Raw genomic sequence first — 72,089 nt, forward strand, 5'->3', positions numbered from 1 at the left:
CCAAGAAGAGGGAAGTATGTGCCTGTGGATAAGGATGGAATATGGGAGATGTTATAAAGAGATACAATCAGCAAGACTTGGAAACTGATTGGACGTGGGAGGGTGCAAGACCAATGCACAGGTTGAACATGATGATCAGGTTGGGTGACTGGGTGAATGGCAGTGCTGTCAACAGTAATAGGGAAGTGAGGAAGAGGGGGATGTCTAGGGAAGAAAAATGACAAGTTCAGTTTTGAATAGCTTGAGTTTGAGATGTCCAGTAGGTAAGTAAAGACTGGAAGTTAAAGAGAACTTGGGGCTGGACAAATAGATCTGAGAATTGTCTGTTCAGCGATGACCATTGAATTCATGGGAGCTGATATCCCCAAATGAAATCCTCTAGGATTAGGAAAAGGTGTTGCCCTTCATTGGTTGATATAATTTTCTCAATCAATAGTTCCCTATAGCAATGGACCAGTGATGAGCAATAGTGCAAGTTCTTACCTTTAGAATACATATATATATATAAATTTGGCTCTTTGCCTATATCTTGTGTATATATATATATATATATATATATATATATAGAGAGAGAGAGAGAGAGGAGAGAGAGAGAGAGAGAGAGAGAGAGAGAGAGAGAAAGAGAAAAGATATAGGTAAAGAGCCAAACTTAACCCCATTTCAACATCTGATGCCTGTGATATAAATTGGCTGTGTGACCTCTCAGTGCCTCCAAGTAGCTCTGAAGGACTATAATGTAAGAGAACACTTATGATCTGCATTGTCAGAAGCATTTATCCCATTGGGAATTCCCTATCCCAATGAAATTCCAACCTTAAAAAAAAAATAACAACGACAATGGTGGCAACAGACTTTTCTATAGCTCTTCAGTATTCGCAGATTGCTTTACAGACATGAGCTCAGTTGATCAGATCTGTGTCCTGCATAGCTGAGAATGGAAAAGTAAGAAGTTCTGCTCTCATCTTTCATTATGATTTCTCAAACCACTATGAAATCCTAATAAGAAAAAAAAAAATCGAGCCTGTAAAATAACAAAGAGATGGGAAGCCAAGTTGAAATTCTGCCTTGAGATGACATCATGGCGTTGTCATTGCAACTGGAGGCAAGTCTTGGGAGAATGTCTCATATTTTAATCTTTCCAAATAATCAAAACCACACTGTTAGTCCAAACCTTCTGGGAACAATTCAATTCAATTTATTAAACTTCTATGTACAGGCACTATGGATACCAGGACAAGGAAAAATGGCAAATAAAAAGAGTTCCAGCCTTCAGGGAGTTTACATTCCACTAAACAAGTACTTTATTTCATGACTAAACATGAAGAAGAAGAAAAAACAAACTTCTCTCTCTCTCTTTTTTTTTTTTTTGGCCAAGGAGAAGAATAAGGGTTGTGGAATACTGTATATACTTTTGTACACACCTAAAATACCATTTTGTTTTGCTGAATAGCGTGTTTTTCTTTTCCTTTTTTTTTTCTTGGTGAGGGCAAGAAAGGGAAATTAAACTAATTAAAGTAATGTAAAAACAAAAGATAGAAACTTTTTTTTTGAAGAAAAAATACTGGATTTGGAGTTGATTTGGGTTGCCTCTTTTATTGTGTGAATTTAGGCAGATTACTTAACCTCTCTCAGCCTCCAGTTCTTCATTTGCAAAATGAGGGAATTGAATTAGATGACTTTCTTACCCAAATGACTTTTTATTTATTTTTGAATTCATTAGATATATTCTTTTTTTGTTGGTATTGTTAAGTCATTTTTTCAGTCATGTTCAACTTTCTCTGACTCTATTTGGGATTTTCAGAAAGATACAGGAGTACCCCTGAAATCAGGAGGAACTGAGTTCTAATCTGGCCTCAGACACTTAACACTTCCAGGCTGTGTGACCCTGGGCAAGTCACTTAACCCCAATTGCCTCAGCAAAAAAAAAAAAAAAAAACTGGAGTAATTTACCATTTCCTTCTCCAGCTCATTTTACAGATGAAGAAACAGAGGCAAATAGCATTAACTGACTTGCCTAGAGTCACATAGCTAGGGTGTGTATGAGCTTGGATTTTGAACTCGGGTCTTCCTTCCTCCAAGCCTGAGCTCTCTGCACTATGGTACCACAGAGCTGCCCTATGTTCTTTTTTTCAGCAACATATTATTTCTCCTCTTAGCAATAGAATATTCCTCCTTGAGGAGAGAGACCAAGTCTGTCTTTGATTCCATCTCCCTCCCTAACGCAATGCCTGGTGCAGTCGATGCTTTAAAAATGCTCATTTTCTAAGATCTCTTTCAACTCTAAAGTTATGGTCTTGTGATCTTCAAAATGAAGAGTCTGGACAAAATGATATCCAAGATCCGTCCTAGTTCTAACCTCTAGAATGCTATGAATTGGTAGAAAGCGGAGTTTAATCTGGGTACCTAGGAGGAGCAGTGGTGAGAAGAGGCTTGGGCCTGGAGTTGAAAAGGCCCTCAAATTCAACCTCAGACACTTGTCGTTCTGGACAAGTTACTTAACAATCTGGAGATCTTAACAGCACCTATCACACAGAGTGGTTGAGAGAATCAACTAAGATGATAATTATAAAGCCATAAATTATGGGTATATAGTAAATAGTAATTATTAATGAGTCTTTATGTCAACAAGACATTGAAAACAAAGTCTGCCCCACGAGTCAATTCCCCCTTTCAGGTTGCTCTACCTTTGGCCACTGTCAAAATGACTTCAATTTTAAAAAGAGACTGAATTAGAAGGGAAAAGTCAAATTTACAGTTGGGGGAGGGAGCCAAAGCTCTGCTCAAAATCCTGCCCAGCTTCCTCCCTCTCAACTCCTCCCTCATCACTCTCACTCAGGACACCATCCTGATCCCTTGTTATCTGCCTCTGGCTTGCTTGGTGCAGACCGTTGGCCAATCCTTGGAACTCAATCATGACATGTGCCCCATGAAGGGACAGATCCTGTAAACAGGGCACTTTGGATCACATGGACCTCATGCAATGGGACTATGAAATGTGTCTATCTCGGGGATGTTGGTCACACCAAAATGAACACCGTGCTGATACACCATGGGCCTTCCCCAAAACATTACACTGGAAAGTCTCTCTCCAAGGCTCAGGCTATTCTTGGGCCTATATCAGAGGCAGTGGCTGATTTCCTCTTGGCTAAAGGAGCTCACTGTGTTCTCCGAGAGAGCAGGGGATGCGATGCCGGGAAGAACTATTTTATTTCCAAAGATAAAACCCAAACTTGCTGACTTCGGGTTAAAGAGGAGGGTATCTATAGACTGGCGTTTTAAAGGTGTTCATGAAAAGTAAAATAGATGACAAAATGCAGGAGAGATGAGTTATACTAATGTTTACAGCATCTGTGGACATGAATCGGCCTGTTTCCCAAGACCATACCTCCTGATCTTCTGAAAATCTTCGGTTCAATATAGAAATATACTCTGTGCTTAGATGATGATGGTGGATCATTAATGTGACCCAAAAGAAGGAGCCCTGGACTTCCAATTAGCAAAAACCAAGTTTCAAATCTCAGGTCAGGCGCTCAGAGCTTTGTGAGCAGGGGCAAATCTCTGCCCTTCATTTAGCATCAGTTTCCACATCTTTTCAAAAAGATATAAAAATCGCTAATTCTAGGGCCTGCTGGGTTGTTGAGATCTCCCAGTTGGGATTGGCAAGTGTTGCTGTGGAGCAAAGCAGACTGGACTTCCTTTTTACTCATCTTTAAAAAGGAAAAGGGGGAAGAGGCTTATTGGGAGCTTCGTCGAGGTGACCTCCCTTTTGGTCCCTGACACAATCCATACTTTTCTGTAACAGAATGAATGGCTAAAACCAATTTGCCGTGAGTATGCTTACCCTTTTTTCACTTTATTTTCTTGCTTTTTTTTCTAATATAGCTAATATGGAAATATGTTTTGCATGACTTCACATGTGTAATTAAAATTATAATGCTTGACTTCTCAATGGGTAAGGAAAGGATAGAGAAGGGAGAGCATTTGGAATTAAATTTTTTAAATGTTAAAAATAAGGTCTTTTTTAAAAAAAACTGTCATTAATTTGCTCATTATAAAGATGATGGCATGCTAATATAATTTGCAATCACCATTACATGCAATCAAGCTTTGTTGTTATTATTATTCGAGGTTTTTTTTGTTTGTGCTTTCTCACTAATGTCCAACTCTTCATGACCTGATTTTCTTGGCAAAGATAATGGAATGGTTTTAGAGATGAGGAAATTGAGGCAGATGGGGTTCAGTTTGCCCAGGTTCACACAGCTAGAGAGTGTCTGAGGGCAAGTTTAAACTCAGGAAGATAAGTCTTCTTGACTTCAGCCCCAGCACTCTATCCACTGCACCACCTAATTGCCCATCAATCTTTACCGATTGTTCATTAATACGAAATCAAACTCTCTAGGAACAAAGTGCCAACCTGATTCCTAAAGGTACCAATAAATAGGTCTTCTAATGTTTATGACATAGTTTCCTCCATGCCCAAGAGGAAGTTCTTTGTTTCCCCTCCAAGGTGGTATTCTGGTTAAGTCTCCATCTTTCAATACAGAATGCTTATATTTCTGAGTATGTTAAACCCACAAGTCTATTCTAGTCAAGACCAAAGGGTAGACCAATATCTAGAGCCTCCAGTGGGTTTTTCTGATTCTGGATAAGAATGTTAACAAGCTACATCTAAGTTCTGATCAGATCTGATCTAAGTTCAAAATGAACTGATGAAAAGAAGCTATCCTCCAATCATGGCTCTAATTTTCTAATCTCATTAGCAAATTCTCAGTTATTGACCAGATTTAGGGGAATACATCATGAGTAGCCATTTATCAAATTTTCAAAAATGACCAACAGCATATGAGGTGATGTCTAGACTGATGCATGCAGCTGAGTTACACACAGTTGTAAGACTCACTCTTTCTTTCAGTCATCCAAGTCCAGAGAAATAATTTGCCAAACTATACTACTCAAATACTAATGTTACAGAAAAATAGCTTGTATAGCAACTACTCACTCACAAAATGGAGGCTTAAAACAAGTAAGTTGCTCGTCTCAAGTTAACATGGTTATTCCCATCACATCTTCCCTTTGGAGACTGGAATTTTGCTCCAACTCTTACTCAGTCCAGGACAGATGTTCCAAAATTTCCAGTGTGATGGTATTCTACCTCCCAGGCTCAAAACCAACAGGGAAGGAAGAGAATAACTTCTCTCTGGTACTATAAACCCCAGACTTCCTTGTGAGGGCTCAGCAGACCCTTTATCAATGGCATGGGTTGTCCAAGACCATATAAATTTAAGTGCTTTGTAAATCTTTAAGTGCTATTGATCATTAAAATATAAGGAAGAGCTTTGTAAACCTCAAAGTGTTATATGGAGACCAATTTTTATTGTTATTAAAAAAACTGAACATCTAAAATCATTTCTAAATTCATATACTCATTTTTATGAAGAACCTCAGGATCATTTTGTAGGTAAGAAAGATGAGATCTGGTTTTTCTCAGATTACATAGAAAATTAGGAGCAGATCCAGAATTAATTTCCAGATTTTCTGAGTCATTTAAATGCTCTTTCCACTGTGCTACAGATGCCTCTCTTCCCCCCAAGCCAAGACTTGTAGATGGACTCTACATGTGAAACATCTGGATAAGCACGTTCCACAAGAAGTCACCTGCTCTCGATTTGCACACAGATATGATGAGATCAAGTGGGCATAGTGTTTTGGAACAGCCATCTCCCTGTCCAGAGAGGAACTACATGATAAAATCCCTCCCCTAGTCTGGTTCAGCAGTTGTTTGACAATTTGCTGGAGCTGATACAGTGAGTGATTTGCTCAGTCACACAACCAGTATATGTCAAAGGCAGGATTTAAAGCCAGAGTTTACCAATTCCAAGACTGGTTCTTTACTATAAAATGCTGATTTTTCATATCCTGGAATATTCTCCTTTATACTATAATCCTCACTGTTTGTAAACCACTCTCATCCCTATTCCTTCTAACAGAGTATACATGTCACTTTTTAAATCTTTGAATCACGGTTCATTAGTGACTCTCAGTAAATGATAATTGTTGTCTCCTCTACAGCTTTCTTCTGATCCTCATCCCAAGTAGTAACCCTGGGTTCTCAAATTCTAGCAGTTCCTAAAAAAAAAAAGGCCTGAGTCTAGTTTCAGAAATGGACTATGTCTTTCACCCATAGATGGTGCCTTTCCAAATATGGAAGGCTCATCACCAGGCTGGACACATGAAATTGAATTTTTTGGCCATTTAATCACAAAGTCTGTCTACTGAAGTGTAGAGGACTTGGAGAGACCATGAAAATAATGAGTTCTTGAACACTTGAAATATTGGGGTTTTTTCTTCCCAAGAAGATTGAAATCTCTGCAAAGGCAACAGCAGAATCAGACTCTCATGGGGCCTAGAACAGCATTATGCCCATAGAAAACCTTCATTAAGTACCTGTTGAATTGAACTCAATGTCCCAGATGACACCAGATTGCTTAAACTTGGCACCAGATGAGACACAAATGTGCATTAAATTAATATTCATGTTCTCAGCACACCTTCCATTCAAAGATGCATGTTCCCAACAAAAGAGAGCTTTCTGAACAGAAGGTAGCTAATGAAAACATCAAACCAAATAGCAACATAGATTAAGCTCTTTTTTTTTTTTTTTTTTTTTTTTTTCTGGGCAAAGTTCTATAGTAGATTTTGTGAGGAGGCACTGATTGCAGGACAGACCGATTCCTGATCTCAAGGAGCTAAGATGAACTTAGTGCCTGGAATATTACCAGGGCCAAATTCAAGAAAATTAGTGACCCTTCCTCGGGAAGAATCTCTTCTCATTAAACCAAAGATTCTCATCTTTAACAACATTGACCAAAAAGGGTAAGAAAATCCCTTCCGCCTGGCAGGCTTGTACCCCACTTAATTTTTCTTTCTTTTTTACTTCTCAAGATCCAGCAGTTATCTGAAAAATACCATGTGTCAAGCAATGAAGGAGGAATGTAAGTGATCCCTCCCCCCAAAATTATCAAACATAGCTACACATACACACACACACACACACGTGCACACACACACATGCATCTATGTACAAGGCACTGTGCCAGGCTCAGAGTTCTGTGATCCAAGGAACTTACATTCTTCTTGTAAATGAATGATAGATTATGGGGAGAGAAGGAGAGAGGAAGGGAGAAGGGAAGGAGGGAGGGAGGGAGGGAGAGAGGAAGGAAGGAAGGAAGGAAGGAAGGAGGAAGGAAGGAGGGAGAGAGGAGGGAGGGAGGAGGGAGGGAGGAGGGAGGGAGGAAGGAGGGAGGGAGGGAAGGAGAGAGGAAGGAAGGAGGGAGGGAGGGAGAGAGGAAGGAAGGAGAGAGGGAGGGAGAGAGGGAGGGAGAGAGGGAGGGAGGGAGGGAAGGAGGAAGGAAGGAAAGAGGGAGGGGGAGAGAGAGGGAGGGAGGAAGGAAGGAAGAGACACAGAGCTATAAAATAGGAATACAACATAAATACAAATTTTAAAAACTCCTCTTTTTTTGTTCAGGGATACCAGTCATTACACCGCATTTGAAATTGGCAGCCAACATGTCAACCCAGCCCAGGGTCCATGGTCCTGGAGTCAGTTCGGCCTGATTTCAAATTCTCTCTCTGAAACACAGAGGTTGTGTGGTCCTGATCTGGTCATTTAAACTCTAGGTGCTACAGGAAGCTAAGACAATATGTGATTGTCAACAAAATGGCAGCAATCTCTCCCACTAGAGAAATCTTAAATTTGAATAATTCCAAAACACATCTCTTATCTGTATGTGTCCCATTTGTAAACAGCAACCTCTTCTGACAGGCAGCAAGTCTTGAATCCAAGGACACTTCCTGAAGATGTGGACAAGTTACATCATCATCAGTCTCACAAAATTTAGGACTGGGAGAAACTTGGAAAATGATAGAAGTCCAGGATGTAAGGCCTGAAAAACATCCAGAGGTCCTCAAACTTTTTAAATAGGGGGCCAGTTCACTGTCCCTCAGACTGTTGGAGGGCCGGACTAGAGTAAAAATAAAACCTTTGTTTTGTGGGCCTTTAAATAAAGAAACTTCATAGCCCTGGGTGAAGGGGATAATCATCTTCAACTGCCACATCTGGCCTGTGGGCCGTAGTTTGAGGACCCCTGATTCTAGACCAATATTATTTTTAGGGATTTTGAAAGAGGCCACAAAACAATGTTCAGACAATGTACCTTTGGCATGGTATTGTTGGGAGGCCCTTAGTAGGTGCTTAATGAAAATTTGTCTCATAGAGATCACATGTGGAAATGCCTTGTAAATCATAAAGCACTCACAGGGGCCACCTCTTCATCACCCCCACTCCCAATATTTTAGGCACCTTCAAGGGAGTCATCTGACTTACATTCTATTTAGGGTTATAATTAAACATAATCCACACATTTACTTAAATCCTATTCCTGATCTTCATCTTGAGATCATCTAACCTTCCTAAGGAATTAAATGGGAATTTAATTAAATGGGAAAACAGGACTACATAAGGATTCTCTTCCAGCTCTAGATCCTAGAACTAAGGACTTCTCTCTCTTTTCTCCTTCTCAGACACCCTCAAAATTATAAACTTCTCAATTCAAATCTACTTAGTGGCCACAACTCTTAATTCCTGTGTTCCATTCCCTTTTCTCCTGTCATTTCAGTATTGTTTTCTAGAGCAAATCTGGTGTCATTCCTTCAACATCCTGCTGTCTTGATAAAGAATCCATTTTTAAGAGAATGTCAATTTATCAAATCCTATTATAAACTGGGAATATTCACGTGACGTGTGCATATAATAAATGAATTTCATTTGAATTCACACAGAAACATGATACAAATGGATTCTTTGTTAAGATCTAAAATCAAAAGACTTACTTTGCCTCTTTTGATTATTACCAAGGTGAGCTTGGACAACTCGGTCATCTGTGAAATGAGAGATGCGAGTCCCTCCTAGCTATAGACCTATAATAAATGTTCGGTAATGGAAACTGAGCAAGGAAATAATCCCAAATCTAGCTTCACAGTACCTCCATGGGCTGTTAGTGCCTCTAAACTGCATGAGAACTCCCTCCAGTCCATCCCATCTGATGCACATGCAAAGTGAATGATGGAGGAAGTGCAATCTCTAACTGATGCCTTCCACTTAAACCCCACCACTAATCACTTGGATGCAAATACAAGACTGCCCTGCTTCTACTGACCCAAGGCAAAGGTAGTTGGAAAATTAAGTTTCTCTAAACAACATTCAGCTTTGCTGACATTTCATTTTCAAAAAGCAGCTGTTGGCCAAATATAGTTATTGTTTATTCCACTCCCTGGAAAGCTGTTTTTAAAAGCCCTTCTTCTGGTTTAAAAAAAAAAAAAAAAAAGAGTTGCATCACATAATTGGAGATAACAGGAAAAGTAGGAGTTGTTATTTGTATTTAAATAAACATCTGCTAGGAAAGTCCAATTTTTTCCTCTGCTTGTGAGTAAGCCTTTCATTTTTTGCCATCAGGCACGTTGAATTATTGGTGTGTTTATTCCATGTTTTTCTACTGTGCTATAAAATATTCCAAAACATTGCCACAACACGAGAGCTTTCTCTTGAAGAAAGAATAAGAGGTGAGGTCGGCTTTCTTCTTTTTCCACCCACTACGTAGATATTTGACATTTCTATGCCATAGACATTATGAATATGTGATGTCAGCTGTAATCGTATGCTCTTTATTCTACAGTAACATACTTTTAATTAAATTGCAGTCGGTTAGTGTTTTAGAATGCAGCCGCCTAAAAATATCTGAGGCATCTGAGGAAAACCTCAAGGTTATCATTTAAAAGGAGGGTGGCTGAGAAATGCTCTCCATCTTTCAGCTAGCATTCGAAATGCCAAGAATTCATATAACTCGTTGGTTGTGTATTTTTTTATTGTTGTTATCGTGCCATTTTAACCTACCGTCTCTAGTAATTCAAGGAAGACAAAATCCGAGTAAAAATAGAGACCACTGTGCGGCAATTGGAATAATACTCCCAGATCAATTTATCTTGCCCATTTCAGTTCTTTCATGTGGTGGCAAACGACTCCAAAGAAGTGATTATGTGGTAACCCAAATGTCTGAAGGAGAGAGGGGAAAAGGAAATCCATATATAACATAGATCCAAAAAAAAAGTGTATTATGGAATATTATTCAAAGCCAATGGAAGTGGAGAGTGGGGTTCTATAGGCTTCCAAATTTGCAGCCAGATTGGGGTGGTTATAGGGCCGTTCCCTAGATTGGGGTGATATGGTAGTTCCACCAATGAATTCCCAGTTTCCTTTTTTATACATGGAAAAAGTTCTATTTCTCACACATTTCAGAAATACATTTTCCTTTCCAGAGCTTCCAGAATGATGAGTGGGAAAGGGTTCTTTCTCTGCTTCCAGACACTTGGGGATCCCAGCTACTAGTTGGGGGAATGAAAAACAATAGATTGGAATGTTTCTCTGGCCCGAGTTTCGCTAATGAATGATCTAGAAGGTCTGATCTATAATGCCAGGTGTTATGGGGAGATCTGGGAGTTATCAGGAGTGTTATCTCTGAAGACTTATCCTGGAGCACAATTCAAGTTGGGGGAGAAAGAGAAAACATGGGAGTCGAGTGAGATTTATAATATCCACAGCATCAGGTTGTTACAGAGTAGATTAACTGTTTAAATGGCTCTGAGGTCAGTCGCAAGTTGTCTGCTTTAACCAAAGAGCCTCAGATCTGCAGATCAGAGGAAGGATGGGAGAAAGAAGAATCAGGAGTAATTGAAATGCAAACTCAGAAAGAGGCAAGCTTGTTTTGTTTCACAAACCTCCCAATTACTGTGTTCAGTCAGTGTTTCCCAGCTGTCAATCAGAATCAGAGCAAAAAGCAGAAATCACAGTGGATTGTCATGACTATACTTTGGCGCATTCTCTTGGTGGTTCTAAAGGCATCGTAGTGTACGCAGAACAGTGTGCATTTATAGCCAAAGCATCAGACTGCACTTTGCCCACTGGACTATCCTAGTCACTTAAATGCTCCAGACTTCTGTAAATTGAAGTTCAAAAAATGACCTTGAAGAATTTCTGGCTCTAAAGCTATGATCTTGGGCAGCTGTAGGGCCACAGGGAAGTCACTTAAAACTGAGTCTAAGACTCTGACATTGGTAAAATGAGTAGTGTTTCAGAAGGGTTTTATTGCTGCTTTTCAGGAATGTTTGGCTTAGCAGCCCCACTTGAGTTTTCTTGGCAAAGAGTGGTTTGCCATTTCCTTCTCCAATTCATTTTACAGGTGAGGAAACTGAGGCAAACAGGGTTAAGTCACACACCAAGTAAGTGTCAGACAGGATTTGAACTCAGGAAAATGAATCTCCTTGCCCACCTTCTAGCTGCCTTATTTCATAAGGTGGGAATTTCCATAAACTATAATGGAATTTGAAATATTACCAAAAGCCAACTTCTCCATGAAACTTCCTCAGCTAGAATTATTGTTCATCCCTTGAAATCTCAAAGCAACTTTTTGCATAGGTCTGAGTCTGAGGCTGTCAAAAATGTTTTGTACATGTCTTAACTCAGTACTCCCTGAAGCAATAACTATTTTTCATTTTTCTCCCCATCTCCAGGCATCTAACACACAAAGCAGGCCCTCAATTTGTTGAACCCGATGTGAACCTGAGCAGAGAATTAATTTCCCCATTCCCAAACTTATTATGTGGCCTACCAGAGCAGGCAATGAGCCTGAAGTCCACACTCTGTGTTGGGATAAGTCAGCAAGAGCATTTGACCAACTAGGGCAGTTTATAGCCCCTTCTAGCCCAACACCCCACCCCATCTTTGCTATTCCATTTGATTCCAAGTGGCAGGACGTACAAGTTTCCATGACTTTTGTAGCCAAGCCACCAGTCAGGAAATACTTGATCATTTAAGCTTTTGTGATTCTAGTGCTATGACTATGGACAACCCACTTGACCTGTCTGAGGGATGTAATACAGACTGTGGTCCCTGCTTTCTCAAAACTATGTCTATTTAAATATATTTGGTCTGAGGGATTTTTTGAAAGGGCTATCTAGAGCTCCCTCAAACTCCAATACCCTATGATTTTGGTTACCAAAAAAATCTGCAGCCCAAAATGGGAGGTGGGAGGAAACATGTAATATGGACTGATAGAATATTTGGGCTGTCCACTGTTGAATTAACCATCTCACTGCTTCCCTCCATTAGTAGGGATAATGGAACATGAAATAAATATAATTATTTTTAGGGACCTAGCTCATTGGCTTTTTTTTAGGAGAATGCTGAAGAAAATAAAATTTTGTCTTATTGAAAAGGACAGTCTTTTTACTAAAAACAATAGATTAAATATCTATCTATACATATGTATACATACATATACACTATATGTATATGAGAGAAGAGGAAAAAGAGATAAAGAGATCCAAATGCCAAAGGCAGAAATGGTTCACAATGCTAGCTAGGAAGCCAAAAGGAGAAAGGGCCCAGGTCTTTTTTTCTCAGTCTTGTGGTCTTTCCTCTATCTCATCTCTATTCATCAAAAAGGCTATTGACAGTTTGCAAAAATGCTGTTATTAATGCCTAAGGATACTTGTAAGTAAAAAAATCTTCAAACATTCTACATTTTCATTAGCATCTTGTTAGCTTAATGAAAAACAATGACAGTACAAAGATCTTGTTATGTATGTAACAATTGTCATAAGTGATGTCCACAATCTCTCGGCTCTTATGCTTTACAGACACTTTTTTAATCATAGAGGATGGATACCATATCCAAACACTCCATTCAAATGTTCATTACACTTCTATAATAAAAATGGTCTTAAAAGGTCCATTAAACATTGCTATTTAAATTACACACGCAACAGTGTCCATTATAAGAGACCATTTCAAATTGCTGACAAGGCAATTCAAGGTGCAAAAAAAAGCTTTGTAAAGAGGAAGTTGCCCAACAGGCCAATCAGCCTGAGTGTGACCAAAGACCACCAAACTGTAAGTTCCAAATGAGTAGTTTCGAAAGCAACGTGGTCTAATGTGGAAAGAGCATTTAAACTGGGAATCAGAAAATTGAGGTTTCAATTTTCTCTGTCTGTCACTAATTGTGTGACCCTAAATTGAATGGCATAAAGAGAAATAAAGGAATGTTCTAAGGGCTTCAAAAATCCACATGAACATCAGAGCAGACAGGAAGTGGGGAAACAAAGAGATACTAAAGAAGGGAAAGGGACCTGTATGTGCCAAAATGTTTGTGGCAGCCCTGTTTGTAGTGGCTAGAAGCTGGAAAATGAATGGATGCCCATCAATTGGAGAATGGCTGAGTAAATTGGAGTATATGAACGTTATGGAATGTTATTGTTCTGTAAGAAATGACCAGCAGGATGAATACAGAGAGGCTTGGAGAGACTTACATGAACTGATGCTAAGTGAAATGAGCAGAACCAGGAGATCATTACATACCTCAACAACGATACTGTTTGAGGATATATTCTGATGGAAGTGGATCTCTTCAATAAAGAGAGCTAATTCAGTTTCAATTGATCAAGGATGGACAGAAGCAGCTACACCCAAAGAAAAAACACTGGGAAATGAATAGAAACTGCTTGCATTTTTGTTTTTCTTCCTGGGTTATTTTTACCTTCTGAATCCAATTCTTCCTGTGCAACAAGAAAACTGTTCGGTTCTGCCACATATATTGTATCTAGGATATACTGGAACCTATTTAACATGTAAAGGACTGCTTGCCATCTGGGGGACGGGGTGGAGGGAGGAAGGGGAAAAATCGGAACAGAAGTGAATGCAAGGGATAATGCTGTAAAAAATTACCCTGGCATGGGTTCTGTCAATAAAAAGTTAAAAAAAAAAAAAAAAGAGGTGGGGAAAGAAGGGGCAAAAAACAAAACAAAAACATCAAATATGGTAGGGTGGCCTTTAAAGCTGTAAGTAATCTGAGGCTCCATTGGGGGCATGCTGTCCAGAATCAAGGAGGAAATAATTTCACTGCTGTCATTGTTCTGCTGTAGCCATTGAACAAATGAATTCCATTCGGGCCATTATATTTTAGCTCATTGGCCAGTTGGAATGGACAGTCAGATGGGTGAAGACTGCAGATCATACCATTCAAGTTATTTAACCTTGTAAGCAAGACTGTGCCTGTAGCAAAACCCTTCAAGTTCTATTCATTGTTGGGCTCCAAGAGCAGAACCAAAATTAGTGGACATTAGTCACAATTAGGATTTCATATGATCAGTGCAGTAGCTTGAAAGGACCTTACATATGATACCTTTTTTCTCTACAAATAAACTCATGGTCAGAGAAAACAAAAGCACTTGGTCAGCATTTAACAGTACCCAAGTTAAGATATAAATCCAGGTCTCTTGAGATTCCAAATCCAATGGCTTTACACTGTATCTCCTAAGCACTACAACTGTCCAAAAATTTTTTTAAAAATACTTTTTAGGAATATCAGGGGGATTCCTGTTGCATAAATTATCTTTTGAGGTCACTCACTGTCCTGGAATTCTGAATGTTGGATGTAGAAGCCCTGGATCCTAGTTCCAATTGACTGGCTATCAGTTTTCCTTCTGGGCCTGTTTCCTAATCCATAAAATTAAAAGGGGTCAGATTCAACACCTCTTACTACTTCTAAAAAATAAAATTTAAGGAGAAATGTGGCTCATTGAAGAGACTGATCTTTAAATAAGGACCTGTTTTTATATGCGGCTTTGACACCAAGATCTTAACCAAAGAAATCAAATTTCTCTTTTTCATATGTAGAATCAGAAAAATATTTGCATCTCCTTCTTGAGGTGGTTTTTAAAGCACTTTATGGACCACAAAACATCACACATCTGATTTATCCATCAACCACCTTCCTTGGAAATGCCTTCTATAGAAGATAGTGGAAATAGGCTATTGTGACATGCAGAAGTGGAAGAATGTTATTCTTAATTAACTTTTAGGATCAATTTCTAAAATGTGTAATTTTAAAAACATTTTTGTTTCACTATTTATTGTGCAATCAACAGAGCAAAGGAAGCTATTCCTGCCCAAAAAGTATTGTGCTGTGAGAATGCATGTATCTAATTCCTAGAATTCTGTCCACCAAAGCAGCTGGATCCCTAATATAATTTTGTTCCAGAGGTGCAATAACTAGCTTTGAAACATTTGAAAAATGGATTACTCATGCGTCTCAATTCCAAAAAGTCGGAGCAAAGGTCAGTGGGTCAAAGTTAGAGTGACAAATGTATTCTGAATTTAAGGGAAAACACATGGATTGAATCCTCAGTGCAAAGAGCTAACCTTAGAAAGTGGTGAGCTTCCCCATCAAATTGTTTGTGAGGTGTTAGATCAAGTCTGTGCAAAGGTTAGAATAAAGGGTCCATGAGATCCCTTTCAACCCTAATTCCCAACAGGCAAATATAAAACAAAGGTTGGGAAACCAGTTCCATGTTATTGAAAGGCCAGCCAGCACTGGCGTTTAAAAAATGTTATATTATGACAATGATTTCTAAGACTATTTCTACCTTCATACCACTATTCATCATAAACAATTTAAATGTATCATTTATTCACATCCATTGACTCATTTTTACATCTTTTAAATGGGTCTTCACTGTTACTATTTGAATGTTTTTTTTCCTATGCATCAAATGATCCTGTTGCAAGTCCCGAATCTTAGTATGAGTCTTTGTGAACTCCCCAGTTGTAGAACTTCTTTCTCAAAACCACAGCTAATCAAATACATTTGGCCTAAGAGATTTTGTGAAAAGTGCTTCTAAATTTATTCCTCCTGACAAAATGACCTACTGAAAATAATCCCCCATAGTCAAGTTGTTCCTAAACCCAAAGTCTTAGATGTGGGAGCAAAGGTTGTAGCTATCAGCCTGCTGAACCTATCTTGATTAACAACTAAAAATTCATTTTTTGCAAGAAATCACACTTTAAACTGAATTTGTTATCAATAGCAAAGTCCAAAAGAACGTCTATTTTCCTGGATTAAATTGTTCCTTTAAATAATCATAAATGTCTAGTCTTTAAGAAACAGTCAACTTAATTATTTTCTACTTCTTCAACTACCTCTTTAGGTAGCTCAACATAATTTAAAAGGCCAGAATCCTTATACAGGAAGTTGGAATTTAAGACCATGCAAGCTGAACACATTAAACTACACTGGCCTAAATAATTTGGTTTTATGTGGAAAATAAATCATAACAGTTATTTTTAAAAAGTAACATTCATCAGTATAATTGAACACTGCAATTTTATTATCCATCCCTTAAGACTGAAATGTCATGTAAAGTGCCAATTAGTGATACTTTCCAGCAGAACATGTGCTGTACTTCTATTTTCTTTCTTATTTTTAAAAGAAATGCAGTAAAAGTAGAAGGAAACTCTAGTTCTTCTATATTCACCCAACAGGTGCTAAAACTATTTTAACATCCAAACAGTGGCTTTCAGCAATGTCTTCCACCTGACCAAATGATGAACCCAGTAGAAATCTCTGATCACTTTGCATTATAAGCACTGGTGAGCTAATGTAGATAAAATCAACTTGTTCCCCTCAAACCCCAAAGTGCTCATTAGAATCATTCACATTGATGAAAAACTAAATTTAATATAGTCAAATCCTTTTATCAACATATAGCTAGGAAGTTTCAAACTAGCAGAACTCAGAAATTAGATTAATGCAAATTACTTTTCTAATTTATACTAAACTATGTACAAATTATCTATTTCAAACACAGAAGGATAAGTAAGTAAATATGTTCCCAAAGGTCATTTTCAAAAGAATGAAAAAATTTGCCTGGCCTTCTTCCCTCTTCCCAAATGCATGTGGTCTTGCTATCTACGTATCTGAGACAAATGAGTTTTAGAGTTGCTCCACAGCCAAATTATTAACAAGGGAATAAATTCATGTATGTTCCCAGAACTGCTTAAAATGAAATGGCCATGACCCAGGATCCAAACACAAACTAGGCCAATTTACCATGACTTATTAAGAGGGAAGCAGCTGTGCAACATTCACAGCCCCCTTTTAGGCCGACTATACACATGGCAGGAAATACGTAGAGCCAAGCCAGGCAATGGGGAACTATTTACATGGTGGTAAAAAGAACACTAGTGCAGACTGATGCTTTTGATCATGACAAATCGTTAAGTAGGCCAAAGAGGAAGAGTAAAAAGGAAGGTCTACCTAGATCAATGATTTGGAAAAAATAGCGCTGGGGACTAAGATAAATATAAGTATCCAACAACTAACCCTCTCTCAAAGCATCCTCCCCACTAAAATCCATCAACACTCTTTCAGAAAGGGCTCGTCTATAGCTATAACCAAAACATGTTAAGATGCCAATCATCATTATTGGGCATTATTTTCAAAAATAGTTGTTCTTTATTTAAGAGTCATAGAAGAAATGGTGATTATGTCTTTTATAGGTCTGAATTTCACCTTTAAATTATATTTATCTCATAACTAAACTAAACCTGTCAAAAGGAGAAGAGATGAATTTGCTATATGTTCTTCTGATTTAGGGAATCCTTAGCATGCCATCGTGTTTATAAGGCACTGAGGTATGCTGCCAAATTCATATAATTATTCCGAGTCATAAAGTAGAAAGCCATGGAAAATATACCAATATATGCATGTATCCTACCACATGAAAAATCTAAAATTAATTAGTGTTTTCAGCTTTTAACTGGATAAATTATTTGAAGTCTTATATCCTTACTTTCCCTTCACTGGAGACAAATTTAAATTTCACATTGCCACAGGCAATTGGAATTCAATTTAAACATACAAAAATACAGGAAGGGTCTTAAGATTATTTTATAACATAATAAAATTTGAGTCTGATTTATGCTCCTAAATGACATCTCAAATATGCAAAAAACTCTAGGAGAATATTGTTTTAAAATTAGCTCCAACTTTCCCCAAGCCCTGCACATCAATGCTGGATTTACAATTTTATTTATAGAAAAAAAAAAAGAAAAACAGCTGTATTGATGAGATCTACACAGAACATTATTCATTATGATATTTACAGTTGTAAGCAACACCTTGGAAAAACAGAGGACAGTTTTCAATTTTACAAGGAAAAAAGGAAACACATATATAAAGACAAATGTTGACAGAGCTTAATATTAACAAGAGGCTATCCATTCTTGATACAAAACCGGGAAATCACTTGGCTGGACAACTAGAGCTTCTTAATCTGACTGTCCAGGTCATTAAAATACGGATGATTCAATGCCATTTTGCCAGAAATTCGTTTGGCAGGATCATAGACCAACATTTTCTGGAAAAGAAAGAAAGTGAAATTTATTCAGAAAACTGTACCAATGAAACTAAACAGAATAATATCTATCACTAGACAGATTAATGTCTATCACCTACCTAGCAAAAAGTTAATGTCAAAAAACTTTTGTAAGATTCAAACATAAGCACAAATGTCTCACTTCAGGAAATTTTAAATGCCATCCTTGCCTGCATTAACCAAGAATTAAAATAGTTAAAAATTAACTGATTAAAATACTTCATCCCCTCTAATACATTAGTGCCAATCCCTAAGTGCCAATACTTCCCTTTTTTGTTGTTAATTCCATGTTCAAACACAAACATGTTTCAGGCTCATAATTTACAAGGAGGAATATAAATTTAGGCCAGGAAAAATAAAAGTTCTTTTTTTGGCTAAGAAGAAGTCATTCGCAAGAGCAATTTAATAAGACGATTTTTGTAGGAATTATGGCATTTAACTATAGTTGTTTCCATTTTTGCTTCCTACACATCTTAAAAAGGAATCAGAGTGGGAAGGGAATTTGAGCCATGCATATTCCAGTAAGGTGACTTATTAGGCAAAATTTAATGTACACACTTGAAAGAGGTAATAAACCTTTAGATTAGCCAGAAAATGACATTGGATTGACAAGAGCACCCCAAACATCCTTAAAATCGTAACATAGATGCCACGTGCAGATGAATAAACGAAGGCCTGTGCAGTCAAAGCACTTCTAAGGCAAGAGTGAACATCAACTGTGTCTCTTGCAATGTTGGCTCTGGAGCCATTTAAAGCAGTTATTTCCACAAAGGAGGGATCCCTTATTTGGGGAACGGAAGATTATCATACCCTTAAGAAATGATGAGTGAGAAAATACATTTTTTTTTTAAACTGTTGCAGCTTGAAAACAGAACCAGCAAAACAAAATCCACAGAGACTACAATAATATAAATGAATATAACCAGACAACCAAAAACCACTTTCTTCCTTTCCTTGGAGAGGGGTTTCAATGTTGTTGATTTTTTGGGAAGGGAGGCATAAAAGAAGATGGTAGATGATTACATTAGCTGGTTTTGAGTCATTGTTGGCTCATAAAGTGGTATTCAAAAAAATAAATAAATAAAGCTTTGAAATACTAGCCGATACACATAATAAGTATAATTAATCTGATCCCTGACATCAGAAAGGACTCCACTTCAACTGCAACCAAGATCTTGGTTACAAAGCCCAAAGGACCAAAGCAAAACACTAAATCTGGGGGACAATTTTCAATGGGGACAATTCAGTTATAGCAATACACAAAGTCAACAAGTTTTCTACTGCGCACATCAGTTTACTTAACAAAGGGGCGAGTTGGTATGTAGAATAAGTAGAAGCAACTACTTGTAGAGCAACTGGGCTCAAACCCACTTTTTGATCATAGGATTCTGGGTGCTAATAAGATCCCAAGATACTATAAGCAAATTAGGAGAACAAGGAATAATCTCAGATCTGCGGAAAAATTTATGGACAAAGAAATGGATAATTTTGTCTACATTGAAGTTTTACACAAACAAAACTAATACAACCAAGACTAAAAGGGAAGCAGAAAGCTGGGAAATTTTTTTTTATAATCCCAGTGTTTCTGATAAAGCCACTAATTTCTAAAATAGAGAATACAAGCCATTCATTCCCCAATTGATAAGAACAGGCTAGACAAAGAAATTAGTCATTTCTAGTCACAAGAAAAAAAATGCTCTAAATCACTATTGATTAGGAAAATGCAAATTAAAACTTCACACCTCTCAGATTAGTTAATGTATGACTAAAAAAGGGGAAAATATTGGTTGTTAAAGGGGCAAACTGGTACACTAATATGGTACTGATAGGGTTGGAAAATGATCCTCAAAAGGGTGATCAAACAGTGCATAATCTTAAAGAAAAGGACATACATGTGCAAAAATGTTTGTGACAGCCCTTTTTGCAGTGCCAAGGAACAGGGAGCTGAGTGGATGTCTATCAGTTGGGAAATGGCTGAATGGTATATGAATATAATGAAATATTATTGTTCTATGAAAAATCAGCAGCAGGTTGGAAAGACATAACTGATGTTAAGTGATTTGAGAAAAACCTAGAGAACATTGTATATAGCAGCAACAAGGTTATATGATGATCAACTCTGATGGACTTTCACCAAGGAAGTGTTTCAGGCCAATTCCAGTAGATTTATGATAGAGAGGGACATCTGCACCCAGAGAGAGGAATATGGGAACTGAATGTGGATCACAACATTTTGACCTTTATTGCTGTTGCTGTTCTTTTTTTCCTTCCCATGTTTTCCCCCACACACAATAGAATCCACAAGCAGCTAATAACAAATCATTACAATTATTAAAGAATCATGTTCAAATGAACCAAAGTCATCATGTGAATGGGCAAAACAGAAGAGATCCCAACCAGGTACTGAAGGAAAAAAAATTCTAAACAAAGTTCTAAACACACCCTAAGAGCCCCAAAGATTTAAAAAAGAACCCACACAAACAGGGAATGGAGGAATGGAGACAATGCTTTACAGATTAAAGAAATTAGGTATTCCTAGAATTTTCTTCAACCAACCAAAGGCAAGAATAGCCACTTCCTTACTGACTGAGGAACAATGCTTCAAAACCTAAGGAATCCATACCTGAAACTTGGAGACTGATGCCCTCTGGGGCTTACACAAGGGAGCCAAAATAGAAAGCAGAAACACTGAAACATCATAGTTACAGTTGTCACATCAAAGAATTGGAAACAAACAGGTACCCATAAACAAACTAGCAGAAGCATGTAACAATGCTGTTGCTATTGCTCCACAAGAAACAATGAATCTGAAAAAACAGCAGCTTGAGAATTCTATATGAATTGAGAAAAACTGACATAAGTATAAGAGAAAAATGAGAAACCCCAAATCTAACGCAATGTAAGCATAGTGATCAAGCTGAAGCAAAGGAGGATGCAACCATCTTCTTTTTTTACAGAGCTGGAAGACTAAGGGACATTCACCTTTCAATCTGAACAATGTATTGGTGGCTTTCAAGAATGAGCTCAAATGATTTAAATCATAATGTTATGGAAAAAAAAATTCTGAAAAGACCTATGATCAATATGATCAGCTGTTGAGTCTCCAAAATTAAAGATAAAACAAATTTTCTGCTTCATTTTCTGTCAGAAGAGATGAACTAAAACTGTAGAGACCAATTTTCCTGCAGAAACAATGTGGGAATTTGTTTTGTTGGACTTTGGTCTGGTGAACTTCATTTTTCAAAAGAAGGAACAGCTTGCTGCATAGGCAAGAGAGGAGAAGTATTTTGGGACAAAAGGCTGTAAAAATAAGGGATAATCAACATTTCTGAGAAATTTATTTTGGCAGGGAGAGAAGAGAAGGCTGTTCTCAAAATGCTGTAAAATTTTCTTTCTTACTGGAGATTTGGGAAAAGGACTGACAAGGATAGTTTTTAGTCAGTATCTGCTAAACTTTTCTAGTGAATTCAAGGAAAAGATGGTAAGCAATGAATTCAGAAACTAAGTGGGTTCAGAATAGAAGAATAGACACATTAACCTCAAAAAAGAGAAGAGTATAATCCCCAAACCCAAATATCAATTTTTAGAATTATGGCCTACTGTTGACCCATACTTAACACCGTACACCAAGAGAAGGTCAAAATGGGTTCATGATCTAGGCATAAAAAATGAGATTATAAATAAATTAGAATATATGATAGTTTACCTCCCAGACTTGTGGAAGAGGAAGGAATTTTGTCCTATGAACTAGAGATCACTATTGATCACAAAATAGAAAATTTTGATTATATCAAGTTAAAAAGTTTTCGAACAAACAAAACTAATGAAGACAAGATTAGAAGGGAAGCAATAAACTGGGGAAACATCTTTACAGTTAAAGATTCTGATAAAGATCTCATTTCCAAAATATAAAGAGAATTGACTCTAATTTATAAGAAATCAAGCCATTCTCCCCTTGATAAAATGGTCAAAGGATATGAACAGATAATTTTCAGATGAAGAATTTGAAAGTATTTCATATGAAAAAGATGCTCTAAATCATTAACAATCAGAGAAATGCATCTCTGAGATACCACCACACACTTCTCAGACTGGTTAGGATGACAGGAAAAGATAATGACGAATATTGGAGGGAATGTGGGAAAACTGGGACACTGATACATTGTTGGTGGAATTGTGAATGAATCTAACCATTCTGGAGAGCAATCTGGAATTATGCCCTGAAAGTTATCAAATGTGGATACCCTTTGACCCAGCAGTGTTACTACTGGGCTTACATCCCAAAGAGATCTTAAAAGAAGGGAAAGGGACCCGTATGTGCAAAAATGTTTGTGGAAGCCCTTTTTGTAGTGGCTAGAAACTGAAACTTGAATGGATGCCCTTAGATTGAAGAATAGCTGAATAAATTGTTCATTGGATGTTATGGAATAGTATTGTTCTATAAGAAATGACCAGCAGGATGATTTCAGAAAGACCTGGAGAGACATGAACCGACGACAATACTATATGATGATCAATTGTGATGGACGTAGCTCTCTTCAACAATGAGATAAACCAAATCAGTTCTAATGGTTTAATATCAAAGAGAATCAGCTACACCAGAAAGAACTATGGGAAATGAGTGTGGACTACAACATAACATTTCCACTCCTTCTGTTATTGTCCGCTTGCATTTTTGTGTTCCTTCTCAGGTTATTTTTACCTTATTTCTAAATCCGATTTTTCTTGTGCAGCAAGATAACTGTATAAATATATATTTATAGTTATATGTATTTAAAATATTTTTAACATATTTTAACATGCATTGGACTACCTGCCATCTAGGGGAGGGAATGGGGGAAAGGAGGGGAAATGTTGGAACAAAAGCTTTTGCAAGGGTCAGTGCTGACCCATGCGTATATCTTGTAAATAAAAGGCTATAATAAAATAAAATAATAATCATACAAAAAAAAAAAAAAAGAAAATAAAATTATGGCCTACTAATACTTTACCCTTTTTCCTTCCTTCTCAAAACTTAGGAAGAACATAAATTTCAATATTTTAAAATAAAAGTCAGAGCTATGCAAATTGTCTTGAAATACATAGCCCAGAATACAACCAATTATGAAGGCACAAAGATTTACTAAAATTCTAACATTTGAACAGTGAATAAATTTAAAGTTTTTATTTTAAATAAAAACTTGATGAGTTAAAAGGAAATACAGCACAGATATCACAAAGGAAAATGTTAGGTCAAAAGGAACATTTTCTCTACTGGAAGTTATTGAACTTTACAGAATTACTTCCAGCTCTTACAGTCTCCTGGCTCTATAAATTACCTATAATTTCCATTTATTCACCTTCATTTAGACCAGGGCAACCCACATCTTTTCTTACAGTCCAAAATTCTTGTGCTCCAACTTTTGCTACCTTACTTTTCCTATTTAATTCTTCCAAGTAGTATATAATAATATGTATATATAATATATAATAAGCCCTGATTTTTCTTGTGCAGCAAGATAATTGCATAAATATGTATGCATATATTGGATTTAACATATATTTCTACCATGTTTAACATATACCAGAATATATGCCATTTAAGGGAGGGGATGAGGAAAGGGAAGGGGGGGATTGGAACTATCCAAAGTTTTACAAGGTTAATATTGAAGAATTATCCATACATATCCATGTTTTGAAAATAAAAAGCATATATATATTCTCTAGGTTCCTGATAAACCTGATTAACACGATTAAGACTTCTTGTATGACACCCATCTAAAATCTAGTATATAATCAAATACTACCAAAAAAAAAACCCTACTAAAAGCTTGCACATTTTCAACAATGGGGTTTCCCATAAAGTCCCATCAGAGCTTTACAGACTCACAGAGAGCAGATCGATGCCGTTTTCATCGAGGTTCTTGACATGTGACGTCAGACTTCCTGGTTTCCACTTGGGGAATGTATTCTTATAATCCTGCAGTGACTCGACTTCTGGCCACACTTCATTATTAGGAGTCCCCAGAGCCCTGCAAGACAAAAGTTTATTAAGATTTCCTTATTCTGGGAGACCGAGAACCTAAGTGGGCTCAGGCCCTTTTCCTTACCGTGGGAACAAAGTAGCTAGCGCACTCTACCTGAAGATTCGGAAGAGCTGATCAATTTCAGAATCCCCGTGGAAAAGTGGCTTCTTTGTTGCTAATTCAGCAAATATTGTGCCTATGCTCCAAATGTCTACTGGAGTCGAATATCTGGCAGAGCCCAGCAGCACCTCTGGAGACCGGTACCACAGTGTTACCACCTAATGCATAAATTTTAAATGGTTTACAATTGAACTAAATATCAAATTATTGGCAATAAGACATCTGTCAAAAACCGTGGATTCATGTTTTATTTGAAGTACTCTACAATACAGACTATATAACCAGGCAGTCCTCCCTATTTACATGTCAAAGTAGAAATACTCCATTAGAGCATCTCCCTTCTACACACAGGAGTAGGAATCAGGGCCCAGTGGATTATGAGTGACCTGTGTTGTAGAAGAAATTTGGGGAGCATTCTTGTGTTATATTCTGTATTCCTTTTAAATTTTTAGACATTAAAGTCCTGGTGTAATCTATATCTGTCTCTGACCGAAGGAAATGTTTTTCATTATTAGCTGTTGTCTCCATTTATGATGAAATTGTCAATATGCATATTATCCTTTAGGAGGAATTCTTATATGCATTTTATTTAGCAATGTGAAAGCCATGCAAAGCTCCTTGACAGAGACAGGAGATGGGCTGGATTGGGCTAAATGTGCTGGACTTCTGATAGAGTGGTTTGTTCTTAACTACTGAAAAAAAGAGAAAATGATTTCTAGCTTTACATTTTGCACTCTCCTCATTTCATAAACCTTCCCCACCTCCTCCTTCACTTGGTCTCAAATGACGGGACATTCTCCTTACCAAGACCGACCCTAGACTCCCCCCATTCACTTATCCTCTCATGGCATCTTTCTTATCCCTATGCTCTGGCTTTCTTCCTGTTGCTCACAAAGACAGACTTGTGCTTCCAAGACCCTGCTGGCGACCTCTTCTTCGCTTTCAGCCCCCTCCCAGGGTAGTCTCTTGTCCTCTGAACACTGGGCAGCCTAGCCTCTAAGATCCAGTCTCCCCTTCTAGTCTCCTCCTTTGGCCTCTGGCCAAATCTTCCCAAGACTCGTCTGAAGGGTTTTCAACCATCTCATGCTCACGGGGCCAACCCCAAGTCTCCATCCTGGGCCCCTTTCTCTCTTCCCTCTGCAGTCATTCCCCTTGGCTTGCCCCAACCTTCCTCCAGCTGCCTCAGAGACATGGCAAAGGAACAGAACTTGTGCTCTTTCCCCAGACTTTCTCTCCTCCCAGCTTCCCGTCACCTAGGCCCACAGCCACAGCTGTCCTCCCCAATTCCCTGCTCATACTGATCCCATTCAGGCCTTCCTAATTTCTCACTGTTACAACCATCACCTCAACAGGTACAGGCCTATCACAACAGTCCACTGACTGGTTTACTGTCAGCTTACAGCTGCCCAAACACAAGCCTGGGAGCATATAGCCACACCTTGGGCCTCAAGCTCTTCCTGCCCACCGTGAACCCTGCCCATTTAGCTGTCCAGTCCACCACACTGCCTCTGCCCATTTAGCTGAGGTGAGCTCCTGCCCACCAGTTCCCCCAGGCCTCTCTCCTGGGCCTCAGCTCCCACCTCTCTTCTCCTTTAAGGAAGGAAAGTGCTTGCCTCATACTACTGGGCTCCATCAATGCTTGTTGACTGACATCTCCTTACAGTCTAACAAAGTCCTCAGAAGTACCCAGGAGGTTTCACAGCATAGAAAGAAGGCTCATTTTTCTGTTGATCACCCCCTTCCCAATTGTCCCCACCCTCAGGCTTTGACCCCTTCTATTAAGAAGCCTCAGGTGCTTGGTAACATACTGTCCACCAGCTGCTCTGCTCCAAGAACCTTGGGCCACCCCTCAAGGCGTCCTTCAGAGGGCTACATGAACCCTCCAGAAAACCCTTCGGCACCCCCCAGCTGCCCTGCTTGGCTTCCCTTCGGGGAGTCATTCCCCCAAATTTCCCAGACGCCTTTTGTGTTTTGCCTTTTTTGAGGACAGGAACTATTTTCCCCTCATTTACATCCTCATCCCTTATCATAATGCCTGGCATACATACAAAAGGTGACTAATAAATGTCAAGATGACCAAGCTATTAAGTAGAGTTATGGCCAGAAACTTGTCTCTTGACTCCTTTTTACAAAACAAGGAAAAAGGAGGCAATTTTAGGATAGAATGTGTATACATATACATAAATATGAATATAAATATAAATAGAATGCATATACATAAAGCTCATTTGTAGGATAATTAGAAAATATTAACTCTTCTTACCTCATGTGTATAGACCCTTATAGGTATTCCAAAGGCCCGTGCAAGTCCAAAGTCAGCTAGTTTAATTACACCTTTATCATCTATTAATAGATTCTGAGGTTTCAAATCTCTGTGAAGAACTCTTCGTGAGTGACAAAAGACAATGCCTTGTAAGATTTGATACAAATAACTCTGAAGAAAAATGAAAATAAATTAGAAACTCAAACATTTTAGTCTTTTTGCTACTAAGAAACAGCTAAAGAATTTAATTCTAAAACTTACATCAGCTCAAAGAAATCATCCAATAACCATAAATGGTTAGCCCTCTTGAGGGATAATGGTTTAGCCCTATTTTAGCCCTATTCTTTACACTTTGTTCTTGATCATAAAACCTGTTGATGGAGCTAAATCATAGTGACATGTGTCTTTTTGAAATTATGACATTCACAACCACATGCTCATTCTCTATTTTCATCACTTCATTTTTTTCTCCACTAGAACCTTTTGGGAGAAAATAGTTTTGTGTTGACACATTATAAAAAATATCATTAAGCAAGTGATAGCAATACTTTGAAGTGCCTGGGGATCACCGGCTGAGAACCACTGTTCATCAAGTATGATCAAGAAAGCTCAATTTTAAGTACAATTTAATAGGGGCAAAACTCTTTTTGCTAAGGATTAATCAATATCCTAAGTTTTTCACCAAAAGCATGTTTTGGGAATTTTAAAAGGCATGCTATTCATTTAACTAGTCAAAGCACTGTAACTGTAAAATTCATAAGATGTATAACACAATAAATTCTCATTTTAAATAAATCAATACATATAAATTAAAAGTATACAAAAATATATTCTAACAGAAGACTAATAGACATTTCATATTCTAATTGATTTTTCTAGCACAGGGAAACATGAAGGCAAGATTACTTTCCCCATAAAGGACAAAATTCTAAAATCAAACTATAAAGTACAGGAAGGAATCTATAGTGTCCTATAAGGACCTAAGTCACCATTTTTACAAGATTCCATCAAGACACACAGGTGTTAAATTCATGGCACTCAATGGCACAAGTATGCCATTCTTCTGATGGTTTCTACAGAATCTATCTAGAGTCTAACTTTGTTGAAATAAATGTGCCTAGGAAAGGATTGGGGTTTGAATGAACAGATAGCTATTCTACATACTCTCAGTGAGGTCCTAGTGTGGGAATTTTTTTCTTCTTTTTCTTATTTTTATCCTGTGTGCCCAGCACTGTATGCCTGATGAATAGTAGTTGACTTGGAAGGCATAAGGAAGTTCCAACTATAGCTATAGCATATAACGGATATTAGTAAAAACTTGAATTAAATTCATCTTCCAATAACAGAATCAGAACAGCTAGAGACCCTAGAGGCCAATTTGATCCAAACAGCAATTGCAGAATGCCCTTTACACGATGGAAAAGCAGGCCTCCAGCCACCAATTAAAGAGACCCAACCTCCTCCCTGAACAGCCCTTTTTACTTCAGGAATGGGTTTCTTGATGTCAGGCCCCAAAAGGCTTCTTGGCCTCTCCAGGTGCTCTTAGTTCTACTGTCTTGGGTCAAGCTTAACAGATCTACTCCTCTCCTCTACATGGCAGACCTCCAAATACTTAATAGTAGAATCTATGTCCCCTCTATTCAATATTCCCATCTTCTTTAACTATGACCTATGACATGATCCTGAGCATCCATGATTTGCCCTCTTCTGGATTCTCCAGTTTATGTGTGTTCTAAAAGAGGCCTAATCTTTTCAAACAAAAGCCAATATTTCTTAACCAACTGGTAAGATTAGCCTTACTTTAACAAGTGAAGAATCCATATACTGGCCAGGAGGGATAGAATCCAAGTACTTCTTGAGATCCATAGAGAGAAATTCAAAAATGAGGTAGAGTCTAGCATCTTGCATGAGTACATCTTGAAGGCTGGAAATAAAAAAGCAATTTTATGAATTCAGATCTTACCAATATTTCTAGTATCTCACTTCTACAAAAAGTTTTCATCAAAGCTGTCAAAAGGGAAAGAAAGGTATTTTCTGTGAAACAGACCTAAGAATAAGATAAGCCTAGCCTATAAAAAGGATCACATGTGAACTAGTGTTAAAAAGTAATTTATAAAAGAAACTATAAACTTCCAGGACTGTGTTTAAAAGTCTATTAAGGGAATCCCAGCTTATGACCGATCAGGTTCTAAAGTGCCATGTTTCCATGCTGCTCTGGTATCCTAAGGGTTTCCAAAAAAAAAAAGAATCCAACACCATTAAAACCAAATAGTAGGAATAGGGAAGGAAGGTTTAAAAACTTTTGGCTCCTGAAATGGGTTATGTCAAATCAGGATGGGAGACACAGGGCAAAGATTGGGAAGAAATTACCAGCCACAAAACGGGTTTCCATGGCACCTGTTTTCCACCAGTAACAACGGCTTGGGCAGTTGCCATACCTAAATACTTAAACGCAATACCTGGCATACAAGCAGACAGCTGGTAAGCCTCAGTGATATGATGACAAGTCAGCAGGCCTGGGGTCTAACCAAATCTCTACCTTGACCACTTTGGAACATCATTTCTTTTATTCTACTAATAAAAAATTCACTGTCCAGTCACATTACATTATACCAAGAGCTCTTATTCACAAAATGATGAATAAGCTTTGTTGAAATAAAATCATTTTCAGAAAATTTTGAAGAAACATGTACATCTAAAAGTTAGCTTTTAAAGATGCTAAAAATATAAGTACTTGCAACCCGCAAATCTATCCATACCTGACAATGTTAGGGTGACGAAGTTCTTTCAACAGAGAAATTTCTCGAATTGCAGTGCTTGGAACACCCTCCTCCTCACTCTCTAATCTGATTTTCTTCATGGCCACCACCTGACCTGTAGTTTTATGTCGACCCTTATATACAACACCATAGGTACCTAAAATACAAAAAATTAAGTCAAATGTTTATCTCCCAACAAAAATTTACCAAAAAGACAAAAAACAAACAAACAAAAAAGACATAACAGCATTCCAACTTCCAAAAGGAAAAAAAAAATATTCTAAGTCATCAAAATAATTCTTTACTCTGATGAGTGCATAAATGATGTGCTATCCACTAGGTTTGCTTGGATATTATGCTTTAATGCTCTATTAAGGAAATATGCACTACAGAAGACAGAAGGTAGAAAACAAGAAAGCAAATATAGACCAAAACATTCAGTTAAAGAGGAAGATTCACTATATGCATCTCTGTCATCTGCTTCTATAACAAATTATAACTACTTTCATAATGAGCATGAGAAACCAAGAAAAGGTCATATTGTTAAGAGATAAATCTACACTTAGGAAAGTGGCAATACTTAATTCGAAGAGATTTCCATTTCATTACAAGTACAACCTCAGGGAGAGTGCTTTTCAAGGATGTCTGTAGCTCAAATCCTAAAATGTGAAATAAGCTTGTTCTTTAGCTACCTAGAAAATTGGCTCTCAAATAGTTAATCCTGGGTAACTGAAATTTTATTCCTATACTTGAATTATACATTGCCAGATAGAAACAATTAAAGAATATATATTTTAGGTGTTTATCTAGTACAGAAGGAACAAGAGAAAAAAACAAGCATGATGATGAAGCTCACAGGAGTTGCCTTGTGCCAGGCATTGTGTTAAGTACTTACTGGGAACACAAATGAAACCACAAGGACAGAATGAGCACTAAGGGAAGACACTTTATGGAAGAAATTAAGACTTAAGCTGAGCTTCAGCAATGAGGTGGAGATAGAAGAGGAAGTTCAGTATATGGAAGGGTGCTAAAAACAATAGCTTGAAAAGCAAGTTTGTGCTAAAGAATAACAAAACTATAAATAAATCATCAGCCTTGAAAACCAGGCAGAATGGTTAAGATCCGATTTAGCAGAAAAGAGAAACATTTTCACGAGCAGGAGTTATGCAATGAAAGGAATTGTGCACTCTGCTCTGGCAACCAAATTCATAATGGAAACCTTAGGGAGTGGTAAGGGCAAGAAAAAATTTCTAATGAGCATGAAAAAGCAAAAGTCCACTAACAGGTTAATCACAACAAACTGAGAAAGGAACAAATAGAACATATGAAGAAGCAAAGACTTGGTGAAAGACTGAATAAAAAACTGGAAAGAGAAGCAAAAGTCAAGGATTGTTTGAAGTTTGGGAGAGTGATTTTTTACTGAAATGTAAAGTATAATTTATTGGCATCCCAAAAGGTATCTCAGCAGCCAGCAAGACAAGACAATTGGGCATCCTGTCTACCTGAAGACCGTTAGTGAGGGAGAACCCATTATCTGGGAGAAGTGGCCTTTGAAGATAGTCTCATACTATTCAATTTTTCTTCCATCTATTGAAATGAATCCAGATCTTTTCATTACTATCAAGCCTAAATGAACCTGTCTTGCAACCTTTATCCACTGCTCCTGGTTTGGTCCTCTTAGACCAAGCATAGCTGCTGAAGATAGTCTCATACTATTCAATTATTCTTTCATCTACTGAAATGAATCCAGATCTTTTCATTATTATCAAGCCTAAATGTACCTGTCTTACAACCTTTATCCACTGCTCCTGGTTTGGTCCTCTTAGACCAAGTATAGCTGCTTCCAAAGGAGGTACCTTCAGACCCCTAGGCAGTTCTCAAGTGGCTTGGTCTCCTATTCTTCAAGAGATCCCCAAAACACATTGATTCACACCCCTTTATCACCTTGGTTCAGCCTTTTCGTTCTGAATGAAATCAACATCATCGCTGGGTCACAAGACAGTCTTTTCACAGGGTCACAGACACCAGCGGATTTTATTTATTTGTTTTACTTCTATTTCATTTTTATGATTTTCATTGAAATAGTGCAAATAAAATTGGGATTATAAAACCCACAGAAGACAAATGATGGAATAGGGATTGTTATTTCTTTGAATAAAAGAATTAAATAAAAAAACTGATCCTAGATTTTCAAAGGTTTTCTCAATCTCTTTTCCTAAATCTCCCATTCCCACTCCATAGCTCTAAACTGGACCCTTCTTTTTCTCAACATTCTGAGACTTCACTCCTGAGTTTAATTATCACCTCCATGCAGACGACTCCCAGATCAAGAGCCAGCCTACTCTTTCCTTAGCCCCAGTCCCATTACTAACTTGGCCATTCTGCATGGAGGGTCTCCAGGCATTTCATCTTATCCTTCCCCCTGTACTCATCCTTCTCAAACCTGCTAATTCCAAAGTGTCTGCACCACAATCTTTCCAGTCACCCAGGTCTCAGACCTCTACGATTCCCCACAGTTTTAGCCCTTTCTTATATCAAATTGAGTCTTAATGATTCTACGTCCACAACACATGCAGTCTGTTGCTAACAAGGGGCTCCCAAGACTCTTTCGTCTATGTTTCTTCAATCACCAAATGCTCACAGGAATCCCAAACCAAACTTCTCATACACACTTGAAACTCTCAAAGTGAATTCTCCATCACTCCAACACAAGTATTAGATGCTCACTGAAATTCCCATCCATCTGTTGTCAAGTCTTAGTAACTCTTAACTTTGTAGCATCTTTCCTTCTCTCCTCTGACAAGAGCATCCAGAGCCATTATCCTTAGAGTTTGCTGGTCAGTCTCCCTCCCTCGAGTCTCAAGCCCCTCTTCCATCAGTTTTTAAAAGTCATCTTCTTAAAATGTGGCTTCTTCCCAGGCATACACCTTGTCACTCTCCCTGCCTTAGTTCACATTTTTACCAGCTGTCCTTTATGCTGGAAATTTTCTCCCTCTTCATTTCCACTTCCTAGATTCCCTGACTTCCTTCAGGTCCAAGCCAGAATCCCACCTTCTGTGAGAAACCTTTTTTGAAGCCCCTTAATGCCAGTATCTTCTCTCTCTGCCATTCTCCCAATTTATCCAGTCTGCATCTTGTCTACAGAGTTGTATGCATCTGTTTTCCCAATTAGGCCAAGTTCCTTGAGAGCAAGAATTGGTTTGATTTTTGTTTCTTTGTAATACTTAATCCATTGCCTGACACACAGTAGGCACTTAATGATTGATTGACCTTGCAGCAACTTGTGTCTGTCCCTTTCTCCTCCCCTCACAAGGCCCAGACTCCTACCTGGACTCCCTGCCTCCAGGTAATCATGTTCTCAAAGTTCTGTTCATAGCAAGTCACTCATGCCCCTGGCCTTCTCCACATACCCTAGGGTTTCCTGTCTTGCTTTCAAAGTCAGTTGGTCAGGCATTAAGTGTCCTTTGCCAGCTCTGTTTCACCCTCCTGCTGAAGCTGACCTTATTCTTTTCCCTGATCAGCCCTCTGGTTCTTCCAGTGCCTGGGCTGCCCTCCTGCCTCCCAGAAACAGAGCTTTGAAGCAAGTTAGGAAGGACCACTCTACACTAGTGGCTGGCACATCCTGATCCCACAGCTGCAAGCATACTGTGCATATGTCAGATGGAATATGCCCCTTTGGACAGGGCTGCTTCTCTGTATACTCAGCATCCAATATGTGAGTGTTTAACAAATGTTTGTTGATGACTGGTTCACATCATAACATATCATCTATTCCTTAATGTATGGAGATCATTATATTATATTGAGAAGCTGAGAAGAGGAAAACTGTATAGTTCTCTACAATACAGATTTGGGGGTGGGGGGTAGACATTAAAATTAGATTAGGTATTTCTTTTGTTTGGTTTAAATCTTATCAGCTTAAAAATTCACTCACCTTCCCCAATTTTCTCAATTTTTGTATAGTCTTCCATTTCTATTCAATGTGCTGGAGACTCTGAAATACAAAAATCAAAGTGAGTCCTCATCATAAGTACTCAAATTTTGAGAAGCAGTAAATCCACTAGAAGTAATTGAGTCATTGGTCCTGAAGTTGGTGAAACCTGGGTTCAAATGCTAAATCGGACACTTGTGACCCTAACATTTAATCTATTACCTTATCAATCCTATTTTTAAACAGGTTTAACCATTGTGTTTCTCTTACTACACCAAAAAAAGACTTTTTAGCTATTTTGAGTGGGATCTAGAAAGAATTAAGACTACAGACAAAAGTACAGGCTTGTATTGTCTGTATTGATAAGATTCCTTATTATTATTGCCCCTATTAATAATTGTGATAAAATAGGTGGATGTAAGTTGTCTCTTCAGATAATAAATACTTATAAAATACTAAAGATTATTTAGCATTTTTCAAGAACTAAAAAAGAAAAATAAGATTCAGACATTAGTTGATTCTCAGACAAGTATTCTTGTCTTAGTATTCTTAGGTATTTATGTAAAAAAGCAATGCTTCTTCCATCATGAAAGCCTGTCAATAAGGCTGAAGCACATAAAGGTGGAATGACTCAGTAAGGTCATAAAACCAGGAAGTTTTATTCAAAAAATAATAAACGGAATTTGAATTCATAGAATTCATCAATAGAATTTGAATCTTGAATATAAGTTCTTCGTTATTCTAAGGACTGTTCTCAATATTTCTCAATCTAAAATTATCTCTTTTGTATTTTTCCTTCGCTATTAGCTTATGTGATGATCATAATACCTTGCATTTTATGAAATATTTAACATTATATTAAGTTAAAACATTACATTAAAAAATCATGAAATTAATAGCTGAGCCAAGAAGTATGTCTATATGTACACATGTACATGTGCATGCATGAGAGAAAGAGTGGGAAAGAAAGATCATTTTCCCATTAGAATATAAGTTCCTCAAGGATAATCCCTAAGTAGTGCATGGTAAGAGCTCATTGATTCAATATAATGAAATTCTTGGGACACCCTCAGCTAACATTATCAGGTACCAATACATTGTTTAGAATATTATTAAGTCATAACAGGTTAAGTACATCCCTGCTTAAGCTTCATGACCTTGGACAAAATATTTGGGCCTAAATTTTCTCCCCTTTAATATAAAAGAATAATTTTAGCATTTTAAAAAATATTCTATTAAATATAAATTAAGAAACAAAATTATGGTAATCCAAAAACGAGAATTCAAAGAAGCAATAGAAAACATATGATCTAATACAAAAAGAAATCAGAACTGGGAAAATAATGTACCCAGAGACAATTCTGTAATCAACCAAACACACTGTATAATGGGCAGCCTTATCCAAACAGAATACTTAAAAAAGATGTACCTTCCTCCCCTCAATAAAATGGTAGAGATGAAATATCACATATAGTATCAAACTTGGTTAGTATGTTTAAGAACTGGGATCATCAAATGCCAATTTATACAGTCCATATATATGGTTAATTTTGCTCAATTATTATTATTTTTTAAATCTTCATTATAAAGAATGTAGTAGAAGAAAAGATATACATTCAGAAATAGAGAAAAAAATGAAAATTTTTTTCCAAACAAAATGTTATCAAGCTTGAAAATATCATTGAAATTTTACTAAAAGATAACTAAACTAATTAGTTGTAAATAGTTACAACTATTAGTGTTTATTACACACAAAACTACAGATTACAGAAATGATCATGAAGTAGTCTTTTTATATTCTCAGGGCAGGAGTGTGGACAAGGTGAAATTGGCACTTGGAAAAAAAAATTAACTGCTATTTTCATGACCTTTGCAAAAGACTGTCCCAAATTCCATATGCCATCTTTCATCTGTATGGCTGGAATCCCAAGTCACCTCCAGTTCTAAGAAGTCCTATCTTTCTTTACTGATCAGCTCAAACTTCAACAGAGTTCCTGTAGGTGTGTTATCTCAATCCTGGAAATACTTTTATTTACCAATCGGTATATTGTATCCCCCTTAAGTAGAACTTAGGCTCATTCAGAGCATTTGTTGTTGAGGAGATGACAAATCAAGATGTCATTTACACAGTAATCTTACCGATAGAGGGGAATTCCAAGGAATTACTAAAGCTATGTTGACAAACTCAAACAGAAATAGGGCCACTGACCCTATCTATAGGCACACCTCATTTTAGTGAACTAGGCAGATATTGAATCCTTTATATATTTAAGGTGTGTGGCAAACCTGGGTCAAGCAAGTCTTTCAGCGCCATTTTTCCAATGACGTGCTCATACTGTATCTGTGTCCCCTTTTGGCAATTCTCATATTTGTTCTGTTTTGCTGATCTGGTGACTGATCTTTGATGTTATTACTATAACTGTTTTGGAGCATGGCAATCCTCACCCATATGAGACAGCTGAATTTCATCAATAAATGTTTGTGTCTGTACTGTTTCAACCAAATCCTCATTTTTCTCTTCTTGTTCCCTGACACAATATTGAAATTAATAACCAGTTAATAACATTATAATGGCCTCCAAGTGTTCCAGTGAAAGTAAGAGTTAATTGGTACAGCAAACTTCCTTATTTTACTTTAAGAAATTGCCATAACCAGTCCAATCTACCACCCCAATCACTCAGCCAGCAAGACTCTACCAGCTAAAAAATGAAGATTTACTGAAGGCTCAGAGGATGGTTCGCATTTTTATCAGTATTTTAAAATTAAGGTATATACATTATTTTTTAAGACACACTTAGTAGACTACAATAGTCTTTTATTTGGCTTGGGAAATCAAAAAATTCATGTGACTCACTTTATTGCCATATTCACTTTATTGAATGATCTGGAACCAAATCAAACCAACAAATACCTCCAAGGCAAGCTAGTAAGCTTTGTTAAATATTTCCCAATTACATCTTAATCTCTGTGCAGCACATTTAACAGCTCTGACCTACAGCACTAGATCCATCATCACCAGAGCCAGTAGGGTGCCAATGAGCAAACATGAACCAAGGTCTTCCTGACTTACAAGCCAACTACACAGTGAGAGCAAGCTGCCTCTCAGTTTCTTTAGATGGAGAAAATTTATTGTTTCTATTAGATGAGAAGAGCAAAACAAACTCTTCATGACAAATGCAGCATGAAAGGGAACTGAAGCTGGATGCTCAGGCAGCCACGCTTTTGGCCGCTTCCTTGTGAAGAGTTTTGATCAGATGACCTCGGAACCTTCCTGTTTCAGAACTATCTTTATGAGGACAGACATGTATCCTGGACAAACATTCTAACTTGTTAAACCTTCCCTTTTACATCCAAAACACAATATGCCCCAACTGGACACAATTATGGCAGCCTGTAAACAGAAGTTATATGCAGAACTAATGGGAATACAATAAGAAAGGGAAAGCACTGGAATTAAAGAGGGGGTGGGCTTCCTATAGGAAAAGGATTTTGTTGGAATTTAAAAGGAAATTAGGGAAGCCAGGAAGTAGAGATAAGGCACAAGGGAGAGCCAAAAGATGAGACTCTTGTCCAGTCAGAAGGTCAGAGTCACTGGAATGAAAAGTGTGTGAGAAGTACAACCACACCATGTGACAGGGAGTGAGAAGAATCCAGGAGAGAAAATGATTAAATTAGTTCTATTTGAAAAAATAGGCTAAAAATTCTGCCACCAATCTTGTACTGAACTAATCTGTTAACTTGTCTTCCTTTCAGTCAGAAGTTTTTAGGTGAATACCCTTTTCAAGTTTGTGGGGCCTATCTTCTCACAGGTATTAGCTCAAGTCTTTTTCCTACCATTTCTTAGGAAATGGATGGCAAAGCATGCTCCATGCTTTGCACTTCTTGCAAGCTACTTTGGTTGTCTAGCTGATCCAGGGGATTATTTGAGCCTAGATTAATAGATAATGTTCAAATGACACTTTTCTAGTTATGTAAACCTGAACAAGTTCTTGCGGCTGGCTTTTTTTCTCTAGCACTTGCATCAATTACAAGGACCAAATGAACTGAAGACAGGAACATTGTATTCAAAGGCAACCTTTACCTTCCTGCATTTTGCAACAGCTTCCTCTATGGCATGCCAAGGTTGTGTTTCCCAGGGTTCCATGTGATGCTGTTAAGAGCCTTGATATTGGAGGTTCAACTCCCGGTTCTCTTAATCACTGTATATTTATGCTCTTGGATCAAGTCACTCAATATCAACTACCTTATCCATAAAGTAAATTTATCTAACCAGATCCTGGTCAGTCCTAAAGTCCAAAACCTAACTGTCTGGGCTAAGAGCATTAACTGTAGGATCCTGTACCAAGTCACTCCAGCTCACAAACCTTTTGCTTCTTCCTCACCTATAAAATGGAAAAACCCATATTTACATTATTTCCCTAGCAGATCATGGATAAAATATGTCAGAAGGAATCCAAATTGTAAGTAGCCAAAGGATATGTCAACAAGTATGTTTCTAAGAAACAAACTCCAACAAGAGCTATATTTTAAAAAGAATCTTCCAAATCACTATGAGATACAAATGAAACCAACTATCACACATAACCACACAATGGCAAAACTGACAAAAAAAAAAAAAAATGACCAATGTTGGAGAGGCTGTAGGAAAACAGGCATATTGATCTACCCTTTGTAGAACTGTAAATTACTTCAGTAATTCTGGGAAATAATTTGGCCAAAAACAAAACAAAACAAAACTGTACATATTCCTTGGACCAATACTGTTACTAGTTCTACACCCCAAGAATATGAAGGATGAGAAGATACATAAAAATATTTCTAGTTCTTTGTAGTGGCAAAGAATAGGAAAACAAGGTAGAGGTTGGGGGCCTCAATTGGGGAATGGATGAGCAAATGATCTTACATAAAACAAGGAAGATTATTGTTGTATATATTATATATATATCATATATTATGTTTGTGTATGCAATGTAAATAACTACTATATGTAAGCTATGTAACACATAAACACATGAATTCATCTACTTCATATAACTACATATTATATATAGTGCTGCAAGAATTAATCACTAAACATGTATTTCGGGCTTGCTAGGTACCAGATACTGTGCCAAATGCTAGTGATTCAAAAAAAAAAAAGAGCAAAAGGCAGTCCCTGGCCTCAAAGAGCTTACAATCTAATGAAAGAAATAAGAAACGATTTCAGAGAAAATATAGGCAATATAACATAAAGTAAATATAAACATAAATAAAATTATAAAAAAATAGGAACTCCAGTGGGGTGGGCTGCAGATGTAAGGTGGGCATCACCCAATGGCCAAAGGAGGATCCCGGGACCTGACAGAGAAGGGGGGGCAGAATGAGTGGGGAGAACTGGCTCACTGTTCATGTTGCCAGGGCTTTATGTTTCCTTCCCCAGCGGGGTGGGGGCAGACTTCAGATTTTGTTTGGAGCGGATGTTCTGCCTTCTCCGTTACAAAGGGTGTTCAGCGCTTTTTCCCCCCCGCATTGAGGCCGCCCTCTTCCCGCATTGAGTCCGGAAGGGGTCAGTTCACTGTACAGGACCACAGGGAGGTCTGAAGCCCGTCATCCAAAGGACCGACACTTCCTGTGACAGCTCCCCCTCATCCCCTGCAGAGGACGTAGTCAGGAGAGGAGGATGGGGAGCTCCTCCGTGCCCCGACTTTTCCAGGGCCGGGGGCTGGAACAGGGAATCCCACACTCCGACCGGAGGGGAAGGGGGGGTGACCTACCACCCCTTTTACGTCATTCCCGGAGAGCCCCTACTACGTGCCAGGCACACAGCGGGTGCCCACAAGAGGCCAAGCCAAGCGCTGCCCCACGAGCAGAGAAGTCCTCGTGGGTTCGAGTCCCCCATCCCTGGTGGATCCTGAGCGGAGCTTCAGGGAAGGGGGCAGAGAACAAGGGGCGCAGGGCCACATGGCTCCCGGAGATTCTCGCAGTGCCCCAAGAGGGCACAGCCCGGGGCCGGGGAAAGAAGCCCAGGGTCCGAGCCGGGAGAGGCCTCTCGCAGCCGCCGCGCCACGCTTTTTACTGGGGAGGAAACTTGAGGCCGACCTGCCACACACACACCCCTGCTCCCTCCCGTCTCATGCTCCGACTCCCACCCGGGCCCCTTACCAGAACAGGCCGAGGCCGAAGGGACAGCAGCGACGGCTGTAGCGACAGCAGAGTCTATTCAACCTCAGCTCCGGGACGCCGACTGAGGCCAGTTTCAAACTCAGCGCGCTAAAGTGTCTCCGCTCCGCCAATCAGCGCGCCCGTAGACTTTCAAAGCGACCAATCAGAGCCCGAAGCTCCGACGCTCGCTTTCCGGGGGGGCGGCGGCGCGAAACAGCGGCGAAAAGGCGGTCCGCTGAAAACGAGGGCGGCGGGCACCGACTGAGCCCCAGCGCAGGCGTTCTCGGGCTCTCCTCGGCCCCGCCCACCATCCTGGTCTTGTAGTTTCTCGTCGGATGAACTGAGCGGTAGGGCGTCTTCGGGTTAGTTTAAGTCTGGGCTCTGTCTATCCCATTCTTAGAGCGCCCAGGGACTCGAGGGATCGTACATAGTTATTTACATCGCTCTTTAAGGTTTGCAGAGCGCTTTACGAACATTAATTCTTTGATTTCTCACAACTCCCGGAGATATACTATCATTATCCCCATTTCAGAGATGAGGTAACTGAGGTCATGTAGCTTATGAGTATCTGAGATTAGATTTGTATAGGTCTAGAGCAGAGCATGATTACTGAGCCACCTATGATCTGGAAAGGATCACAAGCTCTAGATCAAGGCTTTGTAACCTGGGGTCCAGACTCTCGTATTTATTTCAATATCGTTTTCTTTGTGATTCCATTTCACGTCATGCATTTAAAACAGTATTCTGAGGAGATCATAAACTTCACTAGCTTTCACAAGGGTTCTATGACACACGGAGGTTGTTAATCCCTGATCCAGATTACAAATGGCTAAAATTTATATAGCGTTTAAGATTTAGAGAGCACTTTACATGTTAATAAAAAGATAACATTTATGTAGCAATCAAAGTTTACAAAGCACCTCACACGTTAACGGCAAGTTAACATTTACATAACACTCTAGGTTTACAAAGCATCTTACATGTCAATAATATGTTAGCATTTATATAGCACTCAAGGTTTAGAGTACCTCACACGTTAATAAGAAGTAAGGTTTATAAAGCCCCTTACATGTTAATCAGAATTTAACATTTATGTAGCACTCAAGGTTTACAGAGTACCTCACATGTTAATAAGAAGTAAGGTTTACAAAGCACTTTACATGTAAATAAGTTAACATTTATGTAGCACTCAAGGTTTAGAGTACCTCACATGTTAATAAGAAGTAAGGTTTGAAAAGCCCCTTACATGTTAATAAGAATTTAACATTTAGGTAGCACTCAAGGTTTACAGAGTACCTCACCTGTTAATAACAAGTAAGGTTTACAAAGTCCCTTACATGTTAATAAGAACTAGAGTTTACAAAGTATCTCACATGTTAATAAAAAGTAAGATTTACAAGGTATCTCACATGTTAATAAGAAGTAAGATTTACAAAGTATCTCACATGTTAATAAGAACTAGGGTTTACAAAGTATCTCACATGTTAATAAGAAGTAAGATTTACAAAGTATTTCACATGTTAATAACAAGTAAGGTTTACAAAGCCCCTTACATGTTAATAAGAATTTAACATTTAGGTAGCACTCAAGGTTTACAGAGTACCTCACCTGTTAATAACAAGTAAGGTTTACAAAGTATCTCATATGTTAATAAGAACTAGGGTTTACAAAGTATCTCACATGTTAATAAGAATTAGGGTTTACAAAGTATCTCACATGTTAATAAGAAGTAAGATTTACAAAGTATCTCACATGTTAATAACAAGTTAGGTTTACAAAGCCCCTTACATGTTAATGAGAATTTAACATTTATGTAGCACTAAAGATTTACAAAGTATCTCACATGTTAATAACAAGTAAGGTTTACAAAGTATCTCACATGTTAATAAGAACCAAAGTTTACAAAAGTATCTCACATGTTAATAAGTTAACATTTATGTATCATTTAAGTTTTACAAAGCATCTCATGTGTTAATAAGTTACCGTTTATATAACACTGTGTAGCACTATAAAAGTTAACATACATAACATTATATAAAGTTTGCAAAGCGCCTTACATGTCAGCAATAACATCTATATTTCTATAACTGATGGTTTCTCATATGGATGATGTGCTGGCTGATGGAAAATCTGTATTATCTTAGTGTTCATTTTAGGCCAAAATTAGCGCAAGCAGCAGAAAATCGAACCATATTTTGTTGCATCTCACTTTGGAGGCTGCATTGAGTGCACTATCATCTGCAAACAACCAAATCATACCCCAATTCTCCCTACTTTGGTTCTGGCCTGTAGCCTTATCAAATGAAGAATTTACCATCAGTGCCGTAGCTGAGTTTGATACTTTGTTGTTTATCCTTATTGAAAACATTTGACAACATGGTCGAAAACATCATGCTAAAAAGCTTGGAAGCAAACCCACAGCCTTGTTATGCTCCACTGATGACAGGGAAATCTCGAGAGCATCGTCCATTCTGCAGAACCCCGGGCAAGCAGGCCATCATGAAATTGATGCACTATACTGACGAACCTCTCTAGGCAACCAAATTTTAACATACTTTTCCATAAGCCCTCCCAACAGCTGAGAGAAAACTCATCGGGCTGGCCACGCCGTTCAAATGTTAAATGTATGCTTGCTGAAAAAACTATCTTGTGGAAAACTCACACAGGATAAGCGTTCACAAAGAGGTTAGAAAAAAAAATGCTACAAGGATACTCTCAAGGTCTCTCTGAAGAGCTTTAGAATTGATTGTATGACATGGGAGACACTGGCACAGACCGCCCAGCATGGCATGCCCTCCTCAGAGAAGGGGCCGTGCTCTAGAAGTAAAGCAGAATTGGAGTCACTCAGAAGAAATATGAGATGAGCAAAGTTAGAGAAACTACCCCAAATGTCCATAGGGACTATTTTGTCTGATCTGTGGCAAAGCACTCCAAGCTCGTATTAATCTGATCAGCCACATGCTTTAACTTGACTAACACAGTGATGTCATTTTGGTCCTTTTAAAGAACAAAGGACAACAATCAGCATCTGTATAGTGCCTACTATGTGTAAGGGCTTTACATTTATTATCACATTTGATTCTCACAACAACCCTCTGAGTAAGTAACCTTACTTGTTACTAACATGTGAGATACTTTGTAAATCTTACTTCTTATTAACATGTGAGGTACTTTGTAACCCAAAATATGCCCATTTTACAGGTGAGAAAACTAAGGCAAACAGAAGTAAAGGGACTTAGCTGGAATCACACAGCTTACAAGTGGCTTCAGCAGCATCTGAACTCAGGTCTTCCCTGACCCCAAATCTAGTACATTGTGCCATCAATATGGAAAGTGCTTTGCAAAGTAGGAAGCACTTTACAACTTTACAAACTTTACAAACTGGTTATTTTATGATCAAAGTTGGAAGGGACTTAGAAGCCAAGTAACCCAAGTCCCCATTGTAGAAATGAGGAAACTCAGCCCCAAGGAGGTCCAAGAAGTTGACCAGAGTCACTCAGGTAATGTCAGAGGCGACCTGTGAACCCAGATAGATATCTCCAGTGCTAGTGCTCCTTTCTAGGAATGGAGATGTGTTCAAGCCTATTGCCAACACACCCACACACCCACACACCCACACACACACACACACACACACACACTACACATACACACACCACATGCACACACGTACCCCACTTAGATGGACATATATACACACAGCAAAAACATACACAACGCAACCCGAACATTCATACACACAACACACATGCACATATATACCCATATACATGTACCACACACACATACATGCACACCCGACATATATGCACTCCACATATATGCCACCTGCACGCACATCACACATGTACAACATGTATACATATATACCTACGTGCATAACACACATACCATTTTACAGGTAAAAGATTGAGGGAAGAAGGCCCTAAGGCATATAGTTCTGTGCCAAGGGTGGATCTCGAATCCAGACCCTCTGCCTCTGGAGCCAGTCTCCCTTTGGAATCCAAGTCAAAACCAGAAGAAGGTTTTTCCAAGAGAGGGACCTAGGACAAGGCAGTGGACGTGACTTCCAGGTAGTAAGTAGCAAAATCAAGTTTATCACCCAGGGCCCCTAACTCCACATCCAAACCCTGTGTAGCCTCCCCAGGGTAATTCAATCAAAAAATTCAATCAAAATTATCAAGAATCTACTTCTTACATCATAAAAGCTCCTTTAAGAGATTTTCTAGATTACCTGCTCCAAGCTGCTCTTCACTCCCTCTTCTTTCTGGGCCTTTCCCTTGTTAATCATTTCCTATTTGTCTGGTACCTACCTTGCTTTGTATAGATTTGTTTTCACGTTTCTTCCTATTAGATTATAAACTCCTTGAGGGAAAGGACTGTTTTACCCCTTTTTGAATCCCCAGATCCTCTCAGCTAAATAAATGTTTATTGATTGATTGATTGCTTCAAATGTAATTCTTGGTCCAGCACTTGTCAAACAGGAGGTGTGGTGGGGAAGGGAGAAAAGAAGAGTCATTTTTTTTTCCCCCTCAGGAGGTCAAGGCAACTAGAATTAAAGCAAAACAAAACAAAACAATTGTTCCTTTTGATTTGCATCAGATATTTCCAATGAAAGACAAAGAACAACAATACAAGGAGGCTTTGGGAGCAATCTACTGCTCCCCTCTCCTGCCCTCCAATTAAGGGGAGAGGAGGCTAAGGGAAGTGGGAAGAGCCTGAGGATCCAAGGCTGTCAGCCGCATAGTGATGAGATTTCAAGTGGCCAGTTTATCCCGGATGGTTTTTTTTGGAGTTCAAACTGAGCAGAGCTAGAGAAATCAAATCAAAACAAAACAAAAAGAGGTGCCATTTATAATAAGATGTTCCCATCTACTCTCTTGGAAGAGGCAAAAAACTGTTAGTTGGGAGCTCATCAGCTAGAGGAAGGCAGAACAAATTCTAACATATGAGTGAAATGGGGGAAAAAAAACATATTTACATATGTACTTGTATCAATACACATAAGCATATATCCATATCCATATATATAGCTTATATTTATATAGTACCTACTATTATCTCATTCGTTTTTTACAACCACCTAGGGAGGGAGGTGCTATTATTATCTTCATTTTATAGATAAGGAAACTGAGGCAAATAGGTGAAATGAATCACCCAGAATAATACAATCATACAAATCTGAAGTCATATTTGAACTCAGTCTTCCTGTGTCCAAGCCCAGTGTTCTATCTACTCTGCTACTTAGCTACTATTACTACTACAGCTACTACTTCAGCTACTACTACTACTACTACTACTACACACACACACACACACACATGTGTCTTTGGGACTTATTTTCCTTATCTTTAAGATAGGAGGTTGGCCTCAGGATCTCTCCAAATCTTTGATTCTATGATCACTTGAGTCTATTAACTCCGTCTCATTCTGAGATCTCTCTGAATGTGAATATAAGGGTCCTCAGGTCTTAGGCAAGCATTCTAGCTATTTGAACTATAGCATATGTTTCTTTCATTCTATATTTATTTGTCTATAAAGACAAATAAATGGAAAAAAAGTCTCAGGAGGCTTACAAATGTACAACACACACACACACACACACACACACACACACATACGTGTGTGTATAAAATCATGTGTAAATCTAATGAGTCCCAGTTTCCTGCAATCACTCCTCCTGCTACTCTGTAATACTGGCTCAAGTTCCTCTGTATTAATTAAAACACTGTTAAATATATTATCTCTTCTATTTCTTCTACTACCTTCTTAAAAGAAGGATATAGTTGAAAAAAAGTTGTTTATCTTCAAGTACAGACTGGGACAGGCAAAATGGCAAGCTGGATTTAAAATCAGAAAACCCAGGCTTGAATATCACAACAGGACTTAACTACTTTTAGGATCTTGGAAAAGTCAGTTGTCCCAGACCTCAATTTCTTCACAATGATCAATTCTGATGGACGTGGCTCTCCTCAACAATGAGATGATTCAAACCAGTTTTAATTGTTAAGTGATGAAGAGAACCATCTACACCCAGAGAGAGGACCATGGGAACTGAGTGTGGACCATAACATAGCATTCTCACTCTTTTTGTTGTCATTTGCTTGCATTTTGTTTTCTTCCTCAGTTTTTCTTTCCTTTTTAATCTGATTTTTCTTGTATAATTATGTATGCATATATTGGATTTAACATATACTTTAATATATTTAACATGTATTGGACCACCTGCCATCTAGGGGATGGGTTGGTGGAAGGAGGGGATAATTTGGAACGGAAGGCTTTGCAAGGGTCAATGTTGAAAAATCACCCATGCATGTTTTGTAAATAAAAAGCTTTAATAAAATTTTAAAAAGAGAGAGAGAGTTAATCTAGTATGACAAAGGTCCCTTCCAAGTCTAATTCCTATGACCTATGACCTCAATGAACATAGATGTCCCCAAAGTGCAAAACAGACTCTCTTTGTCCCAGTACAATGACTAGGAGCACCCCTAGAATGTTTATTCTCAGAATGCAGTGGGAATTCTAGCTCATCTATATAAGAAGTGAATATCTTTTGACCCAGTAAGGATGAAACAAAGTCTTATCTTTGGTCAACAGAGAAAGTCTTCCCCCAACCATATCTCAGCTCTCAATCTTTGGAAGTTTCAATGAGGAAGAGATCTTTAAAATCACCATTAAACCTGTGGTGTTCTCCAGGAGGTAGGAGGCAGATCATTTAAAAATTTTATTTTGAGGAACTTGAATAAAGCTGTGGGACTTCCCTTTCTAGTTTATCCAGCTTTAAAGCTGCCACTTCTTCTTCTTCTTCTTCTTCTTCTTCTTCTTCTTCTTCTTCTTCTTCTTCTTCTTCTTCTTCTTCTTCTTCTTCTTCTTCTTCTTCTTCTTCTTCTTTTCCTTCTCCTCTCTGTCTGTCTGTCTGTTTCTCTGTCTGTCTGTCTGTTTTCCTCTCTGTTTCTCTTTCTCTCTGTGTGTCTCTCTCTCTGTCTCTCTCTCTCTGTCTCTCTCTCTCTGTCTCTCTCTCTCTGTCTCTCTCTCTCTCTCTCTGTCTCTCTCTCTCTCTCTCTCTCTCTCTCTCTCTCTCTCTTCCCCTCTCACTTTAAATGAACAAGAAGTTCTTTCTTCATTTTAGCAGCTAGTGAAAGGCTGGGTGATAAGAGCTGGAGTTTCCCTTTTCAATTTAGGATTTAAACCTGAAAGAAAGGTCAGGATTTTAACCCATGATCTCTCATTCCAACTCCAGGATTCTTATCATTGTAGTGAATATTTTGTTTTATTTTGTTTTTTGGCCAATTTTATTTTGGTTGCTAATGGTCTCTGAATATTCCTTGGTATATGCAACTCTTGGAAGCTAATTTTAGATTTTGTTCTAGACCTGTGATTTTATTAATATAAAAAATCCCAGTAAAGAAACTCCTTCTACAATACAGATCTTCAACTACCCTGTTCATTACAATCTTAACCTTTAAGATACTTTAAGACCTAGAAAGTTACCTGCACTACTGAGAGATAGATTTGCCCATGTTCATCCTGCCAAAGTAGATCAGAGCCAGTACCTGAACTCAGGTTTCTTAACCTGAAGGCAGCTCTCTACTGCTCTGTGCTGTTTCCTTTTGGAATAAATACCAAAGCTTGACAGATACAAATGAAAAATTTAAGTTTATCTTTCCTGAGATTACATAAGACTGATAACACAGTAGTCTAAAGACTCCTTAAACTGAAACTGAAACTTTGTGTCCTCATTCCAAACTGTTGCCAAATATAATCAAAAGACCTTCCAGCTGAGTTGCAGTGCTTGGCTACAATAAATTTAGGTAAAGGCTAGTTAGTAGCACTGACAAAATTTGAAGAGCATCAGATTTATGTTTTCCAGAGATAAAGATAAATTCAATCAGGAACAATTAGGTAGTCTAGCTAGGGCTGTCTTTAACTTGGAAGTAAAAGAGATTCATTCATGTGTTCATTCATTCACTCATTCATTCCACTTAAAAAAAACGTTATCAGGTAAATAAGTTCTAAGTCTCTCAAGTTATACATTTCAAGACAGACTGTTCTAGCAGACTTAGAGACTTAATAGGAGGGAGTGATGCAGAGAGGGTAAGAAGACAATTAACTCTGAAAGATGGGAAATGCACAAAAGAGAGATTCAGAGAAAGTGCTAACAGACATTTGAGGGATGAGGAAACAATTTTACCTGGAGTAGAAAAGCCATAGGAGGCATCAGGAAAAAAACAAAACAAAACAAAACAAAAACAGCATCATGTTTTAGTTATGAAACTTAAGTTTCATACTTATGAAAAAAAAAAAGAAACTGTAAAATGAAATGGGCAAAGACACAAAGAAGGGAGAGGGTAGGATGAGATGAGTCTAGTGAGTTAGTCCTCAGTCATCAAGTACTTATTAATCACAAACTTCTAAGAACTATGCTAAGTTCTGGGGACAGAACTGCCACCCCCAAAACCAAAAAAACCCACATCAGAATGTATGTATGTGTGACAGTGAGAATATATAAATCCCTAGATATATAACAGAATAGATGGAAGGGAATCCAGTAAAATGGAAAGCACTCAACATGAGGACTGAGAGAAAAAGAGAGGATATCTGCAGAAGAGGGGAATCAAAGATGCTGAGAGACAAAGAGAAAGAGGGAAAACATTTCAGACAGAGAAGATGGCCAATATAAAGGCAGATAGAATGGCACGAGTGAGGAACAGGAAGGGGAATAAAGTGTAAAAAGACTGAAAAGGCAGGAAAAAGCCATGTTGTTAAAAAAAAGTTTCAAATGCCAAATTAGGAATTTTATAGTTGATCCTGGAGTGAAGAAGAGACCCACTGGAGCTTATTGAGTAGTGGAGTTAATGGTGGATATTTTTCATAAATGTTTATATTTACTTTTTTCCTATACATGTATTCTTTTAGTATTATTCCTATTTTTCAAATGATGAAACTGAAGTAGGCAAAGCTCAATTTTTTTTTTTTGAGTATGGAATAGTAGAGTACTGTCTCAAATTTATTCTACTATTCCACACTCTCAAAAAAAATTACTATTATTATCCTTTAATAGAGATATTATAGTAAAAGGGTGCCTAGAACTGAAACTAACTAAATTAAGGAACAGAGTGGGGTGGGGGCTGAATTTCTCTACAATCCATTTAGAATTGTAAAACTAACTGAAAGCATAATTACTTATTTGAAAATGATAACACATACTTATAAGATTTAGGATTCCACTAGAGGGTAGTAGAAACAAATCATAAACCACAAAAAGGAAGCTATTACCTTTTGGATCTAGTAGAAGCATTTCGTTTTCTTCACCTTCTACCAAATTTCTCCTCTCTTGCAATAATATTCAAAAAATACACTGTTAAGGGGAAAGGCTTAGATTGCTTCAATGACTTAGCTTTATATTAGTTGAAGGCAGTTTAATTTAAAATAATTTAAAGTGATGTAAAAAGCTAGGTTTGGGAAACAGTGTTGGTATAGTTTCAGCCCAAAAGCTCATTGGTTATCAGCTTCCTCCTCATTGGCATCAGTGCCCACCTGCTGAAAGGGCAAGACATTGGTTTCCCACCTATGATGAGAGAACCTCACACCAATGGGCTTTGAATCTCTGGTTACATACAAGAAAAGTTTATTCATTCAAAAACTATTGATCAGCTACCATGTGCAAGATCAGGACTTGATGATAAAGGGTATAAGAAAATGAGAAAAAAAGGTGTTTTAATTTGTTCAAGGGAGATAAGATATCCTTGTCCTGGAGAATTTTTAAAGCTTAAAAAAATTAAATTACCCTGACATCCTTATTTAAGATAAAGAAACTAACACTAGAAGGCAAGAGAAGATCACTTGTACTGCAAAATCTAACAGTAGCTTCTTGAGGGCAGGGGCATTTTTTTGATTTTGACTTTTCCATCCCTGGACCAAATTTGTTGATCCTAGGACCCCTCTATGATCTTAAAAATTATTGAGGACCCCATTTATGTGAATTATATTCATTGATATCAACTATATTAGAAATGAAAACGGTATGATTACATAAATAATTTTGTCCTTGGATCATCTGGAAGGGTCTTGGAGATCACCCATGAGTTCACAGACCAAACAGTGCCAGCTCAAACCTGCTGAAAAGTTAAATTTTCAATGTGAGCATTTGCCCCTTAGAAACTGGCAAACTATAGTTTAGGGTTTGATTTTCTGTTTTGTGGCTTGTTTGGATTTAAGGAAGCGATGGAGAGAATGTGAAGAATGCAGACAAAACTTAAAAGCGTGTCCTGTTTTACTTCCTTCCCCCAAACAGTTGTTAGTTATTTCTAAGCTCCCTCCTGCCCAAACCCTGCATGGAGAAGTGCTACCCTGATCTGATACAATCCCTGGCCAATAGGAGATGCTGAATGAGTGCTCCCTGCATTGAACTGAATTTACAAAATGCTAAAATAAGAGCTGCAGCCCTGGAAATAACAAACAGCCATAAAAGCTGATGGAGCATTGTAAGATATGTGAAGCATTTGGCCTAATTATCTCATTTGAACCTCATTACTACATTGGGAAACAGGGACTAGGATCACAAAACCACAAAGTTAAAGAAGGAAGAGAACCCAGAAGCCATCCATTCCAATCTTTTCATTTTACAGATGAGGAAACTGAGGCTCAGAGGGATGAAGTCTAAACACACACACGTAGAAAGAGACAGAGAAAAAAACAGAGAGAGAGAGAGAGACAGAAAAGGAGATAGAGACAAAGATAGACAGACAGAGAGACAGAGACAGAGGGAGAAAGACAGAGAGATAGAGACGGAAAAAGAGAGAAAGAGACAGAGACAGATAGAGACAGAGACACAGAGATGGGGAGAGAAATAGAGAGACAGGGAAAGAAACAGAGAGAGGGAGAGAGAGAGAGTGACAAAAGGGGAGAGAGAGGAGATAGAAACAGACAGAGACAGACAGAGGGAAACAGAGAGAAACACACAAAGACACAGAGTCACCCAGACACACACACACACATACACAGAGGAGTGGGGGAGTGAAAAAGCATTTTTTAAACTCCTACTATGTGACGAAAGTGGGGGGGGGGGGCAGGTAAGTAGCATAGAGGATAACATACCAGGCCTGGAGTCAGAAGAACCTGAGTTCAAATCTGATCTCAGACAAACTTCCTAGCTGTGTGACTCTGGACAAGTCACCTAATCCTAATTGCCTTGCTAAAGTAAAAACAAAACAAAAAATCCAGACCCAAAATATAGTAAGAGGGATGAAATATAAGGTCTATAAAGGAATTGCTGCCCCATCCTATGAAAACTGAAATGGCTCCAATATGGGCTAGCCAGGAAAGTAGGCACAGCCTAAGCATGAGTGGGAATTCATCCTTGTGACATAAGCAGAAATCAGAAATAGAACGTCACCCTGTCAGACGGTATGACATATGTCCTTTTATTGTATGGATTATGTCTTACTAAGAAGAAGCTTTTGCAGAATTATTCACTTAAGCTCCAATTTTAACAGACCTTCCATCTCTTTTAAGATAAAGATGTTTAAAGCATACATTTCTCATTTGTTTGCAAGTGAGCCACAAAATTAACAAAATGATACCCATTTCTTATTAAATCTTGAGGTCAAAACTTCAGAGTACATAGAGTCTAATATACCTATGAAGAAACTGAGGTCCAAGTGGTTAACTTTATGCATACACTCACACATGCGCGCACACACACACACACACACACACATATACTTAACTGAAGGCATCACCTCAATGGCACAGAGGAGAGAGAAGTGAACCTGGAGGCAGGAACACCTGAGTTCAAATACAACCTGTGGCCCTGGACAAACTATTTAATTTTGATTTGCCTCAGTTTCCTCATCTGTACAGTGGGAAGAATAATAGCACCCACTTCCCAGATTGTTATGGGAATCAAAAAAAAAATGTGATCATAATTATGAAGTGTGTAGCACAGAGTCTGACATGTAGTAAGTGCTAATTAAACATTAGCTCTTATTATTACTCTGCTATTACTGTTATTGTAGACAAATTCTTTTAATATGATGTATTCCTCATGTTAAAAAGCCTATTTTTAAAAGTTTCTATAACTTGGTAGAATCATTCTTAAAAAAAAAAAAAGGATCTTTGATTATATCAATACAGGAAGCTCATGGGAACTGAATTCAAATTTTGATTCCATCAAATACTACCTATGTTACTTTGGCCAGGTCGTTTTATTCAGTTTCCTTGTTGGTTAAGTTTTCTGAGCTTCCTTCTAGCAAGATAGATGATCTTGAAGAGGAATTTCCTACATCAATGTAGAATGACGCATATTCTGAAACTTAGCAGGTGCAGAGGATTGAGTGACTTGTACTGTCACAGGCCGGATCTGAATCTAGGTTTTCACGACTCCTGGGTCAGTTCTCTGCGTAGAGCTTAGACAGCCAGGTCACATGCTGGAAAAAGTTAGAAGTCAGGGAGACTCCTAGCTGTGTGAGCCTGTGCCATTCATTTAATTGTGTGTCTGCCTTAGTTTCCCCAACTGTAAAATGTGGGAAATAAGAGCATTTATCCCCTAGAATTGTAAAAATCTAATGAGAAAATATTTATAAAGCCTTTAGTATTATGTCTGGCACATAGTAGCATCCCCAGGCTACTCTCTGAGACTCTAAGTTACAAGTAAATCAGCAATCAGCATTAGGTGGGGAGTTCCCGTACATGGAGAATGGATGAAGTCATAAATCTGGACCGAAAACAAAACCAAAATGAAACAATCATTTAGTTGATTCAAATCTTTTAATGACATTAGCATATAATAATAATGATACCTAACACAATTAGAGGGTATATGTGTATATACATAGGTGCATATATACAAGCATATGTATGTGTGTATATGTATATTTATTTATATATATAGACAGACTTATGGATAGATAGATGATTGATAGATAATAGATAGATAGGTGATAGATAAATAGATGATAGATGATAGAGGGAAGATAAATAGATGATCGATGGGTAGATGATAGATAAATAGTTGATAAACAGATGATAGTTATAGGATAATTATATGATATATTGGTAAATAATGCTAGATAAATATATGTGATATAGATGATAGATAAATAAGTGATAAACAGAAGATGAATAGATAAATGATAAATAGGTGATAGATGTAGGTAAATAGATAGTAGATAGATAATAAGTTGGTAAATAAATGATAAATAAATATATAGATGACAGATGGATAGATTATAGACAAATAGATAGATAGATAGATAGATGGATGGATGGATAGATAGATAGATAGATAGATAGATAGATAGATAGATAGATAGCAGTTGGGGCTTATAAAATACCAAGCGTATCATAACATAATGAGTAGCATGTTGAGTTTGGAGTGAGGATGACCGGGCTTTGAATCATGCCTCTGATTCATGTTGGACAAGTCACTCAGTCTCTCAGTACCTCAGCTGTCTCATCTCATCTGACCTGTAAGATGGAAACCTTCGTAATAAATGAAGCAATTATGTTGTAAAGTTATTATAAAGCTCAAAGGGCCATGGGTGTTGATTTTATTACTTATTCAGCAGTCTTATTTTATACTCCCAACGACCCTATAAAGTAATGAAAGAATTTGTAATCCCCCTTATAAAGATGAAGAAACTGGAGCTAGGAAAGAGTAAGTGATTTGGTCAAGATTACTCAACTAATAAATGGGAGAAATGGAATTGAACCTGGGTCTTGGGATCATATGGTAAGGAGATCAAGTGATCTAAAAATAAGGAGATCCAGGTTGGATCCCCACTTTGCTTTCCAATTGTTATTGTTTGATTTCAAATTACTTCATTTTCTTGGGTCTGTTTCTTCATTTGTAAAATGAGGGGGTTTGACCTTGAAATTCAGATCAAGCTTTTAGCAAGCACATGCTGAGGCAATGGGGAAATTGTAATGGAAAGCAAAGGTCCTGTGCGAGTTTACTCCTTTAAAATGGGAACAAGGCACATAGCCTAGAAGGTTGCTTGTCATGAGGGTAAAGCACAGAGGCAAAATGGTGTGAGTGTTGCTGTTGCTGTTGCCACTGTTTTAAATATACAGAGAAATCTATGTCAGCTCAGATAGATTTGGGAAAACTTCATGGAGGAGGTGGCACTCAAACTCATTGTTGGATGGTATCCTAGCATGGTAAAAACAACAATGATTCCTCCTGCCTTTGATATTGCTGTGTGATCTTGGACAATCATGGAAGCTCCTTGAACCTCAGTTTCCTCATCTGAAAAATGAATGGTTTGGACCAATTGGCTTTAGAGATCTTTTCCAAATTGAGATCAATGATCCTTTGACTCAAAGAAGGTTTTCTATGATGACCAACAATTCCAGAGGACTCATAATGAAATTTGCTATCCACATCCAGAGTGAGAGGTGATGCATTCAGACACAGAGGCATTTTTTTTATTAGCATTTTTTTTTATTAAAGCTTTTTGTTTACAAGTTATATGCATGGGTAATTTTGCAGCATTGACAATTGCCAAACTTTTTGTTCCAATTTTTCTCCTCCTTCTCCCCACCCCCTCCCCAAGATGGTAGGTTGACCAATACATGTTAAATATGTTAAAGTATAAATTAAATACAATATATGTATACATGTCCATACAGTTAGTTTGCTGTACAAAAAGAATCGGACTTTGAAGTAGTGTACTATTAGCCTGTGAAGGAAATCAAAAATATAGGCGGACAAAAATAGAGGGATTAGGAATTCTATGTAGTGGTTCCTAGTCATGTCCCAGAATTCTTTTCCCTGGGTGTAGCTGGTTCAGTTCATTACTGCTCTATTGGAACTGATTTGGTTCATCTCATTATTGAAGAGGGCCACATCCATCAGAATTGATCATCATACAATATTGTTGTTGAAGTATATAATTATCTCCTGGTCCTGCTCATTTCATTCAGCATCAGTTCATGTCAGTCTCTCCAGGCCTTTCTGAATTCATCCCGCTGGTCATTTCTTGCCGAACAATAATATTCCATAAGATTCATATATTACAATTTATTCAGCCATTCTCCAATTGATGGGCATCCACTCAGTTTCCAGTTCACAGAGACATTTTTTGCTTCTGACCACTGACTCCCCTAACTTACTATCCTATACATATATAAAATGTATGTGTGTGTGTATATATATATATATACATATATATATATATATACACACACATATATATGTATATTTATAATAAAAATCTCAAGAGAAAACAATCATGTAATATCACTCTTTCTTTCCCCAGTCCTGTGATTTCATTGGCACTGGAAATTCTTTCTACCAATGCAGTTTAATACCTGGCTCTGCAACTTAAAATCTCAGAAGTGCCTAAGGCACAGACAGTTTAGGCAGCTTGTTCAGGGTTACACAGCCAGTATGTATCAAAAACAGGTCTTGTAGCCAGGTATCCTTGGCTCAGAAGTCAGCTGTCTAGCCAATGTGTCAATCTGTCATTCCATTAAGATGTCTCTGTTCATAACACCAGGAAGACCAGACTGACCCGGTGGGATCATCCTGGTGTTCTGCTCAGTTGCTGAGTGTACTCAGTCCTGATTTCTCTTCATAATCTAGGAGTAATAATCAAATCAGAATTGCCATTACTATGGGACAGGGTGTGCCAATCACTGCCCTACTCACTGTCCCTGCGGCTCCAGATTGATCTGTAATTCAACAAGACAAGCACTTCTATTGTTAATATATATATACATTTATATATATATATGTACTTCTACATGATACATCAATTTTACAACTTAATCTACCATAATAACAATTCTTAATTGATTAGAAATAATAAAAATCTAATGGCTTCTTGCTTTGCACAGTAATGATACTTTCATCAAGAGCTAAGCAAGTGTATTATTTTCTTTAAATAATGAGGCAGTAAAGCAGGGTTGACTCATTGGCTAATACTAGAGTATTTAGAATAGATCATTTGTTCATTATTCTTGGAACACCAAAATTGTTAGCTCCAGAGAAAACTGAGGCAGAAATAAAATGAAGATCAAAGTCTGAAACAGTTGAGCGTTCGACACATCCGCCAGCCTCCAGGAATTTCCACTCAAGACAACAGACGATCGTCCATCTAGATGGGAAAGATCTTCAGAATGTTTTGCATGACTTCACATGTGGTTTCTTTTCTTTTTTTTTTTTTTCTTTTTTTGCTGAGGCAATTGGGGTCAAGTGACTTGCCCAAGGTCACACCGCTAGGATGTGTTAAGTGTCTGAGGTCAGATTTGAACACAGGGCCTCCTGACTTCAGGCTCTACCCACTGCCCCACATGTGTTTTCTTAATGATGGGTGGGATAAGGAAGAGAATCTAGAATTCAAAAAATGTTAAAACAAATGTAATTTTTTTTTTTTTTGGTTTTCATTGAAAAATGAAAGAGCCTCAGCAGCTTCTCATTTATAGATCAGAAAACCAAAGCTATTCCACTAATGAAAATTGTGGCAATTAATTACAGACTTTTAGAGTTAGAAAGATTCACAATCCAGAAACACAGAGTTAGAAGTAACTTTAGGAGCCATCAAATCCACTTCCTTGCCCCATTTTATAGATTAGTAAAGCTGAGGGAGTTAAAGAATTTCTCCAAGCTCATATGAGGGAAAACTGAAGAAGTGGGTTTCAAACTCTGCATTTCTTACTTCAGATCCATGTTATCTTGCCCAAGTAATTCTACAGATGAGGAAACTCAGGCTGAGAGAGAGAATGTCACAGTTAATTGATGACAAAACTGTATAAAAGGCCCTCTTCTTTTCTTTTTCTCTACTAATTCACTTAAAAACTCATTAATTCTGATGTGTTTAATTATCATAAACAATACTAATAATACTGATGATCATGGTGAGCTGTCATGGAAGTATTTTTGTAGTACTGATGGTTTTTAAAGCACTTTGCTTATAGCATCTCATTTGATCTTCCAAAAAACCTGTATGTGGTTATATGTGTGTGTGTGTTCATATATATATATGTGTGTGTGTGTGTGTGTGTGTGTGTGTGTGTACACACACAAACATTTCCACATACATGTGTGTATTTACATAAATACATACATGTACACACTTGTGTTTAATTGTAGCCTCCTCTAGGATGAATTGGGGAAGGAGGGAGAAAAACATGCATAATAAGGAACAAAATAAAACTGAGAAGGAAGCTCAGAAAAACCAGGTAGCTTTGAAAATGTGTAATATTTGGGACAGCTAGTTCTTATAGTGGATAGAACCCTGAAGTTAGGAGGACCTGAGTTCAAATCCGGCCTCAGACATTTAACACTTTCTGGCTATGTGACCCTGGGCAAGTCACTTAACTCCAATTGCCTCAGCAAAAAATAAAATAAAATTAAAATATGTAGTATTTATTACATAGTAGTATTTATGTGTAGTATTTATTACACAGATTTTTAAAAAATGAGTCTAAAATGGAAATTCATGGTTTTATATTGAATCCTCTATATTCTGCTGTGTATCTGGAAATGTTATTTTTTTTCTCTTTTTGTATTTTAGTTTAAAATGAATAAAAACTTTTTAAAAAACCTTGTGTGGTAGCCTTTATATTATGCTCATTTTACAAGTGAAATAATAAAAGTACAAAGAGGTCAAATGACTTATGAAGTATTACATAGTAAGTGACTGAGGCAGAATTTGAACACCCAGTCCTAGGCTCTAGCCACTGTGTCACTCCCTAGCTAGTTCTTCATTCTTTCATGAGTTCCAATAGCAGATCACTGAATGTTTATGAAACACTTCTGCCTGAATGTCTCCAAGGCTTATAAAATCTAACATTTCCAGTAAGAAAGCCATTATTTTCTGCCCCTCCTTCTATCTCCTCCATTCTCTATTTCTATGTCACCCAGGTTTGCACCCTCAAAGTCGTCTAGGATTCTCCCTTCCCTCACCTTGCATATATAATCAACTACCAAGTCCTATGAATTCTGCCTCCTTGGTGCCTCAGATAATTCTCTCTACTCACAACCACTGTCCTACTTAAGGCTCTCTTCCTTTGTTACCTAAACTATTGCAATAATCTCTTAATTAATCTTCCTGCCTTCATTCCCTCTTTTTCTCATTCCAGGCTCCAAAGAGCTGCCAAATTGATATTCCTGCAGCAGGGACCTGAAGCACACCCCTTCTTGAAAAACTCCAGTGACTCCATATTGATTTTAAGATAAAATGTATTCCCCTTCTATTCAGCATTAAAAGCCCTTTGTGATTGAGCTTCAATCTATATTCTAGAGTGGTTTCACATTATTTACAATTTATTCACCTTCTGACTAGAAACAGAACAAATTAAAAATCCCAATTTAAAAAAAAAAAACAAAATATAAAGCCTATAAAATCATAAGAAATATTAATAAAATTAAAAGTGCTCCATGTACATAGTAGGTGCTTTATAAATGTTTATTGATTGATCTCCTCCTTCAGATGGATTCTTTTATCTTCCCCAATTAGAAAGTGAGATTTGTGAAAGCAGGAACTGTATTCCTAGGGCTTAGTAGTAAGCTTAGCAAACAGAAAGAACTTAATAAATAATTATCAAGCAAATAAATAAATGATTCAGGCCTCACTGATTCCCAATGCTTTATCCATTGGGTCACTTTGCTCTCTTTCTTTGCCTCTCTTTGATCAGACAACCAATCAACAAGTGTTTATTAAAAGCCCACCATGGCCAAGTACAATGTCAGGAGCTTAAATTAAATGATCACCTTTGGATAAATTGATTTTTTTTCCCTTTTTAAAAAAAAGGTTTTTTTTAATTTTCAAAATATAAGCATAGATAGTTTTCAGCATTCACCTTACAAAACTTTGTGTTCCAAAATTTTTTCTCCTTTCCTTCCCCCCATTCCATCCCTTAGACAGCAAGTAATCTAATATATGTTAAACTTGTACAATTTATCTAAACACATCTCCACAATTATCGTGTTGCACAAGAAAAATCAGATCAATAAGGAAAAAAAATGAGAAAGAAAACAAAAAGCAAGCAGACAACAATAAAAAAGTGAAAATACTTTGTTGTGCTCCACAATTAGTCCCTACAGTCCTCTCTCTGGATGCAGTTGGCTCGCTCCATCACAAGTCTATGTAATTGGCCTGAATCACCTCATTGTTGAAAAGAGAAAGGTCCATCATAACTGATCATCACATAATCTTCCTGTTGATGTGTACAATGTTCTCTTGGTTCTACTCACTTCACTTAGCATCAGTTCATGTATGTCTGTCCAGTCTCTAAAATCATCCTCCTGATCATTTCTTATAGACCACTAATGTTCCATAACACTCATATGTGATCACTTATTCAGACATCCCACAATGATGGACATCCACTCAGTTTCCAGTTCCTTCCTACTACAAAGAGGGCTGCTACAAACATTTTTGTACATGTAAGTCCCTTTCCTGTAAAGGGCTGAAACTCTTGAGTTGATGCACTGAGGTCAGTTCAAGCATGTAAGGCTAATTACTGATTGGACAAAACTCTATAAGCATATGCTTGGAAAATGGCCCTTCCCACTATCCTGTGCTGGCTCAATAATTGGTGTATACAGAAAATTGTAGGAGGGACTAGGGGGTGGAGTAAGACTAGCCAGGGTCACTTCTGGGCGGGAGACAAAGAAGGAAAGTCACTGAGATTCTGCTTCCATCCAATTCAATCCTACCTCTAAAGACCAAGAATAAAAACCGTTGACTTTTGCTTATCCTGACTCCGGCTGATTCTAAAGTATCCAGGGTGCTAACGTGGTCATCACACTTTTCCTCCTGTAAGATCTCTTTGGGATACAGGCCCAGGAGAGACAGTGCTGGATCAAAGTATATGCATAGTTTGACAACTATTTGAGCATAGTTCCAAATTATTCTCCAGAATGGTTGGATCAGTTCACAACTCCACAACAATGTATTAGTGCCCCAGTTTTCCCACATCCCCTCCAGTATTCATCATTATCTTTTCCTGTCATCTTAGCTAAAGTGAGGGATACTCAGAGTTGTCTTAATTTGGATTTCTCTGATCGATAGTGATTTAGAATTTTTTTTCATATGACTAGAAATAGTTTTAATTTCTTCCTCCGAAAATTGTCTGTTCATATCCTTTGACCATTTGGATAAATTGATTTGAAATCCCATTTTAGGTGAAATATACTTAGTTTGAATTTGCTGGCTTGAGTAGAGAGGTATTGCAAAACTCAGTCCATCCAGACACAATCTTACATTTTCATTCACACTTTACATCCCTCGATGATATAGTAACATTAGCTGTTATAAGGAAAAAACTTGAAAGAAATATATTCCTGCAGGATACCTTGGGTCATGCTGAAAGAACCTCCCTCCTTTCACCCACAGAATCATATTCCTTCTCATTATTATCTTTTGGATGCCATTAGTACCAACTTCCTGAAAATAAGCCTGGCCAGGTAGATAGTGGTAGCTGAGCTACTGGGGGTGAGGTGGACTGAAGGCAAGGGAAGAATTTGCTCCCACATTGCTTTTTTTTTTTTTTTGTAAATGTGGCTTCTTCCCCTTAGCTCCCTCCAAAAGCATGTATACAATAGATAAGTGTCTTTCCAGTTATAACTCCCATCTTGTTCTTGCATTGGGCACTTGGGTTATATGTGGGGGAGGAGGGAGCAAGCAGGACGGAAGTGGCAGCGCGTGGATGCATACAGCTTGGGAATGAGAAATGTGCAATTTCATCCACCCTTGGGTACATGCAACATGATTTCCACCCACCCTGAGTCACCATCACCTAACTAGTAAAAGTGAAACCCTCTTATTAGAGAAAAAAGCCTGTAATGAATGTCTACTTGACCTTGTGGAATAAGGGATCTTTGAGTTTCTCAGATACTATCATATGCTTTTTATTTTACATTTCATGTGTGCCAGGATTCACTGCATAGTAAAGGAAATATTCAGATCAATCTATTTTCCATTTCTTACTCTAATTCTGACTCTAACCCTAATTCCAAGTTTAATGCTAGTTCTGAGCTGGTTAACTTCATCATTCATAATAGGAATTAATACTTATGGAGTTTTATACACAATGACCCCATGGAAGGGATGGAGTACTTAATATTACTCCCATTTTATGGATTAGGATACTGAGGGCAAGTTCAAATAGATAATAAGTGATGGAACTATGTAACATACCATAGTGGAAAGAACATTGGATTTGTATTACAAGGACTTAACTTTATAAGTATTTTTTTTTTTTTTGCTGAGGCAATTGGGGTTAAGCAACTTGCCCAGGGGTCACACAGCTGGGAAATATTGAGTGTCTGAGGTCACATTTGAACTCAGGTCCTCCTGACTTCATGACTGGTGCTCTATCCACTGCACCAACTAGCTGCCCCACTTTATAAGTATTCATTAATGTGCCAGATATTGTGCTGGTAGTGGAGATTCAAAATGAAATCTGTCCTTTCCCTGAAGGAATTTATGGTTTACTGGGGCAATGCAATGTGGACAGAGATGCTTAGTAAAAACAAAGTAATTTCAGTCTAGGTTCAAATTCTGACCCTTCTCCTTATCTCTATAAGCTGTATTCCTTTTGGCAGAGCAATCCACTCTCTGGTTCAATTTCTTCCTCTGTAATTCGGGGATTTCTTAGACTATTTTCTTTCAGGTCCCTTCCAACCCTCAGCCCAAGAATCCCAGGAAATCCTGGACTCAAATTCAGTTCCCTTTGTTCCAAGTTTAACGTTTTGTTTTGTTTTTCTTCCAACAGATGGCCATTCTTTTTTAAAAATTGTAATAAAGATCTTCTAGCCTCAGACACAGGAAAAACAATCCGAGTCACATTTCCTATTCCTCCTTGTTCATAGCTGGGCCAGGAGTCAAGAAGTCCTGAACATAAATCCAGTTTCAGATATATACTAGCTGAGTAATACTAGACAAGTCACTTGCCCTCTGTCGGCCTCAGTTTCGTCAACTGTAAAGTGGGATGATAGTAACTCCTATATCCCAAGACTGGAAGGATTAAATGAGATATTTGGAAAGTGCTCAGCACAGTGCCTCACTTATAGTTGGCACTTACCATTTTTTTTCTTCCTCCTCCTTTTGTCTTTTGTCCCTTTCCTTCAAACCTAATCTACATTTAATTATGATAGTGTCTACTTGGCTAATGAGAATGAAAAAAAAAAGAAAAAAGAAGTGAAATTTGTATAGAGGAGCATCAGGATAAATCTTGAAAGGTTTTACTTTGAAATTATTCTATTGCTTGCCTGATTACTGTAATAAAAAGTTACCCAATTTATAAGCATACACTGATTTTTATATTTTTTCCAAATATATTCTTCTGTCAAAGAATAAAAAAGAAGGAAAAAATTGTACATCCAAACTAAATAATATATCAACAAAATATGATCCATTTGAGTCATGACACCTATAGTCTCCCACACATTCTCATTTTCCTCCTCTTCCTCTTCTTTTTCTTCCTCCTTTTCTTCTTTCTCCTCCTTTTTCTCTTTCTCCTCTTCCTATTCTTTCTTCTCCTCCTCTCTAGGACCTATAACAGAAATATATTTCTTAATGTACATATCCCTATGCCACCAAGTAACTTGAAAAAATAATACTTAATGGGGCTATGTTGAACTCCTGCTGTTTAAAGTCCTTTGAATTCTAAAAAGAGTAGAATTGAGATGAAAATTGGACACTTGGGAGGAATTCTTTTTCCATATCAGGAAGTAGGGAATAAAAATATTGATACAGTTATCATGTACTTGTATATTGTATCTCTGTTGGTGTGAAAAGTGTGCTAAATTTGGGATAAGATATTCTGGATTCAAATCCCACTTTTGCCACTTATTACCTACGTGACTTTGGGAAAGTCATATTACTTTTCTGATCATTAGTTATAAAATGAAAATGTAGGGCTAAATGGCCTCTAAGGTTCCTTCCAGTGCCCAAATAATGATTCGATGGTCCTTCTCCTCTTTGTTCAGCAGATCTATCATTTCACTGAGATGTCCACCCCTTGCCCCAAATCCTACAGATCTCATATAGCCCTCAATGCCCATCCACAACTTCTCATTTTATGCGAGTAAATCATGTCCTTGGCCTGTTGTAAATTCTCCAAAGGGGCTCTAGCCAGTGTCCTGGGGGCTTTCCAGATCTCTTGTGAAATAAGGGATTTAAACTACATGCCTGACATTGCAGGAATACCAGTGGATTTTTGTAGGTCACTTAATGGCTATCCCTTCCTTCTTCATGATTGGTTCATCTCCTTTTCTGGCCATGCACTTCTCTGATGATATCCTGAATTTTCCTTCTCTTGTGACGTATTTCACTGGCTGTATAAGTAAACTTACCCTACCTACATTTCCCCATTCAACTTTGGACGACCTAGAACCTAGTGACTCCCTAAAGATTGGTCTTAGTAAGTTAATAGCCATACGATGTCATTCAAGGAATATTGATTTTTCAAAGTTGGGCCTTGGTTCAAGGATAAATTTAAAGCAATTAAACACACTGCCCCATTCAAAAAATGCAGTCTAGCCTGTTCTGATTCCCCTAGCCAATGCTTAAACCAATTTTATTGTCCATCTACAGTGAGGATTCTTTACCCTTTTTTTGGTGTTCTATCCTCCTTGGGTAATCTGGGGAAGTTTATGGATCCCTTCTCTGAAGAATAATTTTTAAATTAATAAAATTAAACACAGGATTACAAAAGAAACCAATTATGTCAAAACACAATTATCTAAATTAAAAAACAAACAAGTTTTTGAATGCTAGGTTAAGAATTTCTGGTTTATAGGATCAGTCTGAAATATGTATATTTGTGGACCCATAAATATATATGCTGAGAGAAAAGCTCTAAGGTTCTTTGTTCAATAGCATACCATAGTCTCTCCAATACTTATTCTTTATTCACTTGATTTTTCTTGTGTGGATTGACCAAAATCTTTTGAGTCACTATAGATTTTTTTTAAGTGTCTGTTTATTAAAAAAAAAAAAAAAAAAAAAAAAATAAAGACAGAAAAAGAAAACAAACAAACAGACAGACAAAAATGAAACAGTATTGTTCAGCAGAGCATCAAGAAGGATTCAAAATATATAACAATAAATCTCCAGTTCAAGAAGGATATATATAATAGTAGAAAAGTGTCCATCTTTCCTTTGCTTCCTTGTAGGTTATTCTTTTGTTCTCTGCTGCACACTTTTTAAACTTAATTTTTAATCCCCCTTCATCCTATACTCCACTTCCACTAAGCAGGCCATAGTTAAGCACAGATATATTTAGTAGATACACACACACACACACACACACACACACACACACACACACAGATATACATACATATACATATACATTTACACCCATCCACAGACCTATCTCTGCTAACTCTTCTGCTTTAATTCTCCTCCATAATAGCCTTACTATTGATTAATCTCTCTTCACCCATGGGTTTCTCCCTTGTCTTCTTCCCCCTCTTTAGCTTCCCTTGAGTCCATCAAGTGCTATACCTTTCATCATATTTATAGTGTTGCCTATTTAACGTGATGTGAGTAGTTTTTAGAACTATGAGCTCTTCTCCCTCAGTAATGGCTCTGTATATTTTCTTCCTCTGCATGTCATTTATATAAATCTTTCTTTTGAGCTACCCAATTACCGATATAAATCTTAAATATATGATATACATTTCCATGTAAGAAACAAAGAACTTGTCCATGTTATGTTCCTTGGAATTAATTTTGGATATTGGCTCTCATATGTTCAATTTTCTCATATGTTTGGTTGAAAGTCCTGAAAATCGGTAAGTTCATTCAATGTCCTTTTTTTCACTCAGTATTATGGATAATTTTTCTGGATGTGATATTTTGGGCCACAGGCCTAATTCTTTTGATTGCCAGTATATATGATTCTAGGACTTGTGGTTTTTTATTGTGGCTGCTGATAAGTCCTATACAATTCTCATTATACTTCTAATGTATAATGTAGTTAGTTTTTTTTCTTGTTTCTTGCAAAATTTTTCCTTTGATCGGTGGTTTTTGAAACCTGACAGTAATATGTCTATGTGTTTTCCACAAAGGATCTTTTTGAGATGGGATCAGTGGATTTTTTCTATTTCTACTTTCCCTTTGTGTTCTATCACTCTAAGATAATTTTTAAAAATTACTTCTTACATTATTGTGTCAAGGTTCTGTTTTTGGTCACAGCTTTCAAGTAGTCCAATTATTCTTATATTTTCTCTTCTTGATAAGTTCTTCAGATCTTGTTTTTCTTATAAGATTGTTCATATTATCTGTTCTATTTTCTCATTCTTTATATTGTTTTTGCTATTTCTTGGTCTCATACCTTTAATGATTTTTCCTTGCCCAATTCTATTTTCAAAGAATTATTTTCATCTTTGAGACTCTATATCTCCTTTTCTGGTTGGATAACTTTTTTTCATAATCTTGTTTTTCTTGGATGGTTTTTACTTTTAAAAGTCTCTCATTTGATTTTTAAACTCTCTTTTTTGAGTTCTATAAATTCTCTCTGGTCAGGGAGCTATTTTATATTTCTCTTTGGGATAGAATTTTTTTTTTTACTTCAGTGATCTCCTCTGAAGATGAACCCCTCTTCCCTCTTCCCATAGTAAGTTTCTATGGTGGGGTTCTTTCTTCTTTGCCAATTGATTTGATTTGATTTTTTTATTATAACTTTTTATTTGCAAGATATATGCATGGGTAATTTTTCAGCATTGACCCTTACAAAACCTTCTGTTCCAATTCTTCCCCTCCTTTCCCTCTACCTCCTCTTCCAGATGGCAGGTAGACCAATACATGTTACATATGTTAAAATATATATTAAATACCATATATATATATATACATATCCATAGAGTTAGTTTATTGCACAAGAAAAATCAGACTTAGAAATAAGGTAAAATTAACCTGAGAAGGAAATAAAAAATGCAAATGGACAAAAACAGAGGGAGTGGAAATGCTATGTTGTGGTTCACACTTCTTTCCCAGAGTTCTTTTGCTGGGTGTAGCTGGTTTTCTTCATTATTGAACAAATGGAACTAATTTGGATCCTCTCATTGTTGAAGAGGGCCAGTCCATCAGAATCGATCATCATGAGGGCACTTTCCCAGCCCAGCCCTGCGGGCCTGAGTTACTTTCGGGTGGGGAACTCTTTCCCAGAGCACTCCAGTACCTCGCTGCTTTTTGTAGAGGGTTGGCAGGACAGCTACCCGTCCATATACCTTTCACTGCTCTGCAGAGGAAGCTGGTAACCTCCTGGCTCTGAAGGCAGACCTTACAGGTTTTAACAAAATAAATAAAAAAACCAAAAGAATGATTGATAGTTTCTACACAGAAAGAGAAGAACAGCTTTTCAACCCTGAAGAGACTAATAGCAGACAGTCTCCAGACGATTGTTGGTCTCCAATACAAAAGGCTCTCCTAGAAGAGACTATTCAAAACCTTAAAAGAGAGCTAGAAGAGAAATGGGGAAAGGCACATAACTCACTAAAAGAAAAATTTGATAAAGTGGAAAAAGAAAACAACTTCCTGAAATGTGAATTGGAAAAGATAAAAAACAGAGTTTGCGAATTGGAAAAAGAAAATAACTCACTAAAAAAAAAAAAAAAAAAAAAAAAAAAAAATCAGTGAAATGGAAAAAAATTCCATAGAGCAAAACAACTCAATCGGACATATACAAAAAGAAGTAAAAAAGCTAATGAAGAATTGATCATCATGTAGTATTGTTGTTGAAGTGTATAATGGTTTCCTGGTCCTGCTCTTTTCACTCAGCATCAGTTCATGTCAGTCTCTTCAGGCCTTTCTGAAATCATCCTGCTGGTCATTTCTTACCGAACAATAATATTCCATAACATTCATATGCCACAATTTATTCAACCATTCTCCCATTGATGGACACCCACTCAATTTCCAGTTTCTGGCCACTCCAAAAAGGGCTGCCACAAACATTTTAGCACATATAAGTCCCTTTCCCTTCTTTAAGATCTCTTTGGGATATAAGTCTGGTAATAACACTGCTGGATCAAAAGGTATGCACAATTTGATAACTTTTTGAGCACAGTTCCAAATTGCTCTCCAGAATGACTGGATGTATTCACAGTTCCACCAACAATGTATCAGTGTCCCAGTTTTCCCACATCCCCTCCAGCATTCTGCATTATCTTTTCCTTTCATCTTAGCCAATCTGAGAGGTGTGTGGTGGTATCTCAGAGTTGTCTTAATTTGCATTTCTCTGATTAATAATGACTGGGAGCATCTTTTTATATGGCTAGAAATAGTTTCAATTTCTTTATCTGAAAATTTTCTGTTCATATCCTTTGACCATTTATCAATTGGAGAATGCTTGCTGATTGATTTTAGAAGTATTAGTGTAAGCACCTCTAATTGTGGGGTGGGGCCATGGTGCCTTTAATTTCACTTCAGCTCTCCTCTCTCACCTGGAACTCCAAACTAAAAGCTCCCTCCTTCTGCAAATGCCTGCAGCCAGCAGCGTCCCTGCTTCTATACTCCTGGTGTGTTGGTTCCTTCTCACCCAGAGCCATGGCTCTGCAGCAGAGCTGAGCCTGACATTTCCAATAAGCCAAAATTCCCTCTTTCTACTCTGACTTAGACCCCCAATTTAGCACACAGTCAGGGAGGTGAAAATTCCTGTGGTTCAGGCTTAGACTTCGGCCAAACCCAGCTACCCCAGGGGTCCCAACTTGGTGTTTCTGCAGAGCTAGGCCAGAGATGTCTGCATTTCACAGGGGTTAATTCCCAGCCTTGGAGTTTTCTGCAAGTTTTCTCCAGTTGTAGCCAGAGGACCTCTATTCTGGCTTGTCTTCTTCATTTTTTCCTGGTCTATGTTCACCCTGAGATGCAAGTTTGTTCTGTTTGTGGGGGAAATCTGGAGAAAGTGAAATTTACCCAATCTACTCTGCTTTCTTCCCAGAATCTTCTCCCATGAAAAATCTTTTTTTTTAAAATTTACTCATCTATTTTGTTGGGTCTTTTTTTATCACCAAAATTTCTCCCAAGTATGAGACTTCTCAATATTCCTCATCTTCCCTATGAACTAGTTCTAACTTATATAATATTTTGGGGTTTGAGAACATCATGATTTTATTTAGAAAGAAAAACATCTGAAGAACCTTACTATCTATGGGGAATCCTGTGATTTGGTTATTGACAAGTGGTTTTGTATACCACTTGTATACATCTTAGTGTGATGCTTTTCCTGATATTAGTAGTCGGAAGATTATGGGAGAAAATTATGGGGAAATCTCCTGTGATTTTACCACATGTATAGGGGAGCATTTTAGTGGGAGAGAAGGTTGGAAACTTTGTAGAGGGAGCAGGTGAGAGTATTTCCCATGAAGCTGGGAATGGATTCAGATTTCTTATGAGAGAAGATGCTCATGCTTGCAATTCCTGATTGGTTCTTTGGTTTCCAAAGTAGGAGTTGGGGGAGTATTATATTATAGATATTTGGTCATAGTTAGGAGGAAACACTTATTTGGAGAATGAGAAAAAGAGTTAAAGGGAATCCATCTCCCCCATCTCAACTCTTTCAGAGCTTTATCTTCCTTAAACTTTTAGAGGGAGAGAGGGAGAGAGAGAGAGAGAGAGAGAGAGAGAGAGAGAGAGAGAGACAGAGAGACTTTCCTTTCTACCCTCATAGTAGTCTACAATTCAATAGTGTGGGAGATAAAAGAGAAGAATATGAGGAGAATTAATGCCTTGCCTCCTCTCCAACTCTTTCAGGGTATCATCTTCCTTGGATTTCCAGCAAATGAGAGTTTCTATGTTGAGCATGTCCCTTAGCAAGGGGTCATTACACATGAATCACCAAAGGGAACTACATGTTTAGCTCCTTAGGAAGTGTGTCGTTCCACCTCTGGTATACACATATAAATACATAATAAATAATGTATCTTGCAAAGACTATGATGAACACTTGCAATGATTGCTCTAGTCTGTAGCAGAACAGGGAAAGGAAGAAAAAATTTCCAGCTAATTTAATAAAACTCTTATTAATTTAACATTCTTTGATTCTTGGGATTACATCCCTTCTTGCCTATCTGGTGTTCTTCCTTCCACCTTACTGTCCCCCATATTCTTTATCATCCAGGCCCACTGGCCTTCTGGCTTTTCCTAACAGAAGACATTTCATCTCCCAAATGTGAGAATTTTCTCTGCTTCCCTTCATGCCCAGAGCTGTCCCCTTCCTCATCTCTGTCTCTTGGCTTTCTGCAAATCTCTACTCATGTCTCAGCTTCTATAAAAAGCTTTTCCCAGACCTCCATAAAGGCAGTGCCTTTCACCTGTTTCTTTTCTTTATTTTTCTTATCTAAATCTTGTTTTTAACACAGTGATTTACATGTTATCTCTTATATTCAGATTATAAGCTCCTTGAGAGCAGGGATTGTTTTTGCCTTTTTTTTTTTAATTTCCAAAGTTTAACACGGTGCCTGGGCACATTATGGATATTTAATAAATGTTTGTTGATTAATTGATTGACTCAAGGTTTTCAAGGTAAAGGTCAGTCTAAAGAAGGAAGTTAAAAACAAACTATCATAAAACATGTTTCAGGAGTAAGAATTGAGAAAAGACAAAGGCTTCTAGACCAGTGGTATTACATTCAAACAGAAATAGCTGTGGAACTCATGTTGCCTTAGAAAAAAAAAACTTGCAAATTTACAATATTTATACTGTATTTTTATTTAGTTTGTTAAACATTTCCCAATTACATTTTTTTTTAGCAAGGCAATTAGGATTAAATGACTTGCTTAGAGTCACATAGTTAGTAAGTATTAAATGTCTGAGACAGGATATAAACTCAGGTCCTCTTGACTTCAGGGCCAGCGTTCTATTCAGTACAGTAATTTTTAAAAAATGCATTGCTTATTTTTTAATATTCATTTTTAGAAGGTGTTGCCTTCTAAATTCTCTCCGTCCCTTCAGCCCTAGCCTCACTCATTGAGAAGGCAAGCGATATAATATGAAATATACATGTAAAATAATGTGAAACATTTCTATATTAGCCATTGCCAAAAAAAAAAAAAAAACATAAGAGAAATAAAGAAAGTGAAAAAAACATACTTCAATTTACATTCAGATGCCATCAGTTCTCTCTCTGGAGGTGGGTAGCATTTTTCATTACGAGTCCTTTGGAACTGTGTTGGATAATTGTCTTGATCAGTCTTTCACAATTGATCTTCATTGCAATCTTGATATTACCATTTAGGATGATTTCTTGGCTCTACTCAATTCTCTTTTTGTGAGTTGTATATCTTTCTAAGGTCTTTTTTTTTAAACAAACCTGCTTGTCTTTTCTTATAGTACAATAATATTCAATCACAATCATATATGGAAATTTATTCAGCCATTCCCCAGGCTTCCCCCATGGGCATCCCCATGATTTCCAATAATTTGTTACCACAAAAGAGCTGCTATAAACATTTTACTATAAAAAAGTCCTTTTCCTATTTCCTTAATCTCTTTGTTATATAGACCTGGTAGCAATATTTCTGGGTCAAAGGATAAGCAAAATTTTGGAACCCAATGAACATAGTGCCAAATTATTCTTTAGAATGGTTGAACAGTTTACAACTTCATTAACAGTATATTAGTGCCCCAATTTTTCCACATCCCCTCTAGCATTTGTTGTTTTCCTTTTCTGTCATGTTAGCTATTCTGATAGTTGTAAGACTATGTTATAGGATTGTCTTAATTTGCATTTCTGTAATCAATAGTGATTTAAAGCATTTTTATCAGCATAGATAGTTTTGATTTCTTCTTTTGAAAAAAATTGTTCATATATTTTGACCTTTTATCAATTGGGGAATGGTGCTTTTTTATATAATTTTGATTCAATTCCCTGTATATTTGAGAAATGAGGCATATATCAGAGAAACTTGCTATATATATATATATATATATATTTTTTTTTTTTTTTTACTTTTCTTCTAATTTTGACTGAATTCATTTTGTTTGTGTCTTTAACAGTTTTAATGCTCTGCCATTTGGTGCATATATGTTTAGCACTGATATTATTTCACTGCCTATGGTGCCTATAGCAAAATGTAGTTTTCTTGATTATCTTTTAAATTTATGTCTATTTTTGTCTGAGATCATATGTACTACCTCTGCCTTTAAAAACAATAACTGTATCTTCTTGTTTCAAGGGTGTTTATTGTAAAGAACATATTGGATTCTAGTTTCTAATCCATTTCATTATCTGTTTTTGTTTTATGGGTGAACTCATTCTATTCACAGTCACAGTTATGATTACCAACTGAATATTTCCATCCATCCTATTTTTTTCTTTATCTTTTTCTCTCAATTCTTTATTCTAAGCTTCCTCAAAATCTGGTTTGCTATTGACCAAGGCTTAATTTGCTCTCTCCTTGGTCAGCACCATAACCTCTCCCCCACTTTCTTTTATCCCTTCTTCCTTGGATAAGATATCTTTCTATACCTAATCGAGTGTATATGTATGTGTATTTGTTGAGGTAATTGGGGTTAAGAGACTTGCCCAGAGTCATATAGCTAGGAAGTATTAAGTGTCTGAGGCCAGATTTGAACTCAGGTCCTCCTAACTTCAGGGTTGGTGCTCTATCTACTGTGCCACCTAGCTGCCCTAAATATATATATATATATATTACCTTTCTAATTTAATTCTGATGAGAGTGAAATTCAAACATTTCCTGCTACCATCCTTTTTTCCCTTTAGTGTAAAAACTCTTTTTTCAGCAAGTCTTTAAGTGAGACAATTTCTCCCATTCTTCCTCTTCCTTCTTATGTCTCCCTGTGAATTCCTATTTCTCATGCCTTAATTTTTTTTTTGAGATCATCCCCAACATAATTGATTTATACCCATATCCTATATGTAAACTCCTTCTAACTGTCCTAATAATGTTAAATTTCTTAAGAGTTAAATGTATCATCTACTCATATAATAATTCAAAAAGTTTAAGATTATAAATTCCTTATGATTTTACTTTCATATTTACCTTTTCATCCTTCTCTTGAGTCTTGTGTATGAATGTCACATTTTCCACTCAACTCTAGCATTTTCATCAGGAATGCTTGCAAGTCCTCTATTTCATTAAATATCCATGTTCCCCCTGAAGTAAAATACTCATTATACTGAATAGGTTATACTTATTTATAATCCTAAATCCTTTGCTTCCTGGAATAAAATATTCCAAGCCCTCCATTTCTTTAATATTGGAAGTTGCTAAATCTTGTGTGATCCTGACTGGAACGCCACAATATTCTGGCTGTTTGCAATATTATATGTAATACTGCTCACCTGTGGGTGGAAGATTGTCCCAAGCTTTGACTTTTCCATTCTGTTTTTTTCAGAGCTAGTTCTGAGAGTCTAATAAATTCTCAATGCTTCCAAGGGGATGCAATCCTGAGAGAGGTATAGTTTCTGCTCTCATTGTCTGGTTTTTTTTTTTTTTTTCCCCAGAAAGAGCCCCTGCTCCCCTTCAATTCCTCTTGAATCTGGAACTGTGGCCAGGGGCCCTGCTTGCAACTAACTCCAAGTGCTCTTTTTCACTTTGGAATTGGGACTTACAACTGCATATG

The 72,089-nt window shown here is 37.5% G+C and overlaps 1 protein-coding gene across 1 annotated transcript; it reads right to left on the bottom strand.

Annotated features, from left to right (window-relative positions):
* Positions 1–17,377: 17,377 nt before the first annotated feature.
* CDK1 (cyclin dependent kinase 1) lies at positions 17,378–39,648 on the bottom strand. Its single transcript, XM_051982615.1, has 8 exons — positions 39,544–39,648; positions 33,406–33,465; positions 29,472–29,628; positions 28,513–28,636; positions 26,713–26,883; positions 24,444–24,607; positions 24,194–24,335; positions 17,378–18,306 (listed from the first exon to the last, which is right to left on the bottom strand). Exons 2-8 carry the CDS (start codon positions 33,440–33,442, stop codon positions 18,208–18,210), a joined length of 894 nt encoding a protein of 297 aa, XP_051838575.1. The 5' UTR covers positions 33,443–33,465; positions 39,544–39,648; the 3' UTR covers positions 17,378–18,207.
* Positions 39,649–72,089: the final 32,441 nt, after the last annotated feature.

The sequence above is a fragment of the Antechinus flavipes genome, chromosome 2, assembly GCF_016432865.1.
Source record: "Antechinus flavipes isolate AdamAnt ecotype Samford, QLD, Australia chromosome 2, AdamAnt_v2, whole genome shotgun sequence".
Lineage (NCBI taxonomy): Eukaryota > Metazoa > Chordata > Mammalia > Dasyuromorphia > Dasyuridae > Antechinus > Antechinus flavipes.

Coding starts and splice junctions, on each gene's coding strand:
- CDK1 (XM_051982615.1), bottom strand. CDS start 33,442: ATGGAAGACTATACAAAAATTGAGAAAATTGGGGAAG. Junction 29,629..33,405: donor AATTGAGAAAATTGGGGAAG/GTGAGTGAATTT, acceptor TTTGTATTTTAG/GTACCTATGGTGTTGTATAT. Junction 18,307..24,193: donor ACGGCATCGATCTGCTCTCT/GTGAGTCTGTAA, acceptor TTTCTTTTCCAG/AAAATGTTGGTCTATGATCC.